At 38.1% G+C, this 52,249-nt stretch overlaps 1 protein-coding gene across 1 annotated transcript; it reads left to right on the forward strand.

Moving 5' to 3' along the window:
• The first annotated feature begins 20,100 nt into the window (after window positions 1–20,100).
• On the forward strand, window positions 20,101–41,485 carry LOC100012677 (sodium-dependent phosphate transport protein 2B-like). The gene is given in 12 exon segments (XM_007496640.3): window positions 20,101–20,212; window positions 20,324–20,467; window positions 23,594–23,722; window positions 28,095–28,238; window positions 29,440–29,551; window positions 31,723–31,918; window positions 32,632–32,727; window positions 33,389–33,509; window positions 34,636–34,803; window positions 35,781–35,897; window positions 36,024–36,151; window positions 38,659–41,485. Coding segments are annotated over 12 exon segments (2,115 nt in total). The 3' UTR covers window positions 39,307–41,485.
• Window positions 41,486–52,249: the final 10,764 nt, after the last annotated feature.

Raw genomic sequence — 52,249 nt, forward strand, 5'->3', positions numbered from 1 at the left:
GATTGCAGGCACCCTGCCTACAAGAAAAGTCAGCCCAGTGATATGGTTTTAACTCTGTTGGTCACAACTCATTTCATAGCCTGAAGGAAAGACTGTTTAGTTGTTTTAAAATCAAATTATTCTTGGGCTCCAAAGGGACAATTATTTCTTAAAAAGTATCCCAATTCAATATTAATTTTCCACACATGTAAGGTGCTTTGTAAGCTTCAATCTCTACCTTATAGAATTATTGCAGAAGTGCTTTGTTAAAAGTGAAACAAAATAGAAATGTGAGTTGCTGTGGCTTTTTCTTTAATTTTAAACCTTTTCTTTTCTCATATTTTTTGTTTCATTGTGCATAGTCTTGAAGTAACAAAAATTAACAGACTGATAGTTGATTAAATCCCCCCAGGGAACAACAAATTTAATTGCTTAGAAACAAATGACCTATAAAAAGTCAGCATATTTTCAGAAGAATCCTCCCATCCTCCCACTGCTAAAGCATGCTGCTAAATGAATTAAATATTTTGATTTGTTAACTAATGCCTGCCAAGGAAGAACATAGATGAAAACTTGACTTATTGGGCTTGGAAGGAGAAAGATGTTCTTCTGGCTTCCTTTGTCTTAATTTTGGGAAGGAATCATTGATTTTCCTTTTCAGGTCTTGAAGGCAAGATCACATGCTGCTAATACTTGCTCTAAGGTCTGCCTTTTCCAACTTAGCAGAGACACAAGTTCCCTGGGTGAAAGGAAAACGTGTTTTAAATGAAATGGGTCCTTCTCTTAGTTTGTAAAGGATAATTTTAGCATTGTGACCTAAAACTATATTAATTATTGGTTGCCATAGATATCCCAAATATAAAAAAAATACCCAAGTCAGCTGGAAATTTATGGTGATTTAACTAATATCGTGGAAAGAAATTAAGAAGAAGGAAGAAGGAAAGGGTGTAGGATTTCTCCCACCTGAATTGTGCCAGTAGGAAGACCAGAGGCTCTAGGAAGATAAGGTTTTGTAGAGTAAAGGAGGAAGGAATCAGCCTGAACTCCAAGAGGGCTCAGCCAAGATGCCTGAACCTAAATCAGCTCAAGGGCAAACTCACCACCAAAACCCAGACAAATAGCTGCTACCACTCCAAGATGTCGGAATGCTTAGCATGCTGCCAGTCAGAGTCGTCTCTCTGGGGAAAGAAGGCGAAGAGAGGAAGTGACGTGCCTTATATAAATGGTTTTACATCATTTTCCTGCATCTCATCTGTACCAATGATAGCTTAGCTTGACTTAGGACAGCCCAGGGGTCTGTCAGTTGTTTCTGCACATGTCTGTTGAAGGCCATCTTCTTAGAAACTTAATCCTTGAGTATGGGTGCAGACATTCTTGACCTTGTTAAACTAATTAGGGTGGAGCAATGTAGTGTTCCCAAGACCTGATTCTATTAGATCAAGTATCTTCATTGTTACAAATCAGGAAATAGCTAAATCAAATCTTCTAAAGTACGGTTTGAATAGGGTGGAGTAGTTTTAAAATTCACAAATTTGTCCTTCAGGTTACTTCATGTTTCTTCTAGTTTTCCCTCTCTGCATGGGTCTTGCTTTTGACCAACAATGCTCAATGATCCTTTATTCAGATCCTTCTACTGATGCTCCTTCCCTAGATGATCAGTGGGAAACTCAATCTTTACATTAGAAGGCTATTTGTTAAGCATTTCCATATTTGGAATCTTTAACCAGTTCCTAAACTCCTTTCCTCAGGATTACAAGCCTAGCGTTCTCTATCAATCTCTATATTACCAATCTTTGTCTCGAGTTCCTTAATAAAGAGGGAACTGAGAAGGAAAGACAACAAAAACTTTATATTCTTTGCTATTCAGCAAGTTGAGATCACATGTCAGAGGACTAGAATGAGTCTAAATAATGTTTATCACCTCCATAGTATCACTCCAAGAGTCTCTCTTCACTCCAAGTGTGTGTATCTCTGTTTCCACTTTTAAAGACCTTTTTCTCTTGTGTCACTTCCCTTAAATTTTTATGTCTACCAATCACAGCCGACGCTCTACTCTAGGACTGCCCCCTCTTTCCATGTGGATCACAGAACTCCCACTAAATGTATGAAATGGGTGTTCACACCTTTTTGTGGTTAAAATTCAACATGGGTAGATTTCCATACTCAACTTTAAGTACTGTGCTTACATTTTGGGGGATTAAAATCTAAAAATAGACAGGGATTACAATCTAATCTTCACAATCAAGGAAGAGCTAAGTACCTTCATTGTTACAATCAGGGGAGAGCCATATCCAATCTTCACAGAATTTCTATTTATAATAAAAATAGCAATAAAATGATATATAAATTGTTATTGTTTCTACTGTACCATGTCATATCTAACTATATACAAGAGTTCCCCAAAGTCTTAGAGTAGTTTTAAGCCTTTATACCTTAAAACCAAAGAAGGCTATTAAAGCTAAAACCTACACTAAGACTTTTAGACACCCTGTATTCTATACGTGATAAAGATACATTCCATTAGCCTTTGTCCATGTTGGTACAAAAAATGTCAGTGAGTTTTGGGATTCCAAAACCTTTTTAGGATGAACAGAACCTCTTCCATATATTTGATCTTTACAGGAACCCAATCTACCATTAACATCAGTGATAGAATAGTTAACATCAAATCCTATGTGTAGTAAATTATTATTATTATGAGACTTACAACGAAGTCTTGGTACTAGGACACTGTATCAAACTAAGTAAAGTTGTGGAGGCTTGAAAAAATGCCCCCCTTTTTTTGGGTCTCATTTATAAGATGGTTATATTTAAAGAGTTCATTCCATAGTCCTTTCTAGTCCTGTCAATTTTTCTGAGATGGAATTTTTTTGGAGTGGGTGAGTAAATCGGAAGAGGATAAGCTCTTAATGGCTATGTGATCTTGGAACCAAAACGTAATTTGGGTGGGATGACTTTGCCCTGGAGCAATGAATGTGGAAAGCACCAAATTTAAAGAGTTATGATAGCACGTTCTGTCCTTTAGTACTGCTGAACAACAGAGCTTAGCATCTCCTTAGTGAGGGTCATTAGTCAAAATAGAAAACTACAAGATGGTGGGCCAAAGTATGTTTTGCCTCCAGAAGCAACCTTTCATTTATATCCCAGGAATTTCTGTCTTTACACCATAGCATGGTATTCCTTTTCCTCACCTCCCACCTACCCCAAGTTGGTACAAAAATTCAGTATTAGAGCTCTGCCTTGGATAAATCACTTTTCTCTTCAGCTTTGAGTTTCCTAATGTATAAATGAGGGAGGGGGATACATTTAAAGTTCCTTTGTGGTTCTAACATTCTACACACACACACACACACACACAGAGCCCAAAATCTCACAGGGAGTTAATGACAGAGAACTAGAAACTGGGTTTCCTTTTTCCCCCCCCAGTCCTTATCATTTTATTTTATTTTATTTTTTATTTTTATTTTTTAAGTTTTATTTAGTCAAATTAGAACATTATTCCTTGATTATAAGAATCATATTCTTTCCCTCTCTTCCCTCCCCCTTCCCATAGCTGAAGCAAAATTCCACTGGGTTTTACATGTGTCCTTGATCAGAACCTATTTCCATGTTGCTGATGTTTGCTCTAGGATGATCAGAGTCAAATCCCCAATCATATCCCCCTGGACCCATGTGATCAAGCAGTTGTTTTTCCTCTGAGTTTCTACTCCCATAGTTTTTCCTCTGAATGTGGATAGTGTTCTTTCTCATAAATCCCTCTGAGTTGTTCAGGATCACTGCATTGCCACTAATGGAGAAGTCCATTACATTCGATTGTACCACACTGTATCAGTCTCTGTGTACAATGTTCTCCTGGTTCTGCTCCTTTCACTCTGCATCACTTCTTAGAGGTTGTTCAGTCTCCATGGAATTCCTCCAGTTCATTATTCCTTTAAGCACAATAGTATTTCATCACCAATATATACCACAATTTGTTTAGCCATTCCCCAATTGAAGGGCATCCCCTCATTTTCCAATTTTTTGCCACCACAAAGAGCGCAGCTATGAATATTCTTGTACAAGTCTTTTTCCTTCTTATCTCTTTGGGGTACAAACCCAGCAGTGCTATGGCTGGGTCAAAGGGCAGACAGTCTTTTAGCTCCCTTTGGGCATAGTAAAAACTGGATTTTCTGACATATAGGTCAATACTGTTTCCACACCCCAGGCTTTCAACCTTATTCTTTGGACTTATTTCAGAGGACAATTCTTTATTCTTAGAACTGGCTAATGTTCAACTCAAAATAAGAATTTTTATTTGAAACTTTTTTTTAAAAAGGTAGGTATCAATGGAAAAATTGCATTTTAATCTAATTAGTCATAAGATAACATGTTTTATTGCTCTAGTCTCTCAGTTCACAGAAAGATATTATCCCTAATAATGACATGCTGTCAAATTCTTCCAGTTCTTAGGGACCTTTGGTAAATACTTGAGCCTATTCAAGCTGTTTCCATTTTTCTTATCGTATATAGTTAAGGCAATAGGGCTAGAATGAAAATGCAAGCTTCAGAAGAGGAAATAGTACTTGATCAATTGATTGGCTTATATAGCATATGATTTTGTTCCTGCCTTCAAATATCTCAAAGTCTAATCAGTGGCACAAGGTATTCAACTTGAAGCAACGTAAAATAACATGAGAGCGTATAATTGTTTGCAAAATTTTGTGGCATTAAAGATAGAGGAAGGAGACATTGGTGAGGTGAGAAGCATGATTTGAGGGAAATAATCGAAGTCCTGACTCTGACATGAGGTATATAAAATTAGACAAGTCTCACCACCCTTTTTGGTCTTTTCTTTTACTTTTTGATGATTTTGCTAATTGTGAGAGTAGCAAAACCAAAAACAAATAGGAATTGGGGAAAGCCTCAGAAAACTGCCCATGGGAGAAAAGTCACTTACCCAGGTAAAAGAAGGTTATAACAAAGTGTTTCCCTGAATCTAATTTGCACACAACTGACAGGACTACTTTGGAATGATAGCTGGGAACCATTGGCCCCCAGAACTGTTTTGGGACTATTGGGTAATTATACATTGCCTTAGCCAGTAAAAATGAAGAATTTCCTAATTACCATCTCCCTCCCACTTGAACTTTGCCTCTGCATGTCTGGGCTCTGAAAGGAGACTTTTCACCTTATCTTACCTGGACCCAGGCCACAATATCAGTTCCTAGATATCTATACATTGGCATAATGCTTGCCCTTAGCACCCTTCTCACCCTACTTTCTAGATTTCTAGACTACCTTTCCCTGAACTGCCACTTACTGTCTAGAAGAACTTTCTTATCCCTCTGTGACCTGCCCCATGCTTCGTGGGAGATAGGAATTTCTCTGTGCCCAGCAAAGGGGGAAGACCTGGAAAAATCCTACGAATCCCCACCCAAGAGTCTCTGCCCCTTCTGAAAGTGAAGATGTGACCCAACTTTGGTACAAGAGACACAGTGGCAAGCAGAGAAGCAGCTTTGGTCATCCTCACTCAATTGAGGCTCAGGGAAGTGAGGTCAAACAAACTTCATGTGTGTAGACCAGCCCTCCTCCACCATAGAAGACCTACCATTTCTGCATTTAAAGATCATCCATAAATATGGTACATAACCTGGAAAAACACCCAAGTTTGGTTGTGTAAGTGGATCTGGGAAGGGACAAAGCCTGTGAGCTGTTTTAAAGAGGTATTATGGGCAGGGTGGGAGGGGCAGCTGGGTAGCTCAGTGGATGGAGAGCCTGGGCTAGAGATGGGAGGTCCTGGGTTAAAATCTGGCCTCAGACACTCCCTAGCTGTGTGACCCTTGGCAAGTCACTTAACTCCCATTGCCTAGCCCTTACCACTCTTCTGCCTCAGAACCAATACTCAGTATTGATTCTAAGACAGAAGGTAAGAGGTAAAAAAAAAAGAAAAAGAAAAAGAAAAAGAAAAAGTGACATTATGGAAACTTACAGGATAACAACATACACACCATATTGAAGCCACTAGGAGATGTTTAAGGTGTGTATGTTTTTGTGCTTGGTCTAGCTGGGTGCAGTTTTCTGTTTCTTCATGACAAAATCTCACACAAGTCAACTCATAATTCCTATTATACTCAAACTGTCAGGACCACTGGGGACCATCTGGTTGGGTGTCTTGAGAAATAAGAATGCAGATGGACTCAGGAGGGCTGCTGGCAAGCAAGTGGCATGTTTATTGATCATATCTATTGTTATGTAGGGCAATGTAAGTTAAATAAAAATAAGTTAAAGGATTAGGTAAGCTTTTAAAAATTTTTTTAGAATATTTTTTCCATGGTTCCATGGTTCATGATCTCCCCCACTCTTTCCTCCCCACTCCTGAATCGGACAAGAAATTTCACTGGGTTATACATGTATCATTGTTCAAAACCTATTTCCATGTTATTCATATCTGCAGTGGAAGCTTGTTTGCAGCCTCCATCTTGTTTGCAATGGCCAGAAGAGAGTAGCCTAATATGCAGAAGAGAAAGGGATAGCTGTTGGCATCTCTATTTAATGTCTTCATTACCACTGAGGTTTTTAAAAATAACTTGTTAATACCTGGCACTTATCCAGCAAGTGGAATAAACAATTTGGATAATTGCAAGACTAACTTAAAAAATATTTGTTATGTTATAAGCACACTTAAGACATCATAAGACTTTGCTAAATTCTCTTTATTGTTCCCTTTTATTAAATATTATTTAGAATAAATACATCATCCAGAAAAAAAAAACCATCAAACATAAAAACCCCAATTATATAACCATCGAACTATGTGATCAATCACATATTTTTCTAATGCATTTCTGGTCCCACAGTTCTTCCTCTGAATGTGGGTAGCTTCTTTCTCATAAGTTCCTTTGGATTGTCCTGGATCACTGCATTGCTGCTAGTAGAGAAGTTCATTACGTTCGATTGTGCCACAGTGTATCCATCTCTGTGTACAATGGTCTCCTGGTTCTGCTCCTCTCACTCTGAATCAATTCCTGGAGGTCTTTCCAGTTCACATGAAATTCCTTCAGGTCATTATTCCTTTCAGCACAATAATATTCCATCACTATCAGATACCACAATTTGTTCAGTTATTCCCCAATTGAAGGGCATTTCCTGGTTTTCCAATTTTTTGCTACCACAAAGAATATGGCTATAAATTTTTTTGTACAAATCTTTTTCTCTGTGGTACAAGCCCAGCAGTGGTATGGCTGGATCAAAGGACATGCATTCTTTTAAAGCCTTTTGCGTATAATTCCATATTGCCCTCCAGAATGGTTGGACCACTTCACAACTCCACCAGCAATTCATCTGTGTCCCAATTTTGCCACATCCCCTCCAACATTCATCACTTTCCTTTGCTGTAATATTAGCCAGGCTGCTAGGTGTAAGATAGTTAGGTAAGCTTTTTACATGGATAATGGTTAGTAATGATTTACAGTCTCAGTACCATGCCTTAGTTTACTTCACTGACACTATAGCTGATAAATCAATATGTCACCCAGTTTCTCAGGGAATGCATATACCAGTGTTTTTTTTTTAAAGGACATTCAGTTTCTGTGGGGAGGGGTGGAAAGGAGGGATTTGGAGATTTTCTGTGATGGCTGTGATTTTACTGGGGTCTACTCTCACTACTTGGGGCTACATTGAACTATTCTTTAATAGATCAACCATTGCAATATTTCTCATTTTCAAAATTATTGAAGTAACAAAATTGACTGTATATACAAAAATAATGGGGTAGTGGGGGAGCACCTAGAAGAATGAAGAAAGGTCTCTTACTAGTAGGGGCACTTGAGTTGAGATGTAAAGGAAGCTAATGATTCTAAGAAGACAGGTAGGTGATGCCATAATATAGCGCTAGATATGCAGTCAGGAAGACTCATCTTCAGTTCAAATTTGGATTCAGACACTAAGTAGCTATGTGACCCCAGGCAAGTCACTTAACCCTGATTACCTCAGGTTCCTCGTCTATAAAATTAGCTGGAGAAGGAAATGATGACTCACTCTAATATCTCTGCCAATAAAATCCCAAATGGGGTCACATAGCATCAAACATTTCTGAAATAACTGAACAACAACAATGATTCAAAGAGGTGGAGAGGAGGATTTTGTTTCCAGCATGGGAACAAAATAGCAATATAAAGTGCAGAGAGAAAGGGCATAGAAGATGCTGGATGAGGAACAAGAAGACCAATTTGACTGGAGCATAGAATGCAGGAAGGGGAGAGGTGGTTTGGGATTTGATATTAAAGGGCTTGAAAAAATAAGGAAAGTCTTATATTTGATTCTAAGAGCATGTCTGTTGTATATAAGAGTAATATGGTCAGGCCTGCCCTTTAGGAAAACTCATTAGGCAGATTTGTGGAGATGGATCCCAATGGGGAGACAGGTGAGCTAGGAAGACCCATTAGAATGTTTTTGTAAAAGTCTAGAAGAGTCTAGGTGAGGAGAACCTGGTCTGGGGTTGTGGCAAAAGCAGAAGGAGAGAACCCTTTGAGACAGGTGGGAGAGATGTAGTGAGGTAGAATAAATAGGACTCAGATTTGGGAAGAGTGAGCACTAGGTAGAGTGAGGAGATAACTTTGAGGTAATAAACTTAGGTGAACAGAAGGATGATGAGAAAAATGGAGAGGATGAAGAGAGAAATTATAGAGGGTAAAATTGGTTCAGCTATCGTAGGTGGCATTTCCTGAAGTAGGTGGTGGGGTGGAGAATGCAAAGTGTACATAATTTGATTTTACATGTTCTCTGGGAAGTCACGCAAAAGAAGATCTTGTTCTCTCATTACCTGTACTGTTAAGACTCAGCTGATGTGTTCACTTTTGCTGAACTGCCTACCTTTTGCTCTCTTTTATCTTTGTTACCAGGGATAGTCCTCTGCAGAGGGAAGTGAAGAGAGAGATAATTGGTAATGAAGGTGATCTAAAAACAAATGATACCAATAAGCATTAAAAAAAAAAAGATCACTCCCTCCTTGTACTCCATAAGCTCATTAGGCTCCTTATATTCCAAAGTAGTTGGAACTTAGTGTCCCTGGAGGTTAAAAAGAAGAGTTAAGCTCCCTAGACTCTCTCCCTTATTCTCTGAGGAATGTTTGAGGGCTCAGTTTTCCATGGCATAGCCAAAGAAGAAAGGAAGAAAGCTAGTGTAGAGGTCAAGTCAGAAAATCTGGATTTCAGGTCTGGTTCAGGTCCTTGTAGCTGAGTGACCATAGACTAGCTGCCTCACCCTCTCTGTTCTCACTTGCTTCACATGTAAGGTTTAAGGGGTGGAAAGATGGGAAGCCATATGACAGTGACTAGATTGCTGGGCTTTGAGTTAAGAGGACCTTCTCCAGTCCCAATGTTTGATGATTCCATTTGGATCATTCTTTTGCCCCTGCCACACCAGTCTTTTTATTCTATTTATTGTTAATATTATATACACCCATTAGACTAGAAGTTCCTTAGGACATATGTAAAAGTTAAAATTAAATCTCAATAATAAAAATTATATATTTTAAGAGATTTATTGGTGGTCATTAGAAATCAGGGAATAAAGAAGATACAAAATAAAGACCACATGCCCATGGCTGATCAGCCAGTTCCAATACTTGCCTCACCACCACCAAACTCGGGACAGGAAGTAAAGAGGTGGTACCCTTCACATCCTTGCCTAATATCCCCTGTTTACAGGAAGTACATAAGTTCTTTTTTTTTTAAGGGTAACAGATTTTCAATTATATATTCCCCCTGAGATCCTTGGAAGACTAGTCTCTCCAATGGATCTTGTAAACATAACCAACTTTGAAATTACAATAATTTGAGGATAAGAGGAAAAGAGAACAAAATCAATAATTGCTAGGCACATTGACAAAAAGCCAGTCAGGGGTAGTCCCCTTCAGCATAAGAGTATACATACAAAACAAATGCATTCAACCCCACACAGTTCAGGGACACAACCTCGAACCCCAAACAAGTTTAAGCCCTCTTGTCTTGGCTCAAAAACATCACCACTCAGCACATGAGATGATTCAGCCAAACACTATTAAAAGAGACGCATTGTCTGGGACTAGTGACATGATGGTTCTACTTTCTTCTTCTCTCAGATGGCATCTTAAATACTATATTCAGCTCTGGGCACTGCATTTTAAGAAATACATGGTTAAACTCTAGAGAGTATTCAGAGGAGACCAACAGGGAGCTTGTATATGTACATTTGTGATAGAAAAAAGAGCAAAGGGATATTTTTGCTAGTTCTTGAAAATATTTTAGGTTTCCTTTCTTTTCAAATTTCTCAGTTGAGGCTGAATCCTTTGGTTAAGGATTAAGAAGGGTCAGGAGATTGTTTATCTGTCTCAACAGAGGAAACTATTGGTGGCCAAGGAAGATAGAAGAAGAAGGAGAAACATGAAAAGCAACTGAGTGGGCAGGAATCAGTTTTAAAGAGCTTTCCCCTTTCCTAGATCCCATTTGCTTCTTTATTTTAACCCTTCCTTTATCCCAACAAGGTTGAAGTACAGGCTAGGTTGAATATTTAAAAATTTTATTTTTATTCTGAACTTGAACATGAAATAAGATGCACACACACACACACACACAGACTGAGGACAAGGGAGCTTTAAATGATGCTACAGATCTCTATCCTGCACATTTTGCTTAGCCTTAATTTTAAGACAAAAAGAAAGTCACAGAAAGTTACATGAAAACCCACTATTTACATTGTTTTTATGCTTTGGGTCTGTGAGTATGTATATAAATATGTGTGAAAGGAAAAAATAATGGGAGAAGATCCATTATCTTGCCTAGAAAAAAATAAATGATGTCTTTACTTCTTCATGAGGTTGGCATATTGTGAGTAGCAACCAGCAATTATAGGGTCTAGGAATTATTCACTACTGATTTTGATGCTCTTTTTATATCTACTTTAAATTCTTGTAATGAGGTTACAGAAACAAATTTCCTCAAAATGAATTTATACTGCCCTTCCAGGTTGGTGGTAAGTTCTTATTCATAATCCATTTATAATTCATTTAGTCACTCATCATAATTACTGAACAACTACTATGCACAATGCACTCTGCTAGGTGTTTTCCAGTATGCAAAAGGGTCTTTACAAACTATTATAGGAAGTAAGGCATGCCTATAAATACTAGTAACACCTGTATTATAGATTGGTAATAAATGCCTATAATAATAGGTGTGATATTAATGTTACAAACTAAATGTCACATTGAAGGTCCCTTTTGTTTAATATGACCAGGGAATTATTTTAAAGGAGGTGACATTTGATCTGGGCTTTGAAGGAGGAGCAGAATTTTAATGGACAAAGATGATGGGGGAGAGGAATTCATGGGTAGGAGATATTGATTTGAAAACTGTCAACTATGGAGATGACAATTGAAGTTTTGGAGTGAATGAGATCATTGACAGTGAAGATTGAGGAGAGCATTGGGACAATACAGATTCTTGGAGAGCACGTATATTTAGGGTGCTGGAGGGAAAAGGAGAGGCAGAGAAGGCGACCAAGAAGCTGTCAGAGAAGTAGGGCAACCAGGACAGTACAGTGCTGACAAAGCCAAGAAACGGGAGAATTTTAGGAAAGAGGAGGTGGTAGACAGCTAAGTGCTGTAGAGAGCTTAGTGGGGAGACCAGGAAAAGATGATAAAAGACTCGAATGATAAGAGCTTGATTTCCCATCCCCGTGTGTCTGAACATAAGTTGCAGTTCTTTTGATGAGGGCCAAATAAGCCAGTACCTACCATCTGAAAGTTGGTATTTTCTAGGATTTAACTAATTTCTTAGGTCTAAATATCACACAGTGGTTAGTGAAGGAACAAGAACTTTCCATGCAGGCAACAACATCAAAATTGTAGTAAACGTTACACTCAGAGACATCCCTAGTATAGTACCAGCTCTGAGCTACTTTCTCTAATTGTCTAATAAGTAGGCTGGGCATTTAATTATTTTCCCCCTTAGGATTCCATGATCAGATTACTCCCAAAGGATTGTGGTTTCTATCACCTTTACCTTCATTTGGTGTTTATTTGATTTTTAAAGTTGCACGCTGATGTGATTTTTAGGAAGTTCTCTCCAAGAGAGATGAGAGTAAGGAATTTTCAGATCCAAGGAGCTGAAGTGGAAAAACTGGTCAGTTCCTTCCAGGAGGGATTAAGGTAGCCCTCTTAGAATGTTATGAGTGATGAAGGAAGCTGGCTGTGTTTGTCAGTGGACACCTGTAATCCTTACTACTCTTTAGAGACTAAGGTGAACAGGGATGGCCCTGAAGGACTCAATTCAATAAATACAATTAAGGCAGGCATCGGGCTTTGCATGCATGAAACAGGTATTTCCTGGGCTACACAAGTTGTCACAGTGTCATGTAATTGATGAAGCAATATTACTGATATTAGAAATCCTCTAGTTCACATGTCTCTTTCTACTGATTAGGAAACTGAAGCTCAGAGGTTAAGTGACTTTTCCTAGCTTGGCAGTGAGGTAGTATAGTTAATTGAGTCAGGAAAACCTAAGTTCAAATTCTACCTCAGATACTTATTAGCTGTGTGAACTTAGACAAGTCTCTTAGTCTCAGTTTCTTGATTTGCAAAATGAGGATAATAATAACACCCACCTCCCAGGGGTCTTTATAAGGATCAAATGAGACAATTTTCGTAAAGCATGGTGTCTGGCACATAATAAATGCTCTGTAAACAAATGTAGCTATTGTTTTGTTTTCCAAGGTCAAAGAGGGAATGTTAGTATCAGAGATGGGATTTGAATCCAATTCTTCTGAATTTAGTTCCAGTGTTCATTCTCCTACATGGTCCCTCAAAGTTCATGCTTCTTGTTATTTCCAGAGTTACTCTGTTAGTTAAAGGATCAGGCTTGGGAGAACAGAAGAAGAGGAAAAGAAAAAGAGTAGAGAGAGAAAGATAGAAAGGGAAAGAGGAGGAGTGAGGGAGAGAGAAGTAGAAAGAAAGAAGGAGAAAGGCAGAGAGAGAAACACACAGAAGAGAATTTGGGCTTTTACGTTTGGACTTCTCAATAGAAGATCCAACATTATAGATTTTCTTCTGGGATCCTTCCCTGGAAGAAGAGAAAGACCAAGTGGATCTTCCCTCCCCCACTTGACCTTTAAATAGACTATAATCACAATCACCTTTGCTTAGAGTTAAATAGATTACATATATTCAAAGGAAACAGTAAGAGGAAAATTATATAAAGTAGGGGCAGGGATGGAGCATGAGCAGAGAATAGCACATAAATAGTCCTTAGTTAACTATGTGCTCAAGTGCTCAAGCTTCAGTGCCTAAAGAATGGTAACTGATTAATAGGAAAAAAATGGTGCTCAATCTGAAAAGGAGAGTGTAAACTTCTTAAGGCAGTGGTTGTTTTACCTTTGTCTTTTGTGTCCCTAATGACTTTAGCACAAAGTTGGTTTTTCAATATTGGTTGTTGATTAATTAATTGGTTCACACTTTAGTCTCTTTACTTCCCTCCTTCCCTCTCAGTTTCTCTCTGCTGTTATTGAGGTTTTAAGTATTAGTGCTAAATAATTCCAAAAATATACCTAAATCTTTATTATACCCAAATCTATATTAGATATATAAATATATACATAAACATATATAAAATACTCATTATATATTTATTATACATATGCAGTATTTGTTGCTTACATTTTTTCCAATTACATGTAGAAATAATTTTTGACAATTGCTTTCTGATATTTTATGATTCATATTCTCTCCTTCCTACCCTCACCGGTGCCCCAGGTAAATAATCTGATAAAGGTTATGCCAGCACTTTCATGCAATATGTATGTCCATATTGGTTGTTCTGAGACAGAAGACACATAACACACATACAAAGAAGAAATTCCTGAAGGAACTAAAAGATGGTGAAAGATGGTATGCTTTGATCAGCGATCAGACACCAGCAGTTCCTTCTTTCACTGTGGATAGCATTTTTCATCATGAGTCTCTTGTGGATATATTGGAAACTTGCTTTGCTGCTAATAGTTTAGACATTTGCAGATGATCATTATAAAATATTTGTTACTATATACAATGTTCTGTTTCTTCTCACTTCACTTTTATCAGTTCATATAAGTCTTTCTAGGTTTTTCTGAAATTATCTGGTTGAACATTTCTTATAACTATATACCATATATATTCAGTCATTCCCCAATTGATGGGTACTCCTTTAGTTTCCAATTCTTTGCCACAACAAAGAGAGCTACTAAAATATTTTTGTGCAGAGAGGTCCTTTTGCCTCATCTCTGATCTCTTTGGAATACAGACCCAGCAGTAGTATGGCTGTATCAAAGGCTATGTGTAGTTCTGTGGCCCTTTGGGTATTGCTCTCCAGAATGGTTGGGTCAGTTCACGGTTCCACCAACAGTATATTAGTGTCTTAATTTCCTTACATCCCCTCCAACATTTATCATTCTCCTTTTTGGTCATATTAGCTAATCTGATAGGTATGTGGTGGTATCTCAGAATTGTTTTAATTTACATTTATTTAATCAGTAGGGATTTGGAGCCTTCTTTCATAAGACTATAATAATTTAATTTCTTCCTCTGAGAAATACTTGTTTATACCCTTTGCGTATTTGTCAGTTGGGAAATGCTTTGTATTCTCATAAATTTGAGTTATTTATCTTTATATTTGAGAGATTAGGACTTTGTCAGAGACATTTGCTATAAAATCCCCCCTCCCTCATTTGTTGTTTCCATTTAATCTTAGTTATAGTGGTTTTATTTGACAGAAATATTTTGACTTAATGTAATCACAATTATCCATTTCATTTTTTGTATTGTTTTCTATGGCCATATATTCTTTCCTTATAAGTCTGATAGGTAAAATTTTTTATCCCCCTAGTTTGTTTATGGTGTCGCCCTTATTTTTAGATCAAATATCATTTTGACCTTACCTTGGTGAGTGGTGTGCTTTTGTTTTTCAACATAAAACAGAAAAGGAAATTATTTTCTTGTAAACTTTTCAGTCATCCTACTTAGATATTTGGCTGAATTTTGTAATATGAAATATTAAGATGACTATTAGGTTCATGAGGAAACATCAAAGGAATAAAGTCATAGAAGACAGGCTTGGCAGAAAAATAACCAATAACATTTGGTTACTCTATGTAATCAATGTAGTATAATTTTCTATCATGGCTTTCATTTCTTGTCCCTTAAAGTGTTTGAGCATTCAATAAACATTTGTTAGTTATTCTTTGCCATGATCTTTTTACCCTGACTTTTCATTAAAAGTCAATGAAATTATCTTTAGAAACAATTCTATTTGTCTGTTTCCTATTTAAGACAAGTTCATTAACATAGACAGTATGGTTTTTCTGAGCCAACTTACTAGACAGATTCTCTTCACTAACTGAGCCCTTATTGCCACTGTCCCTTTGAATGTTGAAGTCTATATTTCCAGGTGTGGGGTGACAATGAGGGAAGACAGTGGGTTCAGATGGAGTCCAATGAGGTCATTCTGTGGTGCATCTTCATCACCGAAGTTTCCACCAATGATTTGGAGAGAACAGATTGGTTCTGTGACTCCTTGAGGGGGAGGGGATCCTCTACTGACTAGGGGCATTTTGGTCTTGCCAGTCTTGTGACTTAAAGTAATAGAGGAATTGACCTAGAAATCACAGATCATGCCAACAGTTCCAACAGGAGCTCTGAGCTGAAAAGGTGGTGTCAAGGAAGTTAATTCTAATAAGAGCCAGCCATATAGAACCTAGGAAATATCAAGTTGTAGAGCTCCAAAAGACCTTCAAGGTATTTTAATTTAACTGATGATTTTTATATAGATGAGGAATCTGAATTCTGGAGAGGTTAAATGGAGTGCCAAACAGGTAATAAAATAGCAGAAGGCGTCTTGAACCCAGAGATCATGTCTCCACAGCCACTATATTCTACACATAGAGCTTAATGTTACAGGTCATCCTGTAAACATCTTGGGCTATGTTTTCTTTTTTCTTTTTCTTCCTAGTCTGTACTTTTGTTTGGGGAGACTCTTTTTGGATTGGACCTATCATCTCAGCAAGTAGTGGAAGTTAAGTGTATCAGTGCTAATTAGCACCTCTTCAACAACATAGTGTAAGAGAATTATCTCCAGGCCATGGAAAAGTTCCGTGATTTGCCTGGAGTCATAAAGGTACTAAAGGCAAATATGCTTACTTGTACTTGTAATGCTACATATGGGGCTAGCCCCTGGGTGAGAACTTAAACTCTGATTAGCATAAAGACTTTTTGTCTTCGTCTTGTTAGGATTAGGATCCGTTTGGTTTACCTTTCTTTCCTCTTTAAAGCGGCTAATAAATGGCAATCGCCAGTTTAAAACCGGAGAGGCTGGTTGAAGGAACGCCCCGAGGGTCCGGGAAGCCGGATCGAAAGCCGGGACGGAAAGCCTAGAGAATTGTCAGTGATTCTTCCACCGCTCTTCCCAAAGAAGGCCAACAGTCAAGTGACACTTCCCCACGACCTCTCACGCTCTTAATCCCAGGATACCCGGAGTCCTTCTCTTCCATCCACTCTCAGAGACAGTATGGACACGAATAAGTGTCCAGACCACTGACAATCCTATCAAGACGAAGGTTAGCTGTGTATTTGCTCATTGCCTAATGTCTACAGTAGTTTCTCTCTTGCTTCCCTATTCCTTATCTATACTCAATCCCCTCCCCCCCCTCTTGTTTAGATTGTTCTGAGTTAGATTTCTTGAGGGAAGTTAAGTAGCCAGGAATACCATACTATTCTTTCAGATCTATACATTGGTATCTCCTTAACATACCAATTGTCCCTTTGATTATGTTTTTTTTTTTTAACTTAGTATTTGGAGCCTGTAAGCTGTGTATTGCCATGTCTGAGAATCTCAAATAATTGAATTTTCCTTTGCTTTCATATTTCATTGTAATGTGAACTTGGTATTGTTAGCATGAATCTGTTTATATATTTAAAAATACTCCATTTATTCAGTTTAATGGAGAAAGAGGATCTGTAGCCCTGAGCCTCTGGTAAGTTGCCAGATTTTGGAATAAACTGGGTGCAAAATGTGGGTTTCCTAAATAGAAATAAAAACATCAACAAAATTGGATGAAATTGGAGATCTCTTGACTACATTTTCAAAAGGAGGACCTGAAAAAAATCTATGGTACTTGTGATTCAGTGAAGTCTTGGTGGTTTTTCTGTTGTGGACATCTTTCATTCCCAACTTAGTTCTCCTATGCCAAACCTATAATAAGTCTCCTTTTCAGTAAATTGGCTCTTTTGGCTTTGAAAATCAAATTTTTCTCTCTTGCCCAGGTGGAGCAAATCCCTCATTGCTGATCAGTAATGGAGCCCTACTCTTGCATCTGGGATGAGAGAGAGACCTGCTCTTTCTCTAGTTTATAATAAAAAAAAACCATACATCAAATAATATGTGCAAAATGTTAACAATGATTACTCTACTTTTCCTGTAATGTAGGGAGGGTAAAGATTGTCTTGTCCTTTTTACCAACAAGGAAACAGGCTCAGGACCACATGGCTAGCTAGTAAGGGTCTTTTGACAATTATCCAGAATAATTTGGGCAGGAGAACCCCAACAATAGTTATAATTCAAATCATTATGAAACTTGATTTTTCTTATTGCCTTTCCTGGCAGACCTTTTCCCTGGAATGCCTAGCCAGTTATATGGGGAAAAGATCTCTGGAGGGCAAATCTAATCCCCTCCTTTAACAACTGACAAACCTTAGACTCAGACATTTGTGAAAAGTTTAAGGAAGAGTAGGAATTATTCTATTACCTGATTTGGGACTTAACTGGGTATTTTAGAAATGAAGACAGGTCTGTGCCTTGGGAAAATATGGAAGACAAGCCTGAGAAATCCTGGGAGGGAGGCATACTTCAGCAGAATAAGAATTTACTAAAGGGTAGACTTAACCGCATTGAAAAGACTCAGTAGTGTTTATCCTTCACTTCTAGCCTTTTAGAACTATACCAAAGAGTCCAGTCCAGATCATTCAGCATCTCATTCCTCAGCTGAGGCAATTTGCAGACCTTCCAATCAATCCCTCAATCATCATTTATCAAAGACCCACCTCCTTAGAGTTTTAGGTGCTAGAGATAAAAAGTACTAAGTGTGTCCCAAGAACTAAACAATCCCTAAAGAGTTTATAAGCAAGGCCTCTAGTTTGCCTTAATTAAAAGGGAGGGAATGGGACAGTACACACCTCTTTCCTGGAATTTCAAGTCATCTGAGTTGGCCATAGTAACTAGTACCACTGACACCAAAACACTTCCTCCTTTTTCATCCTAGCCATACACAATGGCCCCATGTTTGAACTCTTAGCTCTTCCTGGAGGGAAGACAATTTTGACCTAAACCACTGCCTGTAGAACATAAAAGATGCCCTTATTCCTGACTCTCTTGAATTCATTCTCTTGTTATTTGATTGCAACTCTGAGCAACCTTGCCTGCCCCCAGACTAGCTCAGCAACCCCATAAATAACAGTTTATTCATTTTGTTTGACTTATTCTAGTTTGACCTGTGTCAATCAGGAGGATGATAAATGTAGTAACCAAATGTTTATTGAATTGGGTAAATGGATCTCTGTATTTCTGCCTGAAAAAGGATGTTGATTGGTTAGGTGCCAACATCCTTTACTTTTTTATTTGAAGTTGCCAGGTGTCCTATTTTATCACCCGGCTCTCTCATCTATAGGAACTTCTTTGGCTGTGGGGGTGGAAAAATCCATAAAAGGTGGAGAAGATTGGCTCACACCACTAGAGCAAATACTTGCTAGGTAGGCTATCCTGCTCTTTTGGCTTCTGGCCTCATGAGTATTAAATGGCTAGGTCCCATTGGTCCTGAAGTTTGCCTAAAACTTTACTTATTTAGCAATGCTTGGGATTCTTGCCTGGGGTTTCTCTCTGGAACTACTTCAAGTAAATGCTCAAATTGTTGCTGAAATAAACTCCAGTGGGCTTTCCTTCTGAACATTTGAAAAGGATCTTGGACTCCTAAAAGAGGAGAGTGACCTTGAATTACAGCTCTTTATGCCAGCTGTCCCAGTTAAACCACTGGCCAACTTCATGAGTGAAAAAGATCATAAAGATGAAGTATTTTGCATAGGTAGACTTAATGACTTGATTTTCAGGGGGAAGAAGGCAATAGCTTAAATGTTTCTCACTAAAGACAGTGAAATCTTCCCCCAATGATAATTTACTACTTATTGAAAATAACATGTATTTTCCAGCATATATGAGGAGACATCCTATATGTAGAAGGACTCTTCATCTTTTGGAAAGTGGATTATTAGGAAGTCCGTCTTGTAGTCAATACTGTGTATTGGCTCCAAGGCAGAAGAGTGGTAAGGGCTAGGCAATGGGGGTTAAGTGACTTGCCCAGGGTCACACAGCTAGGAAATGTCTGAGGCCAGTTTTGAACCTAGGGCCTCCCATCTCTAGGGCTGGCTCTCAATCAACTGAGCCACCCAGCTGCCCCCTATTAGGAGGCTTGAAAGGCTGGAAAACATGCTCTTGATAGATGAACATTATTCAGTTTTAGGGTAATAGAGGAGTCTCAGAAATAATATGGAAAAAGGTTGAAAGCATTCTAATGTGAGGAAGGGAGAATGAGCCTAGAATTTGGAGGTGATAAATGTTAATTGATTAGTTTGAAGTAAAGGTTAATCTTGAAAAGGAATGGAGAACCATTAGAGGAAGAGCCTTTACTGAGAAGAAACTCAATATTTCTTGATGTGGTGACTATGACAAATGGTCTGGATAGTTGAATGACACATCTATAATTTAGTGGTCAATGAGGAAAAGATTAGAGAAACCCAAATGGGGGAAGATGAAAATAGGATTAATAATTTAGTTATTAAGTTGGGGTAGGAGAGAAAGAGTGAATCCAGAAAGAAGGGACATGAATTGATAATGGACTGGATATGCTATTGGAAAATTTATTATTATTTTTTATTTAGAAGAAATACATTTTTTTAAAGTTAGATTTTAATTTTTTTAGAACTATTGATTTGTTTTTGTTTTGTTGGTGCTATTGTTATGTGCCTGATCTTCCTGGGTTCCATGTTGGCTATTGCACATTTTAAGTTTTAAATTTCATTATTCACAGACCATGGTGCCTTGGCCTTAATTGGGAAACTCCTATTCTGCTCCTAATAAGAACATTGAAAAGGCTACCACCCAACAGTCTACTATGTCTGGAAAAGATAAAGGACCCCTCATCAGTAAGTACTATTTTCCTATTTTTCTTGAAGTAGCATGATCCTGCTATCTCTATTCTTCCCCTGAAGAAATAGGCCTTCACTTGTTTATTTATTTTTTGCTTTCTTTGTCAGGTAATGCCATTTCCCATGAAAGTAAGATAGAGCTTCTGCCACTCTACTCTACAACTGCACTGATTGAAAAGCTTGAAGAGCTGGAGGAAGAACAAAGCCCCTTGGATATCCCTAACATTAAAAACTCAGGAATCAAGTGGTTAGGTAATTCTAGCTCACTGTTGTTGTTCAGTAATTTAGTCCTGTCTGAGTCTACTTGACCTCCTGGACTTTTCATACATCAGGTTTTCTTTCTGGAGTGTTTTAATATTTCTTTCTCTAATGTGTTCCCATTTTACAGTTGAGGATCTAGGGCAATAGGTATTTAAGTGACTTGCCCAGGGTTACAAAACTAGTTTCTGAGGACTTACATGAAGTCAGGAAGATGAGTCATCCTATCTACTGCACCACTTACTGCCCTATGGTAGCTCCCTTGGTACACCCAATTTATTGGGGGGTATATGAGCTGATGCTTCTGTACTGTACTTTATTTCTGGGAACCTTCTTAAGTATAATATGTGTGTGTGTGTGTGTGTGTGTGTGTGTGTGTGTGTGTGTGTGAGAGAGAGAGAGAGAGAGAGAGAGAGAGAGAGAGCGAGAGAGACAGAGACAGAGACACAGAGACACAGAGACAGAGACACAGAGACAGAGACAGAGGGGGGGAGAGAGAGAGGGGAGAGAGAGAGAGGGGAGAGAGAGAGGGAAGAGAGAGAGGGAAGAGAGAGAGAGAGGAAAGATAGAAGGAAGAGAGAGAGAGGGAAGATAGAGGGAAGAGAGAGAGGGAAGAGAGAGAGAGAGCAAAGAGAGAGAGGGAAGAGAGAGAGAGAGGGAAAAGAGAGAGAGAGGGAAGAGCAAGAGAGAGGGAAGAGCGAGAGAAGGGAAGAGAGAGAGAGAGGGGAAGAGAGAGAGAGAGAGGGGAAGAGAGAGAGGGAGAGGGGAAGAGAGAGAGGGAGAGAGGAAAAGAAGAAGAGAGAGAGGGAGAGAGGAAAAGAGGAAGAGAGTGAGGAGGAGAACCAGAACCAGAACAGAAGGTCCTGGGTTCAAATCTGGCCTCAGACACTTCCCAGCTGTGTGACCCTGGGCAAGTGACTTGACCCCCATTGCCTAGCTCTTACCACTCTTCTGCCTTGGAACCAATACACAGTATTGATTCCAAGATGGAAGGTAAGGGTTTAAAAAATAAAATAAAATAAAGGTATTTCACATTTAGAAATGCTAGTATAGTACTTCTTCCCAAGTTAGAGGGAAGAAAGCATTGTATAAATATTAAAGTGCTGCATAAACGTTACTTGGAATCATTTTTTTGATGTTCCCAATGTGTTTAGGTCTGTCTTCCTGTCACCAGTGAAGGGATTGAGGACATGCTTAGCTAAGACCTTGTGAATATTTCTTTCTCATTATTATACTATCTCAATATGTATTGGTGTTGGGGTCTTTGAGTTCAATTTTTGTCTCAGTCTAGGGTTCTGACTTAACTCATCATAGTTTTCTACTTCCTACTTTTTCATTCTTCCCTGGACAATGGCAAATGGGAGCCAATGGGTTTTTCCTACCTCTTTTCTCCAAATCCGGTGTAATTTTGTTTTTAATAGATAGTATTATTCATGCTGTTCTATGGTATAATTAAATAGTATAGGAAGGAGAAGACTTGGTATTGTAGCAGTCCTTGTAAAAATGGTAGACTTAGTAGGAACAAGGTAATCTCTATTTTTGGTTCAAATCTTATTTATAGGTATACCAATCTCTTGGTATAGAAGTTTTTTCTGCTGATACAAATTGGCAATTCAGCTATAACTTACAGTTGTAAAGAGTTGGCTGGGGTACTGAGAAAAAATAATTTTTCCAGTCATAGCTATTTTCCATAGTATATGTGAGAGCAAGATTTGAACCAAGTTCTTAGTGACTTCAACACCAGCCTTCTCTCTGCTACATCACCTTGTTTTTTTAATGTTAGGCAATAGGTCACTTAAGCTCTTGTAGCCTCAGTTTCCCAGGTATAAAATGGGGATAATAACAGTAGCTACCTCACAAAGGTTTGAGGGAATTGTGTGAACCACACTGACTCTAACTTGTGACTCAGTTCTGGATCTGGTTCTATTCCAGTTTTTATCTTGTGAAAAAACTTTTATTCAATTGTGGGTATTGTGTGGGAAAGATTTTATTGGTGGGCCACCACCACCACCTGCTGCTTACAGACCCTTTTAACCAAGGATTATGTTGACCAGAAAAACCCAGTCAGATCTGAAGATTTTTTGGTTTTGCCACTATTATATACTTCAACTAACCCATATATCTTATTATTTTCACATTCCTTTGATTGAATGCAGACATTTAAGAGAATTGGGACAACATTTTTCTGATTTCAGGGAATTGTATTTATTTTCTCTCCCTCTTCTAACTTGGAAAGTTTCTAATCTTTCTGCCAATTAGATTATCTAATTTTGTATCCTGCTTAATTGTATTTATTTGATTGTTTTTAATTTATTTAAATTTAATGCATAATATATCAGGAGTCTGGTACCAAAGCTGAAGAGGTCTGGTCCTGAATTGTTCTGCAATTAGCATGCATTGCTGAACAAGTCAATATGCTTGGGGACTTGAATCTTTGTTTCCTCTATGATTTCATCTTTCACCTGCCACATGAAGGTCAAAGGATCAGGTTGGCCAATGTCATTAGACATATTTGGGGACCAAAATATTCTTTACAAAAGCAAAACTGTTATTTTATTGTGAAGCCCAATACTCAGAAGGAATCCATAATGCCCTTCTGAAGAGCACTAAGTACTCTGGATGGTCATTGTCTCAGGAGCTCTCTTTCTAGAACTGACTGCAACTGTTATCTGCATCATTTAGCAAGCTGGTGGTTCAGCTAAGAAGGCAGCCTTGCTTGCTCATGGTCCCTCTTCTTTCACCTCCCGACCACATTGTCTTTGGTGCCAAAAAGCTTCTCTGTAAATGTATGTATGGGTGTTTTTAAAGGAGTGTATGATTTAAAACCTGTGTGAGGACATATTTTGGGGACCACTTCAAGTAAATGACATGCTTCTTAAAAATGTATATCCTAATGAATCACAAAAGCTGGTAACTCTGGCCTGCCTTCTCTTGACTAGAAAAAGAAAGATGGGATATTCTTGCACAAAATGTCAGATCCTCTAGGTGTGTACACACACAGATACACTACACATACATGCAAATTATCAAGAAGACAATATTTGTAAAATGTTTAGCACAAAATAATGCACATAATAGGTGTTTAATAAATGCTTCTTCCCTTCCCCTTGGCTTTTGCAGAGAGAGACACTGCAGAAAAAATAACTGCTGGCTTCCAAAGGGTCTTTAAAGTGATTCTCCTCCTGGGACTTCTCTACTTATTTGTCTGCTCCTTGGACATCCTCAGCAGCGGCTTCCAGCTAGTTGGAGGTATGAAAACCAATTTTCAGGAAGGGTCAAAGATTTGTGGGAGGCTTTTTTTTTTTTGCTTTCAAATTGATTTTGGATCACTCTATAGTCAATCAACAAGCAATCTCTCAACCAAAAACAGTCTCCTTATTTTACATTATAATCTGCTGGGTCTCACCATTATATCCATTCCAGAGGTATCTATCTATCTATCTATCTATCTATATCTTATTTTTACATTAATTAACTAATTTAATTAATTTGGAATATTTTTTCCATCAAGACCTATTTCCATCTTATTAATATTTGCAATAGAGTGATTGTTTAGAGTCTCCATCCCCAATCATGTCCCTATGAATGTGATAAAGCAGTTGTTTTTCTTCTGTGTTTCTTACTCCCACAGTTCTTCCTCTGAATGTGGATAGTGTTCTTTCTCATAAGTCCCTCAGAATTGTCCTGGATCATTGCTTTGTCACTAATAGAGAAGTCCATTACATTTGATTGTACCACAGTGTATCAGTCTCTGTGTACAATGTTCTTCTGGTTCTGCTCCTTTCACTCTGCATCAATTCCTGGAGGTTGTTCCAATTCTCATGGAATCCCCCCACTTTATTATTCCTTTGAGCATAATAGTATTCCATCACCAACATATACCACAATTTGTTCAGCCATTCCCCAATTGAAGGGCATCCCCTCATTTTCCAATTTTTTGCCACCACAAAGAGCACAGTCATAAATATTTTTGTATAAGTTTTTTCCTTATCTCTTTTGGGGTATAAACCCAGCAATAGTATGGCTGGATCAAAGGGTATGCAGTTTTTTTTTTTTTTAGGCAATGGGGGTCAAGTGACTTGCCCAGGGTCACATAGCTGGGAAGTGTCTGAGGTCAGATTTGAACCCAGGACCTCCCATCTCTAGGCCTGACTCTCAATCCATTGAGCTACCCAGCTGCCCCCGGTATGCAGTTTTTTAAAGCTCTTTGGGCATAGTTCTAAATTGCCCTTCAGAATGGTTGGATCAATTCACAACTCCACCAGCAATGCATTAATGTCCCAATTTTGCCACATCCCCCTCAACATTTATTAATTTCCTTTGCTGTCATGATAACTAAACTTCTAGGTGTGAGGTGGTACCTCAGAGTTGTTTTGATTGGCATATCTCTGATTATAAGAGATTTAGAATACTTTTTCATGTGTTTCTGATAGTTTTGATTTCTTTATCTGAAAATTACCTATTCATTTCCCTTGCCCATTTCTCAACTGTGGAATTCTTTGATTTAATGTAACCAAAATTATTAATTTTATATTTTGTAATATTTTCTGTCTCTTGCTCGGTCTTAAATTCTTTCCTTTCCCATAGCTCTGACAGATATGCTATTCTATGTTCACCTAACTGACTTACATTTCCTTCTTGATATTTAAGTCATTTACCCATTCTGAATTTATCTTGGTATAGGGTTGATCTAAAGCTTCTCTCTCCCATACTGTTTTCAAAATTTCCCAGCAGATTTTGTTAAATAGTGGGGTTTTGTCCCAAAAGCTGGGATCTTTAGGTTTATCATACATGATCTTGCTGAGGACATTTACCCCTAGTCTATTGATCCTCCATTGATCCTCCTTTTTTTTTCTCTTAGCCAAGTACCATATTGTTTTGATGACCACTGCTTTATAGTACAGTTTAAGATCTGGTACTGCTAGGCTACCATCCTTCACATTTTTTTCATTAGTTCCTTTGATATTCTTGATCTTTTGTTCTTCCAGATAAACTTTGTAATAATTCTTTCTAATTCTATAAAAAAAGTTTTGGTAATTTTGATAGGTATGGTCCTGAAAAAGTAGATTAATTTAGGTAGGATTGTCATTTTTATTTTATTAGCTCATCCTATCCAGGAACAATTAATATTTTTCCAATTATTTAGATTAGTTTTAATTTAATTTAATAAGTGTGAAAAGTATTTTGTAGTTTGTTCATATAATTCCTGTGTTTGTCTTGGCAGATAGATTCCTAAATATTTTATATTGTCTAGAGTGATATTAAATTGGAGTTTCTCTTTCTATTTCCTGCTGCTGACTTGCATTGGAAATATATAGAAATGCTGATGATTTCTGTGGGTTTATTTTGTATCCTGCAACTTTGCTAAAGTTGATTATTTCCACTAGCTTTTTAGTTGATTCTCTATGATTCTTTAAGTAGACCATCATATCATCTGTAAGGAGTGATAGTTTAGTCTCCTTACTGCCTACTTTAATCCTTTTAATTTCTTTTTCTTTTCTAATTGCTACTGCTAGCATTTCTAGTACAATGTTAAATAATAGAAGTGATAATGGGCACCCTTGCTTCACTCCTGATCTCATTGGGAAGGCTTCTAATTTATACTCATTGCAGATGATGCTTGCTGATGGTTTTAAGTATATACTGTTTATTATTCTTAGAAAAGGCCCTTCTATTCCTATACTTTCAAGTGTTTTCAATAGGAATGGGTATTGTATTTTGTCAAAGACTTTTTCTGAATCTAATGAGATAATCATGTGATTTCTGTTGGTTTGGTTTTTGATATGGTCAGTTATGTGGATGGTTTTACTAATATTGAACCATCCTTGGATTCCTGGTATAATTCCTACCTGATCATAGTGAATTAACCCTCATGATAATTTGCTGGAGTCTTTTTGCTGGTATTCTATTTAAGATTTTACATCTATGTTCATTAGGGAGATTGATCTGTAGTTTTCTTTCTCAGTTTTTGGTCTGCCTGGCTTTGGAATCAGTACCATATTTGTGTCATAAAAGGAATTTGGTAGAACTCCCTCTTTGCTTATTTTGTCAAATAGTTTGTACAATATTGAGATTAGTTGTTCTTTAAATGTTTATAGAATTCACTTTGTGAATCCATCTGTTTCTGGGGATTTTTTTTTAGGGAGTTCTTTTATGACTTGTTCAATTTCTTTTTCTGAGATGGGATTATTTAAGTATTCTATTTCCTCTTTTGTTAATCTTGGCAATTCATATTTTTGTAGATATTCATCCATTTCACCTATATTGTTATATTTATTGCCATATAGTTGGGCAAAATAGTTCTTAATAATTACCTCATTTTAGATGTATATTAACATTGATGCTTCTTGATTCATACTTTTGCCCCCTTCTCTCCTCCCTAACAATTTCCTGTCCCTTTTCCTCCCCCCCCCCCCAACAATCTCACTTTGACTCTAGTCTCTGTAAGTAAAATAGTTTAGGGATTAGGTTTCAAAAATCTTTGTGAAAAGACTTGATGATAGGGAATTGAGGCCAACAGATTAATGTTTTGGAGTGAGGGTGACCTCTGAAGCATAATCTCTAGTTTCAGAGACTAGAATCTATGTAAAATGCATTTTGTGCTATACTGGCAGCAAGACTGGGTGTTGGTGGGAAAAGTGAAATAGGTCAGACTTACACTAAAGTGAAAAGGAGAATTAGTGTTTTTTGGTCCAAATGTTGCTTCCTTTTGGACCTTCCTCATCCCATTATTCTCTATATATTTTTCACAAAATCTTCCAGTTGTATCTCAAAGCAATGTGTGTTTGAAGGCAGAGACCCTTGGGTAGGTGGGTGAGTTGGGTGAATGTTTTGTGTGTGTGTTTAATCTCTATCCTAGCCCATAATGTTTTCTATATTGTTGACTTTAATTGGAACAGTGGATATATGGTCATTTAAAAAAATTGTATTTTTTTAGGACCCTTACCTTCTGTTTGTCTAAGAATCAATATTGTACATTGATTCTAAGGCAGAAGAATGGTAAGGGTTAGGCAATGAGGGTGAAGTGACTTGCTCAGGGTCACACAGCTAGAAAGGTCTGAGGCCAGATTTGAACACAGGACCTCCCATCTCTGGGCCTGACCCTTAATCCACTCAGCCACCTATCTGCCCCCCCCCCCCAATTTATTTTTTACTTCAGCCATTTGGATGATTGACTTCATTTTCCACTCCATTTCTTTTGTGCAAAGCCTGGCCTTCATGCTTCCATTCTGTAGACTAATAATGGGTCACCATTACTATTACTAAGCTCTGGGGCAAAGATTGAGGCATACAAAAGAAATGGAAGATCCATCCATAACCTCAGGAAGGAAGTTTACAATTCTATTGGAATGACACATGAAAAGGATTTAAAGTCTTATAAAGCACCCTACAAATGGGTTTGCATTAAATAAAACAAATGGGGGAGGGAAAAAACATTTACATATCATTTACTGCATGCCAACCACTGTGCTAAACAAATTCAGCCACACTGCTCCCTCTGCAGTTATCAGACTTTTCTTCACTCCTCATTCCACACAGTGGCCCCTAGCTTTGATTTGTGATCCAACAGTCCAAATGAACTACCATCTCTGTTATTTTTAAATTTTTATTACCTTTGCAGGAAAAATGGCTGGAGAGATTTTCCGTGATGATTCAGTGTTGACCAACCCTCTGGCTGGCTTGATGATTGGTGTGTTGGTGACTATCATGGTGCAAAGTTCCAGCACATCCTCATCCGTCATTGTCAGCATGGTGTCCTCTTCATGTAAGTTAACCTTATCTCTTTCTTTCTTTCTCTTTTTCTCTCTGTCTCTCTGTCTCTGTCTCTGTCTCTCTCATTCTCTCTTACTCTTTCTTTCACTGAATTACTCAGGCAAGTCTAGATCCATTCAAAAAGAATTGCATTCCAAATTTTAGCATCATATAATGATGCACACTATGTATGCCCTGCCCTTTAATTTTTATCTTCCTCCTTTTCCATCCTCCAAATCTTGGGACAAAACTATTGCCACAGTCATCATTAGAACTATAACAATCCGAGATTTTGATTGTTATATAAATATTTTCCTGTGGGTGATAACTTGAGAAGGAGAAAGGAGCCTGAGGAAAATGGGTGATAAATGAAGACTCAAAGACAAGTTAAAAGTTATGGGGAGCATAACCCCAGCATTTATTGAGGGATGTGTATTGGGAGGTGTTCAATGAATACATAACATAGCATAGGTCTTAACATTGGTTGAATAGACAATGACAAGATCAGAGGGAGGAGATTAACCTGACATGCGCTTTTCAAAGGAATGTGGTTTGACCAGGTGATATCCAAGCCTTTGTGGCTTAGGCTCAGGAATTCTCCTGCCCTTTGAATTGTCTATACATTGATCATTAACTAATTTAACCAAGTATCTAATACATCAACCATACTTCCCAGATGCCAACATGCCTGGTATGCTACAAGAACAGTGTTCACACCCCACCAACATTGCTGCCTGTAGGCTCTGGATTTTTTTTTAAACTCTTATCTTTTGTATTTTGTTATTAATACTATCCGTTTAAAGGCAGAAGAATTGTAAGAGTTAGGCAATAGGGAGTAAGTGACTTGCTAGGGTAACAGATAGGAAGTGTCTGAGGTCAGATTCGAACCTAGGGTCTCCTGGCTCTAGACGTGGCTCTCTCCACTGAACCATCTAGCTGCCCCATTCACTCAATGTCTTGCCCATTTTATGCCCTAATTATATTTCTGAGCACTTGATCTCAGTAGTAATGAATTCTTCACCATATAGGAAATCTTCAGGCAAATGCTAGATGGGTGACTGGTTGAAAATGTAGAAAAGATTGCTCTTCTTGGTCATGATTAGCCTAGATATACTTCCCACTTTTTAAAGCTGATTTAATTTGTTTGATTTTCCTTTTTTTGGCTTTCTTTGAATTTCCACAATTTTTCTTCATTGATCTTTTTCCTTTGACAGTGTTGACAGTAAAGGCAGCAATTCCCATTGTTATGGGAGCCAATATTGGGACTTCAGTCACAAATACAATGGTGGCCCTCATGCAGGCTGGAGATAGGGATGAATTTCGAAGGTGGGATGTTTTGACTTACTTGTTTACTAGACATTTTTTCTCCAACTCTGCCGTAACTGTCTTTGGTTAAGTTGAGAATCTTTACTCACCTCCAAAAATATTTCCCTGACACTTCCAGTGGGCCTTGTTATAGTACAGATTATGGGGTAAGCATATATGCTGAGTAGTTTAAATGCCCCAATCTGTCTTAATGACAAGTTGATAATGAATTCATTTTTGGAACAATGTATTTTCCCCCTTATTGGAGTTAGAAAAACCTGAATTCAAACCCAGCCTCAGACACTTACTAGTTTTGTGATATTGGACAGATCACTTGACTTCTGTTTGCTTTAATCCACTGAGAAAGAAATTCTGACTTATTTTTAAAAAATGCAGGGAACTGATTCAACTATATAGAAATAAGAACGATTACCAAATTGATAAATGGTTAGAGGATCTGAACAGACAGTTTTCAGAAAAATTCAAAACTATCTATGGTCCTATGGGAAAAAATGCATATTCAGACCTTACTCTGTGAATCTGTAAGATTTCAGTTCTTCCAAGGTGGTATACTCTAAGGAGAGGTGTAACTAATATTCTCCCAGCTTGTACTCTGTGAGTAACTCCAAGCACCTTTTTCTGCCCTGGAACTGTGAGCAAAAGGGACTCCAAGAGCTGGTGTGTGCTAGTATTCATCCTTCCCCTGGGTCTGTGACCTGGAACTATAATCTGGGGCTTTGACCTAGATCTGAGTATAAGCAATGCAACAGAGTCTACACCCGAAACCAGACAAGGAACCCCCATAATCTCCTTCTGACCAGTTGTTTGACCCCCTAAATATCTGAGGCTAAGAGCTCTGGAAGCCATTGCTACTGATTCACCCATTCCAAGGCCAGTGCTGATTTATTGAGCTGAGAGATTGTCTTGGCAAACTGCTCCATGCTCTGCTCCCTTTGGGGTGCAAAAAATCCTTCCTGATGACCTTCTAAGTTGTATTTGCCTGAAAAATTGTTTCACTCCACCCTATTGTGAGTTCTGTCACTCTAGAATTAATTTTGAGGGATTATATCAACGTTGTTTGGAGGGTCATTTGGTAGAGATGGGGGGGGGGTACCTTCTCCACCACCTTCTCCAGTAAGTATTTAAATGAACATAACAGCTGTTTTGTCTATCCCATTAGACCCAAGTTGTTCTCAAGGGTGAGACTTTTAACTGGAATTGAGCATTTCCATAACATGCTCCTTTAGAATAGCTACCTTGTCTATGTAGTTCCACTGTCTTAAGGTATAATATAATAGAATGAGTATTGATGAAAGCACCTGTTAGTAACCAGGTTCTGCACTATTAATCATTTTACAAATGTTATCTCCTTTGATCCTCACAACAACCCTGTGAGACAGACACTGTTTTTATAGCTGAGGAAACTGAGGCAGGCATGGGTTATGTGTTCATGGTCTCACAGCTACTAATTGTCTAAGGTAGATTTGAAGTGAGGTCTTCCTGACTCCAGGCTCAGCATTTTATCCATGGTGTCACCTAGCTCTCTCTCTGTAATAGCTATATAATATTATGTGTAATGTTATATGAGAATAGTTTTTATGTAGAGACTTACAATTTGCAAAGCATTTTTTCAGTAGTACCTCCTTTAATCCTCACAACAACCCTAGGCAGTAGGGACTTTTATTGTCTCTCTTTCCTAGATGAGGGAACTGAGTCAGACAGGTTATGCAACTTGCCCAGGCTCACACAATTTGTAAGCTTCTGAGGATGGATTTTAACTCAGATCTTTCTGATTCCAGATTCAATACTCTATCCACCTTGGCACCATGGCCACTCAGGTAGCATTCTGTTAATATGTGATATCTTTTAGCCCTTGTGCTCTATCCAATTCTGAGAGACACCTGCATCTGTGGTTTCCATGGTGCTGGTGAAACTGCAAGTGGGGAATCCAGCATCAGAGTTGATGCTGCTTGGCAAGTCTAGTGGTGTCTTAGGTCACTGAAGGTACTAAGTGACTTTTTCATGGTACTATTACTAGAACTGAGACTTGAACCCAGGTCTTCCTGATTTTCAAGCTAGACTTACTCATGGCATTCCCACTATGTTTTTTCATTCTGAGCACAGTAAGCATGAGAGTGATAAGGAAAAACTGTAACTAACATTAAATACTTTGGGTTTTCTCCTTCCTTTAGGGCTCTTGCAGGAGCTACTGTACATGATTTTTTTAACTGGTTGTCAGTGCTGGTACTGCTGCCTCTAGAGGTGATCACGGGCTACCTTTACCATCTCACCAATGTTATAGTGAAATCCTTTAATCTCAAGAGTGGAGATGATGCCCCTGAACTTCTGAAAGTCATCACGGATCCCTTCACAAAACTCATCATCCAGGTGGGCATCAAAAGTTCACTCTGAGACTGAGTCATTAAGAAGGTGAAATAGCTCCTGTGTTGAACTTGGTTCATTTGGAAAGGCAGCTAAAAATGTCCTCTCCCAACCTGGTAGAGTTAGCATAGTTGTCGGGATGCCCTCTTTTCATTGCCAAGTTTGGAGGAGCTAACTGGTTAATTGGGTTGGTTCAAGCACTGCATTGGTAGATTTTTATTTCTTACCACCACTATGGCCAGAGAGAGACTCAACCATTCTACTATTCTGTGCCTGATGACTTTTTTTTTTTTGATGATGTGGACATGATGGTATTGTCCTTCGGATCAAGGTAAAGGGAAAGCCCTTTCCCACAGGATGCTCACAACTCAAACAATAGCAGTGAAACCCTCACTATGGCCCAAGAATTGAGGAATCCAAAGACAAAAAAAGCGACACTCATTGGCCATAAGGAACTGGCAGTATACTGGGCCTCCCAGAACAGGGGAAAAGGGTTTATCTGGCTTCATCCTAGTCAAAAAGAGGAGGCAAAGATGCCTAAATATATTCAGTGTAGTCTTTTGGAAACAAAACCAGTCTGTGTTTCCACTTTCTACACAACCTGATTTTCTCTTCTGTACACTGGGAGCCCTTAGGACAGTCACTAATTAACTTCTTACTCACAAATCATAGCAGAGGAATAGGCTAACTCTTTTCCTCATGTCTGTTGCTTTCCTCAGCTGAATAAAAAAGTCATAAGTGAAATTGCTACAGGAAATGAGGCTGCAAGAAACAAGAGCCTGATTAAGACTTGGTGTAAAACTTTTAAAAACATTGTAAGTATCAGAAAATGATTCCAAGGGCATTGATTGGAGAGCAAGAAATCTCTTTCTCCCGTGATGATGAAGGACTTCAAGTATTGTGGGTTTCCTATATTATAAATTCAGTGCCTGAGGCCAAAGCTTTAGTCAACATACCCTAGTTATATAGCTCAGACAATGGGGGCAGAATTTAGACTTCTCCAAGATAGGGATAAAGCAATTAACTGCATAGGTCTGCTTTTGAGTGTAGCTCAGCTGGTCTTCAGAAATGAGCCAGATAATTCTGTAGGTAGCTTTCTATTCTTTCAGCAAGTGCTCCAGTCCATGCAAGAAGGCTGGAGGTCTTCTCTGGGGATTTTGGGTGGATGAGGTAGAGAAGGGAAGGTGGGGATTCAGTGATCAGTGGTGGTCATGTCTTCAGGGCTGTGAATTACATCTTCACATACTTTCATTCTTAATAATGGTCTTTTTCTCTTTTTCCCCCTTTATTAAAGTTCATTTGCTCCCCTCCTCACCCCCTCCCATAGCCAATGTGCAATTCCACTGGGTTTTACATATGTCGTTGATCAAGACCTATTTCCATATCATTATTTGCAATTGGGTGATCTTTTAGAGAGTCTGCATCCCCAATCATATCACCATCAGTAACAGTCTTTTCCTGTGTGCTGTCATCTAGACTTTAGGCAACATTACCGTTCCCTCACCAGAAAATTGTACCTCTCCTACTCTCTGCTGGACTGAAGGGAACATGACTTGGACACTCATGAACACAACATATGAAGAGAACATTGAAAAATGTGAGTAGGAAGTCTGCTAGAAATTCAACTCTGCTGAGTGATGGCGGTCAATAAGGAATCGTTTGCTCTTTTCTCAAATATGATTCCATCAATTCTAACAATATCCTCCTCATGATGTAGTGGCTAGAGCTCTGGATCCAGAGTCAGAAAGATTTGGTCCACATTCAGTTTCAGAGAGTTACTATGGTTCTGTACTACTTAGAGTTGTTTAGAAAAATATTCTATAGTGGCTTCAGAGAGTTATCACTTACCTCTAACTTCCTACATGTCTATAGTTTACTACCAGGAAATAATTTAGGAATTGAGACCCAAATACGAATTCTAATAATGTCTTAGATAATCTTCTAGACCCAGAATGAGGAAGTCCTGGTCTAAATCCAGCCTCAGAGACTGAGTGACCATGAACAAGTCATTTAACAGCCTACCTGCTTCAGTTTCCTTATGTAAAATGGGGATAATAGCATCTATCTTTCAGGGTGGTTGTCTGAGACAACAACAACAAGGTGGTTCCACTTCCTGGGAAGGGGAAAATGCCATCTATTATGCAAATATCAAGAATGTTGGAGCAGGAAGGATCCCTTGGTGTCATTTGGTCCAAATGTCTCTGTCTACAAAGCAGGAAACTCATTATCCAGATAGAAGGACCCTGCTCACTGTCACAGAAAAAGCAATGAGCAGGATTCCAACCTAGGACTTCAGTGCTATTTCTGCTTTGTTATAATCCATGTGCAGGGATTTAATTGTCAGTGAACATCTCTCCATTCCTAACATGGACACAGCCAGACACACAGAGACAGACAGACGCAGACACAGATACAGACACACACACACACACACACACACACACACACACACACACACACACTCCTGTTTAAAGACTTTTGAGGAATCAAAAGTGGCTCCTTACCAAAAGGTTGGAGATCTGTTTTCTAAAGCAAAGTCCCAGGTTTAAATATTAGTTGGATTTAACTTAAACACCTTGGGAATTTCTTTAAACATATAAACATTTGATGTATTAAAATCATTTTATACAAATCTTGATGCTTTATATAATACTATGTACCTAAGTTAGGTGGTAAAGGAGGAGGAAAAGAAAAATGAGAAGTGGTTCCTCTGTTTCCTACAGGCAAACATGCATTTGTGAACACCAACCTCTCAGATCTAGGCATTGGACTCATCCTTCTCGCCCTCTCCTTGCTGGTCCTGTGCACTTGTTTGATTTTAATTGTCAAGGTCCTGAACTCTCTGCTCAAAGGACAAGTTGCTGCAGTGATTAAGAAGACCATCAACACAGGTAGTCATTTCTCTCTCCCTGGGCCTTTCTGTGGACCTCTAGAGCCCTTAGGAAAAAAGACACCTGCTAGCTTTCCTCCCATTGTGCTCACTGAGGGTCACATCTGACCCATCCGCCTGAAGTCAAGCATTCCAGATGATGCTGGTCTCCCCATTTGTTCTTCCTTTCAGATCAACAATCCTTGGAATCCATGTTGTCTGTTTTATTTTGAATTTGCATTATTGCCTTGGGAATATTCTAGAGCCCAAAAGAATGCTCCTGGTGTTGTGCCCTGAGTGAAAAGGAACCATACCAGGAGATTTTACTTCTGTCTACCTCAGGTTCCTCAACTATAAAATAAGGGTAGCAGCTAGCTCCCAAAGTCATTGTAATGATCATATGAGATATTTGTAATGTGCATAAATAAGCCATGTGCATGGCACATAGTAAGACCTTCATAAAAATTTAAATCCCTATGCCAAGTAGAGAATTAATAGACCCCAGTCTCCAGCAGTTGATTGAATTCATTCCTTCCTCAACTGGGTTGTTGTGAACTAGAATACTGATGGAACTTGGGAGGATGGAATTTACTCTTAATCTCCTCCCCACTCTCACTTGAACTGTTATAAGAAACTGAGATACAGATCTGAAGTAGTATGAATTAATCTGGGACACAACTCTGGTCATCTTGAAGAAATGAAATAATGTATTTTTAGAATGTGCTATGTGCTAATTGCTGCACTCAATGATTTTTACAAACATGTCATTTCAGCAAAGAAGAGAATAAAAGTAGTTTCTGAGATGTTATTAGGGAACTCTTAAGACCCCTTCCACCAAGGAACCTCCTTGTGGGACTACTTGTGATTGCATTTTCGCTCCAGGATTTGGGATGTTTTTAATAAAAGAACTGTTTTTGGATTGCCCAGTTGTATCAGAGAGAAAATGTTTGTTGGCCAAGACAGTTCTAAAAAAGTTGCCTCTTTCTTCCTGTTTCTCAGATTTCCCCTTCCCATTTACCTGGCTGGCAGGCTACCTTGCCATCCTTGTTGGAGCTGGGATGACCTTTATTGTGCAGAGTAGCTCTGTGTTCACCTCTGCAATCACTCCTCTGGTTGGTAAGTCTTCCCTTTCTCCCTGCTTCCCTTTTTACATGTCCATATCTCCATTTTTACATTTGGTCCTGCCATGCACAATCATTCCCACCCAGGAAGGAATCCAATATCTTTTTTTTTTTTCCTCAGGCCTCGGTGTGATCAGCCTTGAGAGAGCTTACCCTTTAACCTTGGGCTCCAACATCGGCACCACCACCACCACCGCCATCTTGGCTGCATTAGCTAGCCCTGGAAATACTTTACAAGATTCACTCCAGGTCAGGATGCACAGTTGTAACTCATTACCTCTTTCAATTAACCTCTCTGTTCTTAACCTACTACTAAATCCTCCTTCAAATCACACCTTGGTTTTTTTCTTATCAGATGCTTCATATCACAAGGGGAAATTTAGTACTCCTGAGGTCACACCTGCATCAGAATGGTGACCTATAGACTAGAAAACTGTCCCTACCTCTTGTTCTCAGAAGTTGAACTTCCTTAAGAGTGACCAAATATCTCCAGTTCGTATCTATAATAAACAAATTCCGATGAGGGACAGTTTAAACTCCCTATCAGTCACAAAAAGGTGAAATTGTAAGAAGAGCTTCTGACTTTGATGTCAGAAGATCTGACTTGGAGTCCCAGCTCTGTTCCTTGGTAGATGACAGGTACAGATCAATGTTTTGTATTTATAAGAGAGAGTGAAGAGAGAGGAGTGTTGGTTTCATGGGAGGGTAGTGAGGGGTAGGGAGGAAGAGAAGCCTCTTCCTTGAAGGATACTTAGGATTTACTTGGGCAAAGAGCAGGAGGAAAACATTCTGAGATGTGAACAGAGGTCCCAGTGAGTGTCAAATCAAAAAGCACACTTGAAGAGTATTAGAGCCAAGAGACCAGGCAAGAGGAGGCTTTTGGAATAGACATAGGATCATAGATCTAAAGCTAGAAGGGACTGCAGAAACCATCCAGTCCAATCCATCCTCATTTTTATAGATGAGGTCATTGAGATTAAGTGACTTGCCCAAAGTCACACAAATAATACTAATCAGAGGAAAAGCAGTATCATTTCCCACTATACTACAAGTCCTGGTGACAAAATGAAGACCTAATGGTGTCAATAAGAATGGAAAGTAAGGAAAGAATACAAGAGATACTACAGAAGGGCTCAAGAAGAGTGATCAAATGGAAGGCAAGAAGGAAAAAGGAGAATCTAACAGCAGTCTAGACAAATGCAGGATGGTGTTGCCCTTAATATTCTCCAGTATGATTATCCCTTCAGTATTCTGTTTTTTCCTCTTCTTTTCCTTCTCTCCCTAGCAAAGGAGGCCAATTTTACCTTCTGGTCTATGGGCAGTTCAGGGTAGGAGACAGGTGACAAAGGAATATGGGAGGCAGGCTGAGGTGTAGTAGAGTTTGATTAAAGTATGATAAAACATTGAAATTAATTTTGTAAAGCAGTGAATTCTAAAACTGATTTTAGAAATAATTATAATACAAGTCTTATTGGTTCTGGAATATAATTTTTTAAATTAATTTCATTGCCCTTTAGCTCACTGGCACTTAATTTCATTTGGAACAATATTTTTAATTAATTAAATTGTTTCTGAAATCACTGTTTTGGAGCTTGGCAAAAATGACTTTAAATATCAACTTTGTTTTGTTTGTAAGCTAGGAATCAAACTATCCACTGCATTTAGCTCATTCCTGCATCTCCATTTGCAAATAGACTAATTTTTATAGGATTTAGAATTGTATGGGGTCTTTGAGATCCTTTACTCATCCTTTTGTCCAGTAAAAGTGTTTGCTGAATAGCAAAGTCAGAGTAAATCTTAAGTGACATAACCAGAATTCAGAGGATCAGAATGTTAGCTCCTTTTGGGGCAGGGACCTTTTCCCTTTTTCTAGCCCCAGAATCTAGCATAATGCCTTGCATAGATGAAGCCTAGTGTAGCAAGTCACACTGGAAAAGGTTAAAAGCAACACCAACCTGTCCTTGTCTATAATGTGCATTAATGCTCTTTAAGGGCTCCAAAACATTTTCCCTAATGGGTCTCATTTGATGTCCATAATAATCTAGTGAATTAGGGGCTCTGTTGTTGCCTTCACAGATATACAAACTGAGACCAAGGCAGGTTCTAATCTAAGTCTTCCTGACTCCAGGTCCAGGGCCCACTAGGTTATTCATAACAACATATGTCCACCTCCTAGACATCTCCTGATGCTTTGAATTCTTGCAAAACTAAAGGGAGTGGACTAGATATCTGCTGGTGTCCCTCCTGGCTCTTCAATTCATTCATTCATTATTTTTTAAATGAATTCATTTTTATTTTTCTGAGCTTGGCAACTACCCAGGTATGTAAACATAGATACATCTTAGTTTCTTTTAATATGAAATATAAATTTTACATACTAGTTCTAGAGTTGTTTATTTATTTATTTATTTTTGTCTTTTCTTTAGAACATCTGTTATTTCCTATGCATTAAATAAATAATTAAAAACTCTCTTCCTATTTTTTCTTTCATTCTTTGGATATAACTATCAATAGCTTCCCTCTTCTCACTAAATCTCTCCCTCTCATTATAAAAAATTCTAATGATAGATCTGGCAAGTTAGGCTCTTAAATTTATGAACCCAGATGAAAATATTTGTTCTAGTAGGTTCCTGTAAAATCCTTGATCTTTCCCTTCCCTTCTCAATACTCTTCCTTTCTAATTTTCTCTCCCTCCTGCAACTGACTCCAAGAGTGTACTAGTTGTTTTTCATCTTGTCTAATCCTTTTAATTTCAGATTGCCCTGTGCCATTTCTTCTTCAACATCTCAGGAGTCCTTCTGTGGTACCCAATCCCATTTACACGCCTGCCTATCCATCTTGCCAGAGGCCTCGGGGATATCACAGCCACCTACCGTTGGTTTGCCATTGTCTACCTGATCTTCTGCTTTGTCTTGGTTCCACTGGCAGTGTTTGGCCTCTCCCTGGCAGGGTGGTCTGTGTTGGTGGGTGTAGGGGCACCCATATTATTTCTATTGCTTGTGGTCTTGATCATCAGGGTTCTACAAGGCCATTGCCCTCAAGTTCTCCCTAAGAAGCTGCAAAACTGGGAATTCTTGCCCCTGTGGATGCAATCCTTGCAGCCCTGGGATGGGCTGATGTCTTCCCTTATTGATAACTGTTGCCAGCAATGTTATTGCTGCTGGATATGCTGCCTGCTGTGTAGATGCCCCCTGAGTGGCCACTGTAATAAGTGCATCAAACTTGATGAAGATCAGGAAGAGGCCAAGGAAATCCTCATCAAGGTCTTTGAGCTTGAACTAATTGAACTTAAAACTTACAAGTCCCAGCCAGGCACCAAGGCACAGGAAAAGGACCCAGAAAACCAAGGGGCAAGAGGAAACCCTTCCATTTCAGCAGCTCAGATGCCCTCTCTTTGCCTTTAATGGACCTCCTTCTAAGAGAGAATGATCTTCACTTGCCTTTTGACAATCCACATCCCACATCCATCTCTTCCCTCTAAAACACTATTTCCCATACTCCCATCTCATCCCTTCTAATGAGGCTATACCAACAATATTCTAGCTCCAACAGACATTTAGGAAACTGGAATATATGTTCAAAAACAGCAACCAACCCATTCCTGAAATTCTGTTACTTCATTTGGGGTCAAATAGATCTTTACTCTGGCTTTTCCCATGTATATAAAGATATTTTCTCTATGTATAGTCACTGAATTGTACTGTTTTTCATTGTAAATAACCTGTATGATTTTTGCTTCTTGTTCTCTTGAGCCCTTCTTTTTACCCCCTTCCCCAGTTAGCAAAAATAAGTGTCGCATCAGATATCCTGCCTCGAATCTGATTAATAATATTAGGGCTAGAGTTGGGGCCCATTGCCCTGCAAGAATCTTTCTTAAACTTCTTGTTGATCAGTTGTGTCTTCATGACATAAGATTTCCTTGGCAAAGATACTAGTCACCATTTCATTTTCTAGCTCATTTGATAAATGAGGAACTGACAAACTGAGTTGTGACTTGGTGAAAGTCACAAAGCTAGTGTCTGAAGCCAGATTTGAACCCAGAAAGATGAGTCTTCCTGGCTGCAGGCCAGCACTCTATCCCTTGGCCATCTACCTACCTTTTCTTAAGCTAGTTGAGAGTAAAAAGTATATAATTTTTTCTTATTCCAAGTACCTAAATCTGGACGTGTGAATCCATAATTGTTATAGAAGGCGTTATTTCCTGTACCTTTCTTTCCAACGGATAATTTCCCAATTAAAAGAGAGCTACCATCAGTCCAAGCCAGAAAGCGTGGAGATGCCATCTTATTAGTCAGTATCTTGACAATCATTGCATGAATGATTTCAAAAAGGAGGTGAGGTCTGATAGATGGGCAAGAGACAGCCAAGGCCTGGGATGTAATGAAAGCTTAGTCCTCTGGAAAATCTCCTAATTGGCTTGCATGAGCCAGGCAGTTTTTCTGCAGTCTATACTATAGAGTGGAGGAAGTTATTAAAGTTTCAGCTTTGCCATCAGTAGATAATAGTTTGAGAATAAGTCACACTTGGCAAATCTAGTGTGGGTGGCATCTTGTACAGCACGGGGAGCATACATTAAGCTGTCAGGAAAGAAATTATGCCCTCTCATTTGGCTGAGGTTAATCAAAGAGACTCAAAGGTTCTCTGGTGCCAGCTCTGTTTGTGCTGAGATTAGAGGCTTCCTCCTCCTCCCTTGGCAGAAGAAATCTCCCCTTTTGGGAGCACCATTCCTCCATGGCTGCTCAGCTGTGGAGTGTCAGGAAGCATGCTGAACTTGGAGCCAGGAAATAGCACACCTGGTTCTTACCCCCTAACCCCAGGCTTATATTAAGACCATAACTAGAAAGAACTTCATAAGCTTTGCAAATGCAATATAAATATCACCTCTGGCTCATTCTATATATCCAAGTTTCTCTTTTCCCAGGAGTTTAGTGAGATGGGACACTTTGAATAATCCATTGGAGTTAGAAATGCTCTTCCATATGAAGGAAGCAGAGAGGCTTTAAGTTCTAGGAGGAGATGGCTTTAGGAAGAATGGGAACTTTGAGAGTCAGGTTCAAAATAACCTACAGGACTGGCTGTAACTTGTAAAAGCCAAAGAGGTCTGGGTTGGCAGACATGACTACTCTTACCAGAGTTCACCATTTTCTCAGGTTTCTCTTGATTTGAACTTAAATTCTAAACTATGTGAATAAAAAGTGGGAAAAGTGTCTTTCTTGTAAGTATATTTTTCCTTATTTCCTTCTTATTTATTTCTATCTTATTTCCTCTGTGTTCATTTGGGATTTCAGTAATGAAGTTTTCAAGCAACCAGAATTTGTGGTTACAGGGGGCACAAGATACTCCCCCCTCCCGTTATATTTTGTTTTTAAAGGTAGAAACAATGTTTAGCACTTGTGTTCCAACATTTTGAAATCCATGTTCTCTCCCTCCCTCCCATATTCTCTCCTTGAGATGGTAGTCAATTTGATGTCAGTTACATGTGTACTATGCAATACACATTTCTATATTTGTCATGTATAAGAAGACCCATAACTTAAACAAGAAAAATCATGAATAAAATAAAGTGGAAAACAGAATGTTTCATTCTGCATTCAGACTCCAGTTCCTTCTCTGGTGGTGGAGAGCATTTTTCATCATGAGTCCTTTGGTGTTTTCTTAGATCACTGTATTGCTGATTGATAATAAATAGTTAAGTCATTCATTGTTGCTCATTGTACAATATTAATGTTATTGTGTATGATATTCTAATGGTTCTGCTCACTTCATGTCCATTTTATGTCTTCCCAGATTTTTCTGAAATCATCTTTTTCTTCATTCTTATAGCATAGTAGTATTCCATTACAATCACATACCACAACTTGTTCAGCCATTTCCCAACTGATGGACATCCTCCTAGTTTGCCACCACAAAAAAGAGCTGTTATAAATATTTTTGTTCAAATAGATCTCTCTTCTTTCTTTGATCTCTTTAGGATACAGATCTAGTAGTATTTCTGGATCAAAGGATATGCACAGTTTTAGAGTCCTTTGGGCAGAGTTCCAAATTGTTCTCTAGAATGATTGGATCAGTTCACAACTCCACCTACAATGTGTTAGTGTCCCAATTTCCAAACATTCCTTCCCTCATTTATCACTTTCTTTTTCTGTCATATTAACTAATCTGATAAATGTGGGTTGGTATCTCAGAATTATTTTAATTGGCCTCTATTGAGGCAAAAGTGATTTGGAGTTATTTGACTTTGGGTAGCTTTTTTTTTTTTAATTTGAGAACTGCCTGTTCATATTTTTTTTTAACAATTTACAAGTTGGAGAATGACTTGTATTTTAATAAGTTTGATTCAGTTTCTTATGTATTTGAAAAATGAAGCCTTTGTCAAAATCACTTGCTATTATAAAGCCTTTGGCCCCTTGTAATCTCAACTGCATTAGTCTTGTTTTGAAGATGATACTTTTCTCTTTCTTTCTTTCTTTCTTTCTTTCTTTCTTTCTTTCTTTCTTTCTTTCTTTCTTTCTTTCTTTCTTTCTTTCTTTCTTTCTTTCTTTCTTTCTTTCTTTCTTTCTTTCTTTCTTTCTTTCTTTCTTTCTTTCTTTCTTTCTTTCTTTCTTTCTTTCTTACAATGAATGAAGTAGATCTTTAATAGAAAATTCCCAAAAGGTCATCTTTACATTGACATTTATATGGTAATTTAAGGTTAAAAGGCATTTTAGGTTAGTTATTCCATCTCATCTTTACAATGCTCCTGAAAAGTAGGTGCTATAAAGATTCTTCATACTACAGATGAAGAAGTGAGGCTGAGAAAGGCTAAGGGCCTTTATTTCCCCAGCCAGTTAATAAGGGAGGAGGGCTCCTCATATATACCTTTGTATATATGCTGCCAAAGTGAGTACCTTTTTACCTTTTTTTTTAAATATGATTTTATTTATTTATTAAACATTATTTTATTTGGTCATTTCCAAACATTGTTCTTTGGAAACAAAGATCATTTTCTTTTCCTCCCCCCCCACCCCCCATCTCTCCCATAGCCGACGCGCGATTCCACTGGGTATCACATGTGTTCTTGATTCGAACCCATTTCCATGTTGATGGTATTTGCATTAGAGTATTCATTTAGTCTCTCCTCAGACATGTCCCCTCAACCCCTGTAGTCAAGCAGTTGCTTTTCCTCTGTGTTTTTACTCCCACAGTTTGTCCTCTGCTTGTGGATAGTGTTTTTTCTCCTAGATCCCTGCAGATTGTTCAGGGACATTGCATTGACACTAATGGAGAATTCCATTATGTTCGATTGTACCACAGTGTATCAGTCTCTGTGTACAATGTTTTCCTGGTTCTGCTCCTTTCACTCTGCATCACTTCCTAGAGGTTGTTCCAGTCCCCACGGAATTCCTCCTCTTTATTATTCCTTTGAGCACAATAGTATGCCATCACCAACATATACCACAATTTGTTCAGCCATTCCCCAATTGAAGGGCATCCCCTCATTTTCCAATTTTTTGCCACCACAAAGAGTGCAGCTATGAATATTTTTGTACATGTCTTTTTCCTTATTATCTCTTTGGGGTACAAACCCTGCAGTGCTATGGCTGGATCAAAGGGCAGACAGTCTTTTATCGCCCTTTGGGCATAGTTCCAAATTGCCCTCCAGAATGGTTAAATCAACTCACATCCCCACCAGCAATGAATTAATGTCCCTACTTTGCCACATCCCCTCCAGCATTCATTACTTTCCTTTGCTGTCATGTTAGCCAATCTGCTAGGTATGAGCTCATACCTCAGAGTTGTTTTGATTTGCATCTCTCTGATTATAAGAGATTTAGAACACTTTTTCATGTGCTTATTAATAGTTTTGATTTCTTTATCTGAAAACTGCCTATTCATGTCCCTTGTCCATTTATCAATTGGAGAATGGCTTGATTTTTTGTACAATTGATTTAGCTCTGTAAATTTGAGTAATTAAACCTTTGTCAGAGGTTTTTATGAAGACTGTTTCCCAATTTGTTGTTTCCCTTCTGATTTTAGTTACATTGGTTTTGTTTGTACAAAAACTTTTTAATTTGATGTAGTCAAAATTATTTATTTTACATTTTGTGACCCTAAGTCTTGCTTGGTTTTAAAGTCTTTCCCTTCCCAAAGGTCTGACATGTATACTATTCTGTTTTTGCCTAATTTACTTATAGTTTCCTTCTTTATGTTCAAGTCATTCACCCATTTTGAATTTATCTTGGTGTAGGGTGTGAGGTGTTGATCCAAATCTAATCTCTCCCACACTCTCTTCCAATTTTCCCAGCAGTTTTTATCAAATAGTGGATTTTTGTCCCAAAAGCTGGGATCTTTGGGTTTATCATATACTGTCTTTCTGAGGTCACTTGCGCCAAGTCTATTCCACTGATCCTCCTTTCTTTCTCTTAGCCAGTACCAAATTGTTTTGATGACTGCTGCTTTGTAATATAGTTTAATGTCTGGGACTGCAAGGCCCCCATCATTTGTGGTTTTTTTTTTCATTATTTCCCTGGATATCCTTGATCTTTTGTTATTCCAAATGAACTTTGTTATGTTTTTTTTTCTAAATCAGTAAAGTAATTTTTTGGGAGTCCAATGGGTATGGCACTAAATAGATAAATAAGTTTGGGTATGATGGTCATTTTTATTATATTGGCTTGTCCTATCCATGAGCAGTTAATGTTTTTCCAATTGCTCAAGTCTAGTTTTAGTTGTGTGGAGTGTGTTTTGTAGTTGTCTTCATATAGTTCCTGTGTTTGTCTCAGGAGAAAGATTCCTAGGTATTTTATTTTGTCTAAGGTGATTTTGAATGGTATTTCTCTTTCTAGTTTTTGCTGCTGAGCTGTGTTGGAGATATATAGAAATGCTGATGACTTATGTGGGTTTATTTTGTATCCTGCAACTTTGCTAAAGTTGTTGATTATTTCAATTAGCTTTTTGGTTGAATCTCTAGAATTCTTTAAGGAGACTATCATGTCATCTGCAAAGAGTGATAACTTGGTCTCCTCCTTGCCTATTTTGATGCCTTCAATTCCTTTTTCTTCTCTAATTGCTACTGCTAGTGTTTCTAGTAAGATGTCAAATAGTAGAGATGATAATGGGCATCCTTGTTTCACTCCTGATCTTATTGGGAATGCATCTAGTTTATCCCCATTGCAGATGATATTAGCTGATGGTTTTAGATATATACTGTTTATTCTTTTTAGGAATAACCCTTCTATTCCTATGCTTTCTAGTGTTTTTAATAGGAATGGGTGTTGTATTTTATCAAAGGCTATTTCTGCGTCTATAGAGATAATCATGTGATGTTTGTTGGTTTGCTTATTGATGTGATCAATTATGTGGATGGTTTTCCTAATATTGAACCAGCCCTGCATCCCTGGTATAAATCCTACTTGATCGTGGTGAATGACCCTTCTGATCACTTGCTAGAGTCTTTTTGCTAGTATCCTATTTAAGATTTTTGCATCTATATTCATTAGGGAGATTGGTCTATAGTTTTCTTTCTCTGTTTTTGACCTGCCTGGTTTTGGAATCAGTACCATGTTTGTGTCATAAAAGGAGTTTGGTAGAACTCCCTCTTTGCTTATTATGTCAAATAGTTTGTATAGTATTGGGATTAACTGTTCTCTGAATGTTTGATAGAATTCACTTGTGAATCCGTCGGGCCCTGGGGATTTTTTCTTAGGGAGTTCTTTGATGGCCTGTTGGATTTCATTTACTGATATGGGATTATTTAAGAATTCTATTTCTTCTTCTGTTAGTCTAGGCAGTTTGTATTTTTGTATATATTCATCTATATCACCTAGATTGCTGTATTTACTGCCATATAATTGGGCAAAGTAATTTTTAATGAGTGCCTTGATTTCCTTTTCTTTGGAGGTGATATCCCCCTTTTCATCTTTGATGCTGTTAATTTGCTTTTCTTCCTTCCTTTTTTAAATTAGATTGACCAGTACTTTGTCTATTTTGTTTGTTTTTTCAAAGTACCAGCTTCTAGTCTTATTTATTAAATCAATAGTTCTATCACTTTCGATTTTTATTAATTTCTCCCTTAATTTTTAGGATTTCTAGTTTGGTTTTCTGCTAGGGGTTTTTAATTTGTTCACTTTGGAGTTTTTTTATTTGCATTTCCAATTGATTGATCTCTGCTCTCCCTAGTTTGTTAATATATGCACTCAGGGATATGAATTTACCTCTGATTACTGCTTTGGCTGCATCCCAAAAGGTTTGAAAGGATGTCTCGCCATTGCCATTTTCCTCGATGAAATTATTAATTGTTTCTATGATTTATTCTCTAAATGATTTTGGAGTATCATATTGTTTAATTTCCAATTAGTTTTTGATTTGCTTTTCCATGTACCCTTACTGATTATTATTTTTATTGCCTTGTGATCTGAAAAGGCTGCATTTATTATTTCTGCTTTTCTGCATTTGTGTGCCATGTTTCTGTGACTTAGTGTATGGTCAATCTTTGTGAATGTGCCATGTGGTGCTGAGAAGAAGGTGTATTCCTTTTTATCCCTATTTATTTTTCTCCATATGTCTATTAACTCTAATTTTTCTAAGATTTCATTCACTTCTTTCACCTCTTTCTTATTTATTTTTTGATTTTATTTATCTAAATTTGATAATGGTTGGTTCAAATCTCCCACTAATATGGTTTTACTGTCTATTTCCTCCTTTAATTCTCCTAGTTTCTCCATTAGAAATTTGGGTGCTATATTATTTGGTGCATACATGTTGATTAGTGATATTTCCTCATTATCTAAAGTCCTTTTAAACAAAATATAGTTACCTTCCCTATCCCTTTTGATCAGGTCTATTTTTGCTTTGGTTTTGTCAGATATCATGATAGCAACTCCTGCCTTCTTTCTATCAGCTGAGGCCCAGAAGGTCTTATTCCATCCTTTAATTCTGACCTTGTAGGTGTCTACCCACCTCATGTGTGTTTCTTGAAGACAATATATGGTAGGGTTTTGTATTCTAATCCATTCTGCTATTCGTCTACGTTTTATGGGTGAGTTCATCCCATTCACGTTCAAAGTTATGATTGTCACTTTTGGATTCCCTGGCATTTTGATATCCTCCCCTAATCCTGACCTTTCTTCTTTAGGTATAACCTTTTAAGCCAGTGATTTACTTTAAATCAGTCCCCCTAGTCCCATCCCTTGATATGTTTTCCTCTCTAGCCCCTCCATTTTTGTTCCCTCCCCCTCCCCCTTCTCCTTCCCTCCCTTTTTGTGTTCCCTCCCTCCCCCCCCCTTGGTTTTCCTTTCTTCCTTGCCGTGTTGGATAAGATAAAATTCAAGATCCCAATGGATCTGGATGTTTTTCCCTCTCAGAGTTGATTTCACTGAGAGTAAGGTTTAAGTAAAAACTCTCTTCCTCTCCTTCTTATAGGAGAATTCTTCCCCTCCCCTTCCCATGTGTATCTTTGTGTGAGAAAGATTATTCTATTTAGTTTTTTTTTCTATTTCTTGGAGTATATCTTAGTACCATCAATGATTCTCCCCCTCCCTTTTTCTTTCTATGCCCCCCTTTCTCCATATCATCTTGATGCCCCGAACTTTCCCTATGCATGATTCTTCTTACTACTCTAATGATGCATACAATTTTAGAGAGTTACACATTACATTTTCCTCACATATTAATATATATATATATATAAATTGATATAATGTAGTCCTTATAGAAGAGAGTTTGAATAAAAGAAAAAGATAACATTTTTCTCCTTTTCCCTTTCCTTCATATTTACCTCTTCATGTTTCTCTTGCTCTTTGTGTTTGGTTGTCAAACTTTCCACAGAGCTCTGGTCTTTTCTTTACAAACACTTGGAAATCTTGTATTTTGTTGAATGCCAATACTTTCCCCTGGAAGTATATAGTCAGTTTTAATGGATAGCTGATTCTTGGTTGAAGGCCCAGCTCCCTTGCTTTTCTGAATATCATGTTCCATGCCTTACGGTCATTCAGAGTGGGAATTTCTAGGTCCTGTGTGACTCTGATTGGTGTTTCTTTATATCTAAATTGTCTTTTTCTGATTTATTGTAAGATTTTTTCTTTTGCTTGGAAGCTTTGGAATTTGGAAATTACATTCCTGGGAGTTGTCTTTTGGGGATTTAGTGTAGAGGGTGTTCTGTGAACTCTTTCAATGCATATTTTGTCCCCTTTTTCTAGAATCTTTGCGCAGTTTTATTTGATGATATCATGTGTTATGATATCAAGATTACTGTTTATTTCTGGCTTTTCTGATAGACTAATGATTCTCAGATTGTCTCTCCTTCCTCTGTTTTCCAGGTCTGTCACCTTGTCAGTGAGATATTTTATGTTATCTTCTAATTCTTTAGTCTTTTGACTTTGCTTTATTAATTCTTGCTCTTTTGCATGATCATTGTCTTCCAATTGCCTGATTCTGACCTTTAAAGACTGGTTTTCCTTTTCACTTTGGTCTGACCTGTTTTTTGAGTCTTCAAGCTGTTTCTGCATTTGCATATTTTGGTCTCTCAGATTGCTGAGTTCCTTTTGCATTGTTTCCCATTTTTCCTGCCAGAAGGCTTTCATCTTTTTGATAATATCTAATTGAAATTCTTCAAGAGTTTGTGGAGAATTTCCATTTCCTTTGGAAGGTTTTGGAGCATTTGTTTGTGTTTCCTCTTCTATCTCCTCTGTATTTTGTATTTTTGCTCCATAAAATGTGTCCAAAGTCACCCCCTTCTTCTTGTTTTTCTTGGTGTTTGGAGGCTTTTGCACTTCTGTACTGTTTGCAATTTCTATGGTTTTTCTTCCCCTTTCCAGTCAGAAATCTGAGTGAAGAGGACTGGCTCTTCGTGTATCTGTCTGATGGTCCGAGGCTTTAGCCCCCGGCAAATTGTCCATTCTCCACAGCTGTGCTGTCTTCCTGGGGAAGCCCAGGGTCTTCCCTCCCCTGCCTGGTGGTGTTTTGGGTGTTACTGCTCTCAGTTTCCTCCAGTTGCTTCTCTGTTGCCTTACTTCCATGTGCTGAGCTTGGCACAGCACTGTCCACAAGGTACCTCAGTGCCTTTGCTGGCCCTGAGGTTCCTGTCCTTTCAGAGGGCCCTGCACTCTAAAGGAGGAGGGGTCCTGGCCTCCTTGAGCTCTGATGGCTCCTGATGGGATTAGGTTCACCTGGGTTAGTCTGGATGTTCCCCGAGGCAAAAACCTCTGTTGAGACTTCAATGCAAGGACTGAGCCAGGGGGCTACAGGCTCCCCCCATCTCTCTCAGGCTGCTTCTCTACCATCTGTTGGACGCTCCAAGACTGGCCCAGGTTGCTTTCAAGGTGCGCCCTTCAGAACAGCTGGCCCTGAGGCCCTTTTGTTGGCCCTGAGGTTCCTGCTGCTGTTGTGGGCTCAGCACTCTGGGTTGGGGGGGAGGGGTCCTGGGACCTTCCTTCTGCCTTCCCCTTAGACCCGAGTGATCTAGAATTCTGGCTTTTGGGGGGGTGTACCTTTTGATTTGAGTCTAGAAGGAGGGTTCCCCGGCTCTGTCCTATTGTTAAGTTTGCATTTCAGTCCCCTAGGAGCATTCAGTTTGTGATCAGTAAGGAAGTGTTTTCAGAGGTCTGAACTTTTGTTGCTTCTAAGCCACCATCTTGACCAGAAGTTGAAGATGATACTTTTAAAAAAATAACCAGGCAAATTTACCCTTGAGGAATTTGTAATTCCAGGAGGCCTCAAATGGACAGAGAGATCTTAAAGGGCATACAGAACAGTGGACAAAAGGAAGTTTTCAAAGAAGTGAGGGGAATATCTAGTGGTTAGAACACTAGGGGAATTTAGGAATGTCTTAGGCTTGGAAGGACTTGAAAAACTGATTAATTTAAAGACCTGGGAGGAAGGAGGGAACTATTGGGCTTTTGGCATCAACCTAAGAAGTCCAGTCACATGGAATAAAAGGAAATTTAGTTACAGGGACAGAGAGATGATCTCTGTAATATCAGTTAGGGAGAATGGGGGAAAAAGTGTTAAAAAAATAAATACTACTGGGAAGCAACTTTCTAAGCTCAAACTGACATTTTATTGTAGGAGCTGTAAATTACAAAATGTCAGAGTCCAGACCTTTCCCAGGTGAGACAAAAAGTCCCAATTCTGCTGAAACCTTTTATATAGTCTGTGCAAAAGACCTTCAGAAGAGGAAAACCATCATTTCCATTTTTAAAGTTTCTTCCAGAAGGTCAGGTTATTTCCATATCTTCTTATTGGGGGAATCATATAGTCCCCTTATACCATATGTTGCAAAGTGGCCAAGGTTATTCCATAGTTCAAATCCAAAGAAGATACAATAGTCCTTAGAATTTTGTTACATTCCAAGATGCTTAATACATATGCCAATTCTCCTTGGCAAAGGTATTTTTTGAATGCACATCAAAGGATTTCAACTTGTTATTTTACTCACAATATGATTATCAATTACTAATTCTCATACACAATTTTTTCAACTAATAACCATGATCATTCTTATCACTTATCACTAAAATACTTACCTAATAGGATACTGAAGTTACTAAATTATATTATCATAATTCCCCCTTAAGCCTGACTTTGGACCCAGTCCAATGAATGGGTCAATACAATCTAAATACATAGAAGGTAGTCTTTTGTGAGAAGTAATTCCAGAGAGTTAATTCCTCCACTGAAAGGCAAAGATGAAAAAGGAAATTGGGGATCAGTTTACACACATGGAAGCCATATCAAAGCACCATACTATAATGTGATAAATCTAGAGAAAATGGTCACTAGAAAAATGTAGATGGTGGACCAAGGGTTTTCAAGGTCAAAGGTGATGTTAAAATTGGTCACTGCCAATTGGTCCTCTGCTGGAATGCAAATAGTTGAAGGACATTGTTTAGGAAAAAAAGTTGCCAGTAATAGCAATAAGTTCATAGTCTGGAAATGTTGGTGGCTCTGAAGATTCTTAGTCTGTCTTAATGTTATCAAACACTAGAGGAAATAAAGGTTTAAAACAGAGTTAGCTGAGGTATAAATAATCTTTACCTTTGGGTATTCATAGTCATGGAACATGTAATTATTATTGTCTTTAAGTAAGGAAATCATCATGTTAGAGTCTGGTGAAGATGTTTTGGGCCTTGCAAGTTTCTTGGGAATAAAGGTAAAGAGGAAGACACATAGTTTTGAATACAATCTAATACAGCAACCAAAGCAATTTATAAGTCACATTGAGCCAAAGATAATGGCTAGAACAATGAGTAGCCTTCTGAAAATAATAGAATTCTAGTACCCCAAAAGCCAGAAAAAATTGGAGAAAAGAAAACAAGTTCCCATCAGAGGTGAGGTGAGAAAACATGAGTCTCATTTATAACTTGGTGAACTTCCACTAGAACCTCTATAAGTGATCAGACATCTTTGGCCATGTCACCAGAGCAGTTTGTGTTAACAGCCTGATTAATCATGGCACAATCCCTGCTTTATGCAATGATGAGGAAGACAAGAGCAAGTCGAAGCTATTTTAGCATGAGAGCAATGGATCTAAGTCTTTTCCTTCAACCCTAGGAGTAATGGGAGTTATTAATAATAGCTAGACCAGTCCTTCCTATGATGATTGTTTGGAAAAAAAGTTTCATGGAAATTTTTTATTTAGTCAGTCATCAGATTGAAAATCTGTTCATCCTCTCAAGTTGTAAACAGAAGAATTTAGAGTGTGTGTGTGTATACACACACACACACACACACACACACACATATATATGTATGTATATATAATGAAACAAAGCAAAGGTAATATAACAATGATTATTAACATTAACTAATATTAGGCCTCTTTGAGTTTTTAGTAGCCCATACCCAATGTCAACAAATTTTATCTCAGATTTTAGATATTCCATGTAGTTGTTTCAGCTCCCAAATCATCTTTTCTCAAACATTCAGGGATAGGTCTCCTCTTCTGTAAATTTGCTTCCTTGGTTCTAAGTTGCTTATAGAGATTTCTTAGATATTATTGCTAAAATCTTTTACAAAGTAGATCTCAATACAAATCACTACAGCTTTCTAAGTATTATTTCTCCAATAACAAATTGATTTGTTAAAAATCATTCAAAATTTTATGCTTTTAATCTCATTAACAATGCACTTGAATTTTAGAAAGTTTAGGTTTTTTACACATTCCATTACAGTCATTTACATTTGACATACAGGATAGTCAAATATGTTGATTTTTCAAAACTTTCTACTCCAATTAATTCCATTTTCTTTAGGAAGATCTGATGCTATTAGGGATCTACTCCTATAAGAAACATATGCAAAATACTTTAAAAGAGAGTCTCTTCACTCCTAAATTCAGCGATTGTATAGGAATGAATTTACTTACAAGAA

The sequence above is a fragment of the Monodelphis domestica genome, chromosome 6 (genome assembly GCF_027887165.1).
Source record: "Monodelphis domestica isolate mMonDom1 chromosome 6, mMonDom1.pri, whole genome shotgun sequence".
NCBI classification, from domain to species: domain Eukaryota; kingdom Metazoa; phylum Chordata; class Mammalia; order Didelphimorphia; family Didelphidae; genus Monodelphis; species Monodelphis domestica.